The sequence below is a fragment of the Nicotiana tomentosiformis genome, chromosome 11 (assembly GCF_000390325.3).
Source record: "Nicotiana tomentosiformis chromosome 11, ASM39032v3, whole genome shotgun sequence".
NCBI classification, from domain to species: Eukaryota; Viridiplantae; Streptophyta; class Magnoliopsida; order Solanales; family Solanaceae; genus Nicotiana; species Nicotiana tomentosiformis.
The window spans coordinates 80,349,628-80,420,340 of NC_090822.1; the positions used below are offsets into that span (position 1 = coordinate 80,349,628).

The 70,713-nt window shown below is 38.8% G+C and overlaps 6 protein-coding genes across 10 annotated transcripts; 2 read left to right on the forward strand and 4 right to left on the reverse strand.

Annotated features, from left to right (window-relative positions):
• The first annotated feature begins 10,798 nt into the window (after positions 1-10,798).
• On the forward strand, positions 10,799-18,590 carry LOC104101561 (SEC14 cytosolic factor). Of its 2 annotated transcripts, XM_009609039.4 has the most exons (6): positions 10,799-11,130; positions 11,227-11,482; positions 13,425-13,461; positions 17,261-17,378; positions 17,887-17,997; positions 18,229-18,590. In XM_009609039.4, exons 1-6 carry the CDS (start codon positions 11,059-11,061, stop codon positions 18,355-18,357), a joined length of 723 nt encoding a protein of 240 aa, XP_009607334.1. In that variant the 5' UTR covers positions 10,799-11,058; the 3' UTR covers positions 18,358-18,590. The 2 variants fall into 2 exon arrangements, with proteins under 2 accessions (XP_009607334.1, XP_018628077.1); XM_018772561.3 differs by lacking the exon at positions 17,887-17,997.
• A 3,796-nt stretch (positions 18,591-22,386) lies between these two features.
• On the forward strand, positions 22,387-30,559 carry LOC104101562 (uncharacterized). The gene is made up of 7 exons (XM_009609040.4): positions 22,387-23,039; positions 25,500-25,586; positions 25,698-25,742; positions 25,840-25,935; positions 26,050-26,151; positions 29,971-30,125; positions 30,203-30,559. The coding sequence occupies exons 1-7, from the start codon at positions 22,461-22,463 to the stop codon at positions 30,282-30,284; spliced, it is 1,146 nt and encodes a 381-aa protein (XP_009607335.1). The 5' UTR covers positions 22,387-22,460; the 3' UTR covers positions 30,285-30,559.
• Positions 30,560-31,019: 460 nt separating this feature from the next.
• On the reverse strand, positions 31,020-32,885 carry LOC104101563 (loganic acid O-methyltransferase). The gene is made up of 3 exons (XM_009609041.4): positions 32,576-32,885; positions 31,781-32,416; positions 31,020-31,380 (listed from the first exon to the last, which is right to left on the reverse strand). Exons 1-3 carry the CDS (start codon positions 32,666-32,668, stop codon positions 31,030-31,032), a joined length of 1,080 nt encoding a protein of 359 aa, XP_009607336.1. The 5' UTR covers positions 32,669-32,885; the 3' UTR covers positions 31,020-31,029.
• Positions 32,886-35,067: 2,182 nt separating this feature from the next.
• Positions 35,068-40,925, reverse strand: LOC104101564 (aspartokinase 2, chloroplastic-like). Of its 4 annotated transcripts, none has more exons than XM_009609045.4 (13): positions 40,711-40,925; positions 39,425-40,036; positions 39,290-39,330; positions 38,462-38,616; positions 37,807-37,956; positions 37,626-37,721; positions 37,375-37,491; positions 36,678-36,797; positions 36,502-36,594; positions 36,314-36,430; positions 35,975-36,091; positions 35,495-35,557; positions 35,068-35,397 (listed from the first exon to the last, which is right to left on the reverse strand). In XM_009609045.4, the coding sequence occupies exons 2-13, from the start codon at positions 39,871-39,873 to the stop codon at positions 35,257-35,259; spliced, it is 1,659 nt and encodes a 552-aa protein (XP_009607340.1). In that variant the 5' UTR covers positions 39,874-40,036; positions 40,711-40,925; the 3' UTR covers positions 35,068-35,256. The 4 variants fall into 4 exon arrangements, with proteins under 4 accessions (XP_009607340.1, XP_009607339.1, XP_009607338.1 ...); XM_009609044.4 differs by having other exon boundaries at positions 36,308-36,430; positions 40,711-40,921; XM_009609043.4 differs by lacking the exon at positions 40,711-40,925 and having other exon boundaries at positions 36,314-36,439; positions 39,425-40,013.
• Positions 40,926-46,213: 5,288 nt separating this feature from the next.
• LOC138901738 (uncharacterized) lies at positions 46,214-47,365 on the reverse strand. Its single transcript, XM_070189522.1, has one exon. It carries the CDS (start codon positions 47,363-47,365, stop codon positions 46,214-46,216), a length of 1,152 nt encoding a protein of 383 aa, XP_070045623.1.
• Positions 47,366-59,769: 12,404 nt separating this feature from the next.
• On the reverse strand, positions 59,770-66,005 carry LOC138901739 (uncharacterized). Its single transcript, XM_070189523.1, has 4 exons — positions 65,731-66,005; positions 61,001-61,388; positions 60,574-60,618; positions 59,770-60,390 (listed from the first exon to the last, which is right to left on the reverse strand). Exons 1-4 carry the CDS (start codon positions 66,003-66,005, stop codon positions 59,770-59,772), a joined length of 1,329 nt encoding a protein of 442 aa, XP_070045624.1.
• Between the last annotated feature and the right edge of the window lie 4,708 nt (positions 66,006-70,713).

Consider the following 70,713-nt stretch of genomic DNA (forward strand, 5'->3'; position numbering starts at 1 on the left):
TCATCTTTTTACCATTTCAGGTATGTCTCTATACTCGTTCGAGGATGAACATTTGTTTTAAGAAAGGGAGAAAGTAACGACCCGGCCATTCGTTTTAAGAGTATTAGCTCTGAACCCCTATTTATTGCTCCCTCTATTTCATTTTGTGGTTACGTAACTTGTCGGGAGGTTTGATTTTTGGTTTCGGAGTGAAATGGGACGCATAGTCCCTAAAATGGAAGTTTAAGTCGTAGGAATTGACCGTAGTTTGAATTATGTGAAGACGACCTCACAATGGAGTTTTGACAGTTCCAATAGCTCTGTATGGTGATTTTGGTCTTAGGAGCGTGTTCGGATGTTGATTTGAGGTCCATAGGTCATTTCGGCGTTAATTGGCGAAAGTTAGAAATTGGATGATTTTTGGAAAGTTTGACCAGGAGTGAACTTTTTTTTTATCGGGGTCGGATTCTGATTCTGGAAGTTGGAGTAGGTCTATAATGTCAATTATGACTTATGTGCAAAATTTGAGGTCAATCGAACTTGATTTGATAGGTTTCTGCATCAAATGTAGAAGTTAGAAATTCTAAAGTTCATTAGGCTTGAATCGATGTGCAATTCGTGATTTTAGTATTGTTTGATATAATTTAAAGGCTCAAATAAGTTCATATGATGTTTTACGACTGGTTGGTATATTTAGTTGAGGTACCGGGGGCCTCGGGTGTGATTCGAATTGTCATTGGATCATTTTTGGGACTTAGAGGATTGCTGGTGCTGGCTAGTTCTGGTGTCATCGCACCTGTGGTGGGGTTGGCCGTAGGTGATCGCTCGCATAAGAAAGCTTTGAATTGCAGATGCGGAGCTGGCCTTGCCCTGCAGTGGTCGCAGAAGCGGGACATTTTTCGCAGAAGCGCCTTCGCTTCTTCGATGGCATAGAGCGCATAAGTGCCAGTGGTCGCAGGTGCATTCGCATTCCCGCAAATGCGGAGCTTAATCCGCAGAAGCGGAAGGCCTGGACTTGGGTGACTTCCGCACCTACGATGGTTGTTTTGCGCATGTGCGGCATCGCAAAAGCGATTCCTTATCTGCAGATGTGGTTTAACTGGGTAGTGTTTAAAATCGAAGGGTTTCGTGATTTCACTCATTTTGGACTTTGCAAACTCAGTCTAAGGCGATTTATGAGAGGATTGTTGAGGAATTTCTTGAGGTAAGCCACTTGTGAAAAAATTTATTCAATAATCTTGCTTCCCCATTGAATTACCCACCTAGTCTGTATGTATTTAAGGTGGAATTTGGGAGTTTGAGGCTATCGATTAGGAGACTTTAATTTGGGGATTTGAGTGGCGATTTGGTGGCAGATTTGAGTAATTTTGGTAAAGGTAAACTCGATATCGAATGGGTGTCCGTATTTTGTGACTTTTATCCGATTCCGAGATATGGGCACGCGGGTCAACTTTTTGGGGCGATTTTCTAATTCTTTGTTAAAGTCATAATTTCATTATTTAGATTAGTTTCTTATAGTTATATTTATAGTATGTAATTGTTTTTGGCTAGATTTGGGTCGTTCGGAGTCGGAGAGTCGAGGGAAAGGCATTCTTATCAATTGATTGAGCGAGATTGGAGGTAAGTGACTTGTCTAACCTTGTGTGGGGGAAACTCCCCTTAGGTTTTTGTACTGTTATGGTATTTGCGATACGTGAAGGCCGTGTACGCAAGGTGACGAGTGTGTACTCGAGTTAAATGTTGAAAAATTCGATTCTTGCTAGGTAGTTTTCTTTTAATTCCTTGACTGAGTTTCTCTAGCATGTGTAGTCATCATGTTTAGTTTAATGTCGCATGTCTATGTGTCTTAACTCTTACTTGCAATTTGTGCAACATGCTTAGTTGAATTACCTGCTTCCGTGATTTCGTATTCAGTCTTTAATTGTAGGATTCCTTATTGTAAATTTGTTGTTCCATAGTTTATGAGTGTGCATTTACTTTTGGGACTACGAAGCGGTACCTAGGGAGCTCCCCTGTTGCATATTTACTTTTGGGACTACGAAGCGGTACCTCGAGAGCTCCCATGTTGCATATTTACTTTTGGGACTACGAGGCGGTCCCTCAGGATCTCCCCTATTGCATATTTACTTTTGGGACTACGAGGCGGTACCTCGGGAGCTCCCATGTTATGTATTTACGTTTGGGACTACAAGGTAGTACCTCGTGAGCGCCTCTGTTGTTTAACTTTATTTGTCGTATTGTTACCTTTTTGTAATTTCTCATTCTTAAATTCTTAGTCATTTCATTATATTATTATATCTTCTACCTCGTTTCCTTTTTATTCTGGTAGGGCTCTAACCTGATCTCGTCACTACTCTACCGAGGTTAGGCTTGGCACTTACTAGGTACCGTTGTGGTGTACTCATACTATACTTTTGCACATTTTTTTTGTGCAGATCCAGGTACTGCTTACCAGACCATGTACCAGTGAGCTAGCCCATACGTGGAGAATTCAAGGTACATCTGCTAGCGTTCGTAGACCTCGAAGTCCCCCTCTATCTTTATGATGTCATTTTCTTTATTTTTATTAGACTCTGATGTATAGAGACACTTAGCATATCTCTTTAGAGCTTGTGACTTATTTCTACCGAGTTTTGGGAGTTATAACTATTTTGAATCGCAATTCTTATTTATTGCAGATGTTGAGGTTGAGTTTTACCTTTATATTCAGTTATTCCGCATAATTGTTAGGCTTACCTAGTCTTAGAGACTAGATGCCGTCACGATATCCTACGGAGGGAAATTTGGGTCGTGACAAAATTTGTTATATCGTATCATGAAATTCGTCGTTAAGTAATGACGAAAAGTGCCACTTTATAGAACGGTGAATTTGGTGTAGTGGCATCGTTACCTTATTTTTGTCTCTCATATTGCCCTTCCTTATTATTAAATAATCATATTTTATCTTTTACCCTGCTTTTTTATATAATAATTCTACTATGTATCCTATTTTTTTTTAGTAATACTACAAGTTTATTCTTCATATTGTTGGTGTCTGACATCATAAAATGACAATAAATGATATAATTTATCCAATTGCTTCAAACAATACAGTACAACACAATATGATATATTATGAAACGATATGTAACAACAATCCAAACAAGCTGTAATTAGGAGTAGTTATGTATCATACATAACAAGCTATGTATTACTTACTGTGTAGTAATAATTTTTACTATCAATCCTGGGTAACTGGTCCTTCTTCTCATATGAAAGTTTTTACAATTTCTCATTTTACTTCAAAATTTGGTCAATTTGAATCTTAAAAAAGGGACGAATTTTTTGAATGAAGGGACAAAATGCTAATTGGCCTTGCGTTTGAACTAGTTCCGAGGATGTCTTTGCTATATACAAAACTAATAGCATGTGTGGCCAAGCTTCTTCAAAGGCCAAAAGTACTTTATCTCTCATCTTAAGGTGTTTGGCCAAGCTTTATCGTAGAAAAAAAGTAATTTTGGGAAGAAGCAGAAGCAGTTTTTAAGAAGAAGAAAAAAGTAACTTCTCCCTAGAAGCGGAAGCAATTTTGACCTTTCTTCTTACCAAAAATACTCTTAACAAAATATATCATATACCAAAATAACCCTTTTTATTAACTATATATATATATATATATATATTAACTTGCTACTTGGTTGTTTGTTACTACAGAATCTTTCGGAGAGGTCTCGGTCTCCACAAAAAGATTGTAGTCTATCGCTACATTATAAATATTACAACCCCTTCTTTTGTTTTTTAAAATAGTTCCTAGGATGTCTACCCATATTGCTTCATTGTCAAACACATGAGGAACTACCAAAAAGTTTGTTGTTGCTTCGTTCATCTTGCTTTCTTCCTTTGCAAACTTATCTGCCACCCTATTGGATTCCCTGTAGCCGTGGTTTACTGGGGGATTCCCCAGTACTGTTAAGAGTGACCTGAATTCACATACAATAGTCTCATAAATTAGATTGCCTTTGTCAATAATGTGTATTACCTCAGTTGAGTCTATGTTAACCTTCAAAGGCATGAAGTTGTTCGAGACTGCCATTTTTAGCCCCTGCATTAGAGATGTTAGTTCAGAGTGTAGAGTATTGGTATAACTTAGTTCCCCCATGAATCTCATCACCCAGTCCCCATTGTTGTTTCGGATTACCCTGCCTACTCCACCTATAAGCCCATTTTGAAGGATTGCCCCGTCTTTGTTGAGTTTATAGTGGCCTCTTCTTAGAGGATGCCACTTGATATAAAGGACATTAGTAGTCAGTGCTTCCTCCAGCCATATGAATGAACTCAACAGCCTTAGCTATGGCACTCTTATAGGAGACTGGCTCTCTCTTCCCATTGAGACAATTGTTGTACCTAGTGAGCCAAATCTCCCATAGGCATAAAGGGATCAACTCCCCCCATTTAAGGAGAGAGTTGAATTTTTTGTTGTGGATAATGTTATTGGTGCATACCCAGTTGTTCTATTTATTTAGGATAATGGTGGTGTTGTGGTTATTTAAGCTCATGTGGGATATGTTGTCCCAGAATAGCTTGGCATTCTCACGATTGACTATGACATGCTAAATTTATTCATCCTCTTTGTTACAGAAGAAACACCTGGAGTTCAGAGTGATCCCTCTGTGTTGCAGGTGCTTGGTAGTAGGGAGTTTGTCATGGGTCATCAACCACAGAAAATATTTAATCTTGTTAGGTACCTTCTTTGACCAAATCCAATTGAAATTGATCTCTAGACTTTGGTGCAGATTCTCAGACTGTTCAATGACCATGGAGTAGGTAGATTTGATTGAGAAAAGCCCATTATTGGTCCTGTTCCATACCATTTTGTCTATACTAAGAGGGTTATAATTACAAATGGTGGAGTTTATACTTGAAAGCACACTGCCAGGTAGGTTGAAGGAAAGGTTGTTAGGGATGAGCAGGCCATTTAGGAGACAGGTGGCCAGAGTTTTGTTGTCCTCACCCCTGTTAAGGGGTCCACTGATTAAAGCTCTAAGAGGTTAAGTTTTGGATCCATCTGTCATTATAGAGGTTGATTTTATCACCCTTATGCACTATCCGCCTATTAGCATCTCTACACACTTTTCAGCCATTTCTGATGTTACTCCAGGTTCTAGAGGCAATGTTTTTGCTATGGTGATTGCTAGTGCAGTGTTTGTGGAACAATGCTCTGGCCCACAGGTCCTGAGGGTTGTTGTACATTCTCCAAGCCAAACTAACATGGCTGGCAGTATTCCTAAAGTCGGCTTTATGCACACCAAGACACCCTACTTCTCTAGGCTTAGTAATGATACCTCACTTAATCAGATGTATTTTCTTTTTAATAGCAGTAGTGCCCCATATGAAGTTCCTCTTAATCCTATCTATTTGGTTGCACACTTGGGCATGTAACCTAATGCACTACATGACATGGTTAGGGATGCATCCCAATGATGACTTGGCTAAGGTAGTTCTCCCAATCATGTTCATGAAGTTAGTTTTCCAGCCAGCTAGCTTAGTTTGCATTCCATCAATGATGAACTGGAAATCTCTATTAGTTGGCCTCTTATGGAAGATTGAAAAGCCTAAGTATTTACCAAAGTAAGTGTTAGGCTTGATATTCAATGTCCTTGCTAAGCTATCTATTGTATCCTGATGGCAGTTATTGGAGAAAACAGCTTTGGACTTTAGGGTTGACCCTTTGACCAGATAGACTACTGAAATTGTGCAGAGTATCCATGATGGTGACACAATTCTTGGTGTTTGCCGTAGAAAATAGGGTTAGGTAATCTGTAAAGAATAGGTGGGAGATTTTTGGCCTAGTGTGGCTAATTTTGATGGGAACCCAATCACCATGTTGCACTTGAGCCTCAATGCTTCTAGATAACCTTTCCATACACATGATAAAAATACAAGGGGATATAGGGTCCCCTTGTCTGATGCCCCTATTAGGTTGGAAGAAATCAGTCATACCCCCATTTACCAGGACAGAAATAGAACTTGACGAAATGCAGGACTCGATTAATTTGGTCATATTGTGGGGAAAACCAAAAGACACCAAAGTGTCTCTAATAAATGACCATTATATTCTGTCAAATACCTTTTCTAAGTCAATTTTGAGAATCATGTTAGCATTTATCCCTTTCATTTTAGTGAAGTGGATGATGTATTCCTGAACTATGATGACATTATCATTGGCCCTTCTGTTGGACAAGAAATTGGCCTGACTTGGGTCAATTATGGAAGGGAGGACAAGCTTGATTGTTGACAATGATTTTGGTAATCATCTTGTACATTGTGTTGCATAGCCCAATAAGTCTGAAATTCTTAAGGAGTGTGGCATTGGCACACTTAGGTATCAGATAGAGGTAGGTGGTATTAAATTCACGCTTCATTTCTAGGGTATTAAAAGTCTAATTACAGAACTGAGTTATTTTGCTCTCCAGTGTATTCCAGTATCTTTGGTAGAAGAAAGGGTGTAGACCATCAGGTCCAGAGGCCTTTGTAGGTTTGAAAGAGAACATCGCCACCTTTATTTCACTACTCTTTAGGGAGGCATTCAGAGTAGCTTTCTCCCTATTGGACAGAGTATGGGCATTATAGATAATGCTTTTCTAGGGTGTGGGAGAACCTAGATGTTCAGTGGTGAACAACTTGGAGTAGTAGTGGTAAATGGTGTTCTGGATTTCCTGTTTCTCCTAAATACAGTTCCCTACTTCATCTTGCAGGGCCATGATTTTGTTTCTTCTCCTCATATTGAGGGTTGATGCATGGAAGAATCTAGTGTTAGCATCACCCTTTATCAGCCAGTTGATCCTAGACTTCGTTTCCAAAAGACATCTTCACTTTTGAGAATAGAGGAATATTCCTCCAGAAGTTGACTTTCTAGATTCTAAAGAAAGATGCTAAAGGGGTAGGCATTAGATTTTTGAATGCCCCCAAGTCTGGCAATAATGTGTTTCTTCTTATAGAATATATTTCCAAACACATTCCTGTTCTAGGTTAGCACTTGGGACTGGAACAAGGCATTGCCTTTTTCAAGGCTACCACACCCTTCATAGGCCTGTTGGAGAAGGATGGGTGGCTACACCACATGAGTTCAAACATAAAAGGTTTGGATGTGGTAGGGAGCATTTTGCCGCAAGCTGATCAGCATAGGGCAGTGATCAGAGTGTGTTCTAGGGAAGTAACTCACATTACTAAAAGGGTAATCTTGGATCCATTCATCATTGGCAAAACTCCTATCTAGTCTCTTTATGATTAGCTGACTCATATTCCTATACTTCATGTTAATCCAAGTGTATTTACTACCCTTAAAATCTAAGTCAATGAGTTTATAGTGATTCAGGCAGTGCTAGAACAAGTTTGCTCGTGGAGTAGATATACAATTGCCCCCTGCTTATCTCTGGCCCTTAGGCTTCAATGAAGTCCCCCAACTAACCAGCTCCCCTTGTAGACATCAGAGATAGTTCTAAGTTGGTCCCATATAACCCTTATGTTAGCATGGGTATTGCTGCCATAAATTGTAGTCAAAAGCCAAGGGTTGGAAGAGGGAGTTACCTTGACCATGACATTGATGCCCTGTGGAGTGGTGGAGACTTCATCAATCTTCAGCATGTCATCTTTCCACATGATGACAATGCCTCCTGACAGGCCTATAACATGGTTCTGAATTTTCCATGTGAATCCCAGCTCCTGAATGAGGTGTTTGTGCTCAGTCATCCTAGTTTCCAAGAGGACCAGCATGGCAGGCTTGTGTAGCTTAACCATCTCTACACAATGTCTTCTAAATTCCCACTATTATCCCCCATAGCATTCCAGATAATGAAATTCATCAGTAACCTTGGGTTGGTTTGTGGCTTCCTTTTCTTGCATTTGGATTTCCCCTTCAGTGTTTGGCTCTCTGGGTTCTCCATCCCAGGTGGAATCTAGGGAGTTAACCGGGCCATTACTGGTTTTAGGTTTGCAACTGAGTCTCTTGAGTTTGGCTCTAAGGCTGATCTTAGGCTTACTCCACATATTACCATGATTTTTGGGCATAGTACGACAAGCATTTCTCCCCAGGCCCTCTGAACTTTATTGTTTCCTCCTGTTGTAAAAGTATATCTTTGGTATTTAGCACTCCCAACCTTGCTATCATTTTCTCTAGCTCTATGTTGGTGGCCTCTAAGTGCTCGTGGATATTTTCTGGCCCTATCGTTGGAGATGGGTTCATTGTCCTCACTGGTGTCCATGTAGAGAAAGAAGGGTTGGAGATCCCCTCCCCTGGGGAGACTAGTGAGAAGAAGGGTAGGGTGTGGCTTATCTGCTGCATGAGGAGGCTCAACTGGTCTGTTGTCATTATTTGCTGACTCAATGTATACTTAGCTTGCATGAGAGTTGCTAACCACAGTTGGTGACCATAGTTCAGCAGTGCATGTTTTAGACTGGTTGTGACCAGTTTGGCCAAGTAGTGTGGTTTTTGAATGACCACTAAGATGGGCATTATCCCTATCAAGAAGTTCAGGGGAAAGCAATACCCTACATTGCCATCTCCAACCATGAGGTTGGAATGTGGTCCATGTGGAGTGGGGTAGATGATACCTTTATCTGATTTTGGTCCCCCCTAGCTTTGCATGTTGCTATTATTTGTTGGGTTGTTTTGTTTCCCATCTATTGTTAGTGTCTAGATCGGTAGTGGAGTTTACCTCAATAGTTGTGCATTCGTTTCCTTTTAAGCAAGGGCCTTCACCGTTGGGTTTCTATGTATGAAGATTTCTCATCACTAGAAATCTTTGAGAGGCGACGACGTCAGTCAAATCAGTAGAGGATGAGTGATGATGAGGCATAGGGTTGGTTATAGTGTGAGAGGGAGAGTGAGTAAGCATAATTAAATCCTTCTCCCCTTGCACAGTATTAGTAATATTGTTAGAGAGATCAGGTTTAGCCCCTTAGGTGGACCCCAGAAGTTGACTTGTGTGAGTGCTTCGGGGTATCAGATTTGGGATTACATTTTGGATATTTTCCATACCCGACATGGGTACGTGTTTCTTCCCTTAGGCCGCGTGAGAGGCAGTAGGTGCGTGTGTGAGGGGGCATGTGCCCAACATGTGTTCTAAACTAGGCACAGGTTGTAAATTATGCAGTTGGTTTGGGCTGTGCGATAGAGGATCAGACAATTGTATCTTGGTTAGTTAGACGAGGCCCGTGTGGCGTCTGTTGGGCCTACTTAGTTTGGCCCATATTTCTCACAACCCTAGTGCCGCCATGTTCCACAGTCCTACTGCTGCCCTCACCATCATCAGTGCTACTAAGGACGGAGAACTTACCTGAATCTAGTGGCCGTTTTCCGCTCCCAGCTTTCTTCTATGTTACCTCCGGTCACACCTGGGCTTTGAAACTATCCGTTCTCCCTTGTCGTTTTGCTTTCTGTGGGAACTCCACCACTTTTCAGTCGTCCTCCTCTTTGGTACTGTGTCCTGCTGACGACATTTCTGATGTGTCATTTTCCCCTATATGTTGTTTATGTGGGCATTTCTTGAGTAGATGGTGCAGTCGCCCACACACCTTGCACATGATGCCCTCCCTATACTTGATTGGTTGTTTATGTTCACCAATTAGTGCCATCGTTTGGAGTGGTACCTCGATGGGTACTTGGATGCAGATTCGTGCATACCTGCCTCTTAAGGTGGCAGAAGTGCACGTATCGATTTTCAGCAGCCTACCAACCCTTCTCCCCACCCTTTTCAGGATCTCTCTATCATAGAACTTTGTGGGTAATTGGGGAAGTCGGATCCAGATGGCGGTGGCGTGTATTTTTTATTCCGCCGGAATGAAGCTCGGTTCCTAATTTTTGACGGAGAGAAAATGTCCCATGATTAACCATGGGCCTCCGTGCAGTGCAATCATCATGTTCTCTTCTTTCTCAAATTTTACCACAAAGAAATCCCAACCTAGATCTCTTAGTGTTAGTTGCTCACTGGGATTCCAAATATGTTGTAATTTTAATTTCAATAGGTGGTGGGGAATTATTTTCCCAAAGATCTTGACGATTAATGAGAAACACAATGGGTGGTATAGTTTGTTCTTTTGTTCTTGGCTGAGGATGATGGGCCCAACTGTGTCGTCTGTGGTGGATTTGAATGTTGTCTCTGGTTGGTGGTACTAGGTGTGGTATGTGCTTGATTTTTTCAAGTTCTTGTCTGCTAGTATCTCCTTAAAGGTGCTAACCTTTTCTTTTGGAGTTGATTCAACTTTCATTGGTGTTGAATTGATATCTGGTGGATTGGGAGATTTTAGTGTTGGTGGTGATAGTTGGTCTTGTACGAGGGGTGGGGGCGGGGCCATCTAGGGGGAAGGAATAATTGTAGAGAGAGAAAAACTCTTCGTGGGAAAATAAACAACAAGACAAAGATATGGCCTCCAAAATAACCTTACTTATTTGGGACCTAATACTTAGGATATTAATGTATACGTGTTTCTTCTTATTTGTAGAATAACTTTCTAATATATAGTGACTTCAAGGGTAAATATTTTTATATTTGTTGAATAATTTTTTAATATATTTAAATCATCTTAAAAGAATTAAAGTACTTTTAAATTTTATTTTCCTATTCTACTTATATAAAATAAAAATATTTAATTATTGTTTTTAATAAAAAAAATTGAGATTATTTATTTACTTATAATATTAATTATTTAGTAAATTAATTCATATCATTATTCGTAATTTGATACTTAAAAATATTTTTTGAAAAATTTGACCAAACACAAATTGCTACTCCAAAATGCTTTTCAGATTATTTAGTCAAAACATAAATTATTTTTCCCCAAAAATAATGTCATAGCATCACTTCTTCTCTTCTACTCCATAACTTCCTTTGGTTCTCTCTCCATCTTCAGCCATTATTTCTAGCATACTGCATTAAATACTCATTTACTATCTTACTCCTTGTTTCTTTGACTCCTTTTGAGTTTTCTTTGTATTGTTTTCCACAACTTTGAACTTTCAACTTCACAAATAATCACTGTTAAGTTTATTGTTCTTCTTTAGCATCAACTTCCCCTTTGCCTTCCCCTCCCCGGAGATTCCTAAAAATGGACACAAATGAAGAAATAGGATTGACCCAAATGAGGAAATCAGTTGAAAACCTTGGTTCTTCCACTGATGTAAGCACAATTGACTCCCTAATTCTTTCCTCTTAAGTGTAAAGTTCAACTCTTAATTTTTACTGATAATCATTTTTTTTTCCTTTTTTTGTGCAGGGTTATGGAGAACAGACACTAATGAGGTTCTTGATTGCAAGATCAATGGACCCACAAAAAGCTGCAAAGATGTTTAGTCAGTGGCAAAAATGGAGGGCGGAAATGGTTCCAATTGGGTACATCTCCGATTCTGAAGTTGCTGATGAATTAGAAGCTAAAAAAATTTATTTGCAGGGATTATCCAAAAATGGGCACCCTGTTATGATTGTCAAAGTTAACAAGCATTTTTCTTCCAAGGATCAAGTTCAATTCAAGAGTAATTTATTTTCTCCCTCAGAATAAAGTTTCTTTTTTCACTACATTGCATCAGTGGCAGATGTAGCTTTTGAGCTAATTGATACTGAACATAGATATATATGTTAAAAATCACAAAATTTCAACAAATATTAAATTCTAACCCATAATTTCATTGTTGTAAGTTGAGTGCTAAGAAATTTAAAGGTTGAACGGGTAAAGTTCAAATATTGGATCCGACTTTTTTTTTTTCCGGTTGTCCTTTGTTAGTCCATGAGCTATTGTTTGTGTTATTTTGAGAAGAATAATCTGGTTGGTTCACTCAATGATGCCTTTTTAAATCTTTTATTGTCCTAGTAATGGGCTATTGCACATGTCTTTAGTTTAAACAATCTTGTAGGTAGTTGTTAATTTCTTGGACTTGACTTCTTGTCTGTGGGCGATCACTTCATTCATATAAAGTGTGCTAGTGTTAGGGAATCTGTAGCAGGAAAATAGTTTTCTTTCAAGTAATAAAATCACTAATCCGTGTGACCAATAATATTTTATTGAAAGGAATACTATGTGTAAGGGTAGTTGATTATGTTTGTTTAATTATAAGTTGATTTGTCAAGATGCTGTGAGTACACACTGCTAACTGATATCTAACCAGCTATAAATTTTAAAATGACAAAAATTGATCCATAATATTGAACGTGGTAATGAGTGGGCGGGTCAAACTTGAACGGGTCAATGCGGGTCAAATCAGTAAATGGTCTATGAGCAAACCCGTCAAACTTTGATTGTGTCAAAATGGATTGAGTCGAATAAAGGGTCATAAGCTAACCCTGTGTTACGGTCTATTGCAAGGAATGATACTTGAGTCCCACATCGGTATGTGGGGTTAATATAGTCTTGGGCTCTCCCACCTAAATAGCTAGCTTTTGGGGTGTGGTTCTTCCTAGGTTGTATCAATGGCATCAGAACCACTCTCAATGTTTGAATTTGATTCTTGATGTTTGAGTTTAGGTTGCATTTTGACCCGCATGATTATACTATTTTAACCAAATAGTTTATGGGTCATTTCAGATTCAATCCATTGGGTCAAGTCAACAAATGCATAACCCAACCAACCTAATATTAGACGGGTTGGCGGATTTACCAAAAATGGGCTGATTTTGCCACCTTAACTGCAAAGGTGAGCAATGATTTGTAGGTTTGACGGGCCTAATCATATGTTTGTCCATCATAAAACGGCTCAAGGTCCAAACTCCTCACATGTGCTGCTTGTCCCCTTCTCTATTTCTTACATTGATCTTTTGAGTTACTTGTTCACTTAGCTTTTTCCTTAATTGTTGTCCTAATTTTTCTGTTAATAGATTAGTTAAACACTATCTTGTCGGACTGATAATGAAATTTGAAAGGCCTCAGTGCTCAATATGGTTGTCTAGGTGTGTAGTTTTGTTGGCTTATTCTGGCATGCAATAAATTGATGTTCTTCCTATATATAGAATTTTGCTCTGGCCCTTTTCTTATAGCTGCTTCTTTTTTTATAGCAGTCCTTTAAACGCCCTACTATAGGTGAACTTCCTACTTGGTGAAATGACTGTAAAAGGGATATGGGAACTCTTAAATTCCGAAAATACTGTTTTTAGTTATTAAGGAACATTAGTTAAGGACAAACATCCGATACAGTAAGGATCTATTTTGAGCTATTAAGGAACATTGGTTAAGGCTTTTTCACTAAAATAGCAACAATCCATAGTGTTTACCAAGTTGCAGTGTCGTAAATGAATCATTTTATGCTCTCTTTTTCTCTTGTATCCGCCCTTATCTCTGGTAATATAAATGAGAAATTAATTATGGTGACTGGTAAGGGGATTTCTTGAATAAATCCTTCAGAATGCTTCCTTCTTCTTTCTGTAGGATGTTAATGATGGCTCTTAACAATAAAGTTAGTATTGACACATTTGCCTCTTTTGCAGAATTCGTGGTTCATCTACTAGACAAAACAATTGCAAGGTATCATTTTCATTCAACCATGTTGCTCTTTGAACATTTGGAAAATTGCACATGAGGAACTACTTCTAAAACTTTGTTAAATTGACCTTGCTTTATGTAAATCGAAGTGTCTGTTTGAGGAAGTGCTTGAGAGAGAGAAGGAACAGAGAGATTTGTGCTGATATTTCTATCCAGCCAGAGAGAGACATAGTGTGTGTGTGTGTGTGTGTGAGTGAGTGAGAGAGAGAGAGAGAGGACATTCTGAGAAATGGATGCATATGTTTGACTACAAATAGAATGAGCAGACTGGTTATGATGGTTCTTTGTTGGGCATTATTCTGTTTCTGCATGGGATTATAGATCCTTTTACATGCTACTTTTACATTTTATTGTTTTAGTCACTCTAATATCTGTCTATTCAATGAGGGGTGAAGTAATGATAGAAACTTTCTTCTCTTATATGTCCAAGAACTGATAATAATGATATCTGCTTAGTGAAGTAATGCTATCTGAAGAAGAGGATTTATTTTTTGGTAACTAACAGTTTCTTATTTATCACCAAGCGAGACATTACAAAACCATAGCTAAGCTTTTAGCACAGCGAACTATCTCATCTGACATACTCCTACTCTATGACTCGCCTAAAACATGAACTAGCCTCTAGAAAATAAGCTTCCGCAGAACAGTTTTCATTCCAGAGGAAGCTCTAACATTACATATATAGGCAACTTCTCTAGCTATGCATTGCCCGCTTCTACTTTTCTTCTCAAAAATCCTCTGGTTTCTTTCCATCCATATGGCATGGAGCCATGGATACACTCCACATAAACCATTCTGAAAATTTGAGCCGTTAGTGATCTCCCTTTAGCATTCCTGATAGCCCGGTCAAGATGTTGTTCCCAGGTAGCACCAACATGGATTTGTTTCTGCAGCCACTGTATCATCTTAGCCCACAGGAATCTAGTGAACTCAAATTCCACAAATAAATGATCTCTTGATTCATCATGAGATTGGCACAGGGCACATCTTAAGTCCACATTCAGCCCCTATTTGGCTAGTCTATCTGTGGTTAGTAACTGTCTTGTAGTTGGAGCCACATTGTAAATTTGGCTTTTATCCTAGCATCATTTTTAAATATCAAGCATTTCCAAGCTACTCTAGGGCAGTTGCCAAGTAGTTGTGTATAGATTTGCCTTATCAGGTTCCTCTTCCCTTTATATTTGATTTGCATCTGCTCCAAACATGCTCTAGCACACAAGATTTTCCTGACCATCCAGCAAGCTTGCTGGGATACAACAACATTGTTAAAATCCTGCCCTTTGATGTAGTATGGAGCCATTTGATCCATAACTTGTCCTGTTTGTGAGCTAAATCCCAGTTATTTTTCACCATGGCAGCCTTATTCCAAACCTGTAGATTAATGAGGTTCAATCCACCAGTAGATTTAGGTTCACATACGCAACCAAGGCCTTCTTTGTAATGACATTTGACTCAGACCAAACATAGCTTCTGCAATATGAATCTACGGCTTTTAGAACTTTAGAAGGAATGATAAAAGACATTTTCTTTGTAGCTAGAGGAACGCCAAGATATTTAAAAGGTAGTTCCCCATATACAAATCCTAGTTGCTGCAAGATTCTCTCATTTTCTTCCAATGAAACTCCTCTGAGGTACACTGAGCTCTTGCTCAGATTAGCTTGTAGTCCAGAGGCACTAGAGAACTCGAGGAAACAGTGATGTACCGCAGCTATAGACGCTTGATCACTCCTAGCAAACAACAGTAAGTCATCCGCAAAGCATAAATGAGTGACTCCTAATTTTGCACATCTAGGATGATATTTGAAATTCTTGTTTTCTTTTAATTCATTCAGCTTCCTACTTAAATACTCCATTGCAATAGCAAACAGGAAGGGTGATATTGGGTCACCTTGCCTGAGGCCTCTAGCTGCATCAAAGGGTGTGTTGGCTCTCCATTGATCATAACAGTGTGATTCACAGTCCGCACACATTCCATTACCCATGCAGTAAATTACTAAATTTACTAGGGTAGTGTGTACGCAGACCTTACCACAAGAGTGAGTTGCTCTATTAGTAAGCACCCTCCACTTCCAACCAAGAGGTTGTGAGTTCGAGTCACCCCAAGAGCAAGGTGGGGGTTCTTGGAGGGAGGAAGCCGAGGGTCTATCGGAAACAACCTCTCTACCCCAGGGTAGGGGTAAGGTCTGCGTACACACTACCCTCCCCAGACCCCACTAGTGGGATTATATTGGGTTGTTGTTGTACTAGGAAAACCAGTTCCATCATATCCTGTTCCAAGTATATCCATTTAACTGAATCATAAGTCTTTTGTAGATCAATCTTGATCATACACCTAGGCGAGACATGTTTTCTAGAATAGGCTTTTACAAGTTCATGTGCCAGAATAATGTTATCTGCTATCTCTGCCTGGTACGAACCCAGCTAGGGCTTCACAAATAATAGAGGATATAACTTCCTGCAATTTTGAGGTCAGGATCTTTGCTATGAGTTTATATAAAATAGTGCAGCACGCAATTGGTCTGTACTCCTTGATTGTAGCTGGATTACTATTCTTTGGGACTAAAGTGATTGCAGTACAGTTGACTGCTCTGTACAGCTTACCTGTTGTAAAGAAGTTCTTTACAGCTGCAATCACTTCCTCTTTAATAATGGGCCATGATTTCTTAGAAAAGCAGGCATTATAGCCATCAATTCCTGGAGATTTATCATCATCAATAGAGTACAGTGCCTAAAGAAGAGGATTGCTTTTAGGTAGACCTTCTCTTTTGTATGGGCAGTGATAGTGATTTTTAAAGGGGCACTAAAAGACAGTGCAGAGGAATTATTTCTCTCCTGTTATCTGATGCAATAGAGTTGATGGATTAGGAAGACAACCACAACAACATACTCAGTGTAGTCCAACAAGTGGGGTCTGGGGAGGGTAATGTGGACGCAAACCTTACCCCTCCCTTGTGATGAATTAGGAAGGTGGGAAAAAAATTGAGGCTTCTTACCAACAAACGTTAAGCCCCTTGTATGTGGTTGCGCAAGTTCTACCTTTACAATTTATGAAGAAAATGAGCATCTACAAGAACCTAAAAGTGGCTTAGCATCTAGTCAGGATGAAATTATCAATGCGAGTAGCATGCTTGCATGCTCCTATGTTAGGTGGATGCAGAAAATTGGAAGGGTGAAATGGGCACAAGTATATAAGAGAATAGACGCTAGTTAAGTCGTAATCATATAACCTGGCAAATTTATCTTTGGAGCAGAATTTCATTTGGTAAAAAACTCTGGTTGATTATTACCTTGGATCTAAGGATAGACAGTTTAAATTGTAGATTTCATCTGGTGAATCAATTGAGGTCTTGTCTGTGCATGGTCAGTCACCTATTTCTGAAGCTCTGTAGTGGGTAAAATTCTAGCTTCTCCAACTTCTAGCAAGTAATGACCGTCAAAATGATCCAAATCTCAGTTGCGCTCATCCAGATGAAGAGTAGAAAAAATTTCCGAGTTATCATTTTCCTAAATCTCTATCCATGTATCTGATTTTGTAAATTGTACAAATATTTGCTATTACTTGTATTCTTGAAACAGAAAGTTTTCCCTCTCCTTAAAGTACTTGATAGATGTTCACAGTAATTTGGTAAATGGCAAGTTATATCCAGGAAGAGTCCTACCATTAGAGGTTTTATGACTTTGAGACTTATGAGTTCCTCCGTTTTTTTGCTCTCTAAATATGTTTGTTGTGCTGAGAATCGTGGTTCTTTTTATAACTTGTACCTCTTTGTGCTTGTTTCAGCTCTTTCAGAGGTAGAGAAGTAGGAAATGAGAAACTTATTGGAATTCTTGATCTCCAGAATATTACCTATAGCAATGTTGATGCTCGTGGATTAATCACCGGTTTTCAGTTTTTACAGGTAACCCCTTTGTATTTCTATATTGTGAAAACTATCACTATAGAGACACACATAACCAGTGTTATGAAGTGAGACATAATGATTGTACCATGCAACGGACAATGTTAAATAGAAACTGAGAACCTTATATGTCTCTTGTCCTCTATAAGACAGTTCAAAGAGTCAAGATTAACAGCTTAGTAGAACATAACTTACTAGACTGTATTTGTTATATGTAGCTGGTATTGAACTCTCACATTTGAGGTATAGTTAAGGCTTTTGCATGCGCTATGAGGTGCCATTGGTGTAATGAATTGTTTTGATAAACTCCACTGACTTAAAATCTCTGAAAATATTGACCTTGCGCCTCTTAAACTGTTGAATCTTGATTTAGCCAAATTAATAGCAATACACTGAACAACTGAGTTGATGAAAGCCACACTGGAGTGCTGATACAATGTTCAGTTCTTTAAATTACGCGTGTTATATTGATGCTGCTAGCTGTATTTCACACAGTTTCTTTCTACAGGCTTACTACCCTGAGCGTTTAGCTACTTGTTACCTTTTACACATGCCACAGTTCTTTGTCACTGTATGGCGATTTGTTTGTCGCTTCCTTGAAAAAGCAACTCAAGAGAAGGTATGTTATTGTGCATAATGGCCCATCGATTGATATTACATTAACAAAATGCAATAGTAAACGAATAGTCTTCAAAACTAGATCATTTCTGCAGCTATATATCTCAGATTTTTCTGCATAATTTTTTTCTTGGTGGAAACAATATTACTGTTATTTTGGATCAAACATTGCTTATAATTAAGTTCCCATATTTCGCCTGAAGCAAAACTTATACTTTTTTATGTTATGCAGATCAGGATTGTTAGAAGTGAAGAAGAAAGGGAAGAGTTCATCAGAGAGGTTGGTGAAGACGTCTTACCGGAGGAGTATGGAGGGCGTGCTAAAATTATACTTTTGCAGGATGTTGCTGTGAACTACTAACACAAAGAAGAGGATTAATAGAAAGGGAAAATAAGAGCAAATCATAGGCATAGTATTTATGTCTATTTTATGTTACTAAATTTGTACACCTGGTTTCCTTGTCTTATAGAAAATCCAGAAACGTTCTGTAGTACTCGACTGCCACAGTTCAACCTAACTCTTTCGAGGTGATTGAGTAAATTTGCAAATCATAACTTGAGAATGCCATAAATGTGAAAAGTGTTTACAGTTTACACTATCTGTAAAATTGAAATGTTCTATTTTATGGCTCGCAAAACCAACAACCTAAATTATCCATACGGTTGTTCCAACTCTCAATACCATAACTTTATATCTTCCACTTTCTTTTTAGCTTTGTACTGTACCTGTCCCAATCTAGTACTGTATTCGGCCGTGTATAGTTGATAAGCAAAAAGTGTTATGCTATTGTGGTGGATCTAGGATTTTGGGTTTCTGGGCGCTTAATTTTTTTTGATAAACTTACTACACATTATATAAGTACACAACTATTTTGATACGAGTGTGAAAAAAGTTACCGAGAAAACTCATATTTAATATTATGGACATCAATCTATGCTGATAATGCAATTGGCTAAAAGAAAAAATTGGTGGAACCTTTTTGGAGGAACTATTAGTCTTTAAAAGGGGTCGAACTTTGGGATTTTTTTTTAAGAAGATTTTTTTTCTTTGCTATAGAGAGTTAGGTAAAGCAAAATTAAAAATAAAAAGCTAAAATCAAAGGTCAGCAAAAAAGAAATAAAAAAAAAAGTAGTATTGGGTTAAGAAAGTGTGCTTGAAAAATAAAAAAGAAGACCTAATTAATTGAGGGAAATATTTATTAAAAAAAAAATAGCCTTGAATATAAGAGAAAGAAAAAGTTTTCCTGGTGCTATTGAGCGAGGAATACCCCCTCGTCTCATCTAAGACGGCTAAATGCTCTTAGAGTTTAAATTTTTATGATCTCTTGACCATTATTACATAATTGGGATTTCGAGTTTAAATTTTAATTATCTCTTGACCACTATTACTTAATTGGGTCATCCTTGTTCACTACGTTAACAGTAAACTTGATTTTTTATAAGATTTAGACATAATGTTAAAAACACACATTTTATATATCTAGCAAAAATATTTTTTTCCAGTACTCCTTACTATTGTTTATTAAGCAAACAACACGTACTGATACATTTGGTAGCTATTATTGCCACATTCTTTTCTTGAAAGAGGATTTTCTCAAAAACATTCGAAATTCTTTAAATATGAATAATATTATGGTTTACAATACTTCTTAGTAATTTCTATAAACGAAGTGTTCAATCTCACACAAGAAATTGGATATTTTGATCCTTGCACTCTAACTCCTATCATTCTTTTCGAAATATAGTACTCGTTCTTTTTTTTAAAATATAGTAATCATATTGTACAAAACTACCCGGTAAGATGCATTAGAGAAAATAATACATGCATTACCTTTTAGTATTACTAATCTCTTGTTTGGTTTACTTTTTCAACTATATATTAGTTATACAACTTATTTGATATTATCCTATGTATAACTAATACACATCAAACCATGGTATTAGTAATACCAAGGTTATTAATGCATGCATTAGCATGGTTAAAGATAGAATTGTCCTTAAAGTCCCTTAAAGCTAAAGAATATGGAGGGCATTTTTGTAAACAATTTTCTTAAAAATTATGTAATACATTTTAATTTTCAATACACTACATCAAACAGTGGATAAAAATAGTCTCTGCATAACTAATGCTTGCAATACTAACTCATGCATTACTAATTCCTACAGTACTAATATAACTTATTCAGCATTATTCTTATACGCCAACTGCCCAAAATGTATAAGCTCACCAATACCAATATACCACACATCTAAGTCCTAGCCCAAAACCTATCAAAGAGGTACTAACACTAAATTAGGTTGGTCCAATCTTGGCCTAAGTCCGGTAAGCCTCTAAAAAATCAATACATCAATTTTTTCAGCATTCTATTTTTCAACTGAATTAATATTTAATATTTAGTTTAATTTACATGTTGTAGTGAAATAAATATTAAATCAGTTGTTAAAATGTCAGTTTCATAAATCTGAAGACATTATGTATAAGTTTAGAAGGCGAATATTTAAATAAGTTCTTACATTTAAAAGTTACAAACATCAAAATACTATTATTAATGAAATAATATCAAACATTTTGACATGTACAAAACGTTGTATGAATAGCAAAACAATAACAACAACAACCAAGTATAATCTTACTAGTAGAGTCTGAGGAGGATAGTGTGTACGCAGATCTTACCTCTACCCTGGGGTAGAGAGGCTGTTTCCGATAGACCCTCGGCTCCCTCCCTTCAAGAACTCTCCACCTTGCTTTTTGGATGACTCGAACTCACAACCTCTTGGTTGGAAGTGAAGGGTGTTTACCACTACAGCAATCCACTCTTGTCTGTATAACTGTTTTTTTTGTTTTTACTTTCTTTTTTTCTATATGAATAGCAAAAAAGAAAGCAAAAACTAAAAAACATATTGTGGGCTAGGCTTAGAGGACAACCTAATAACCCACGAATCACAATGATTTAAATCGAAAGTGCTTATGTGGCTTCTTGGATATGGCTAACATTCAAATATACAACGGTCAAATTTTCCGGTGACTTAAAGGAATCCCATTTTTTGGCTCGTAATAAAACCCTACCTAATTAATTACACTGCTTCTTTTCTAAGTGACATTTTCCTCCGTTTCTCCAATCCATTCCGCCCCGTACCGAGGCTCCATAAAATTAGTGGTCTAAAACCAAATTTTAGTAATAGACATTATAATTTTTTATTAGTATGTATGCACATATATATGCAAAAAAAATAATCTTGCCATTTTTTTCATACTTATTATTTATAATATATATTCTTAAATGACATAAAGTCTTTAACTTCACATAGTAATATTATTATTTATATTAAAAAAGGATAATTTAAATAAATGAGATGTTAGACATGTATTTGTAATATGTTACCTTTGATATTGTTGTAAAAAATGCATCTACTAACATGAAGATTTAAGTAGTTTAATTCAAAGTTTTAAAAATATTTTTATTGTTAAAGAGTAGACACCTTTCTTTCTTTTTAACATTTTTTTTGTACTTTTTTTTATTTTTTCTACAAACATTAATATTGTCTAATTTGAAATAAAATTATAAAATTCATTATTAAAAATTTTGGGAACCTAAATCAAGGCTTTACTAGTCTCCTACTAGAGCCACTTGTCCACCTCTGACATTTTCAACCAAATTTATATAGTTTCAATTAAGATAAGACAACAATGACAAGAACATTAATGGCAGTGAGTGTGTCATTCAGTTACTAAATATGAATGAAACTAGTTGAATAGTTCGTTCATGGTGGGGCAGTAGTCTGTAAATAATTATTGATCGTCAATGAGAGGCGACTCAACAGAACTGGTGGTCTAAAACCAAAATATATTAAAAAACCCTAAAACTTCTTTTATAATAAAATCCATATAATATTGAGACACAAAAAAAAAAACTACATGACTTTGATATAGTGGTGAGAGCGCAACTCATGATGTATGAGTTGGGCGCACGTCATATGGTATTGAATTCTTCCCTTAAGTGAAAATGGTAAAGGACGAGCCCATTATCTATTGTGTTTTGAACCTTGCGACATTTGTGTGGGGATTTCTTAGTTAATGAGACACAAGAACTTACTTTTTGATGGATGGATCAATCAATTGTGACAAAAAAGAATAGTTAATTTAGAGAATTTGAGTTGAAATTAGAAAATAAAATAATGAGAACCATGAAAAAAGATTATACATAAAGAAGAAAAATAAAATTGACGAGAAAGTAAATGTATTATTTAATTTAGTGAGAAAAATTTATCCAATTAACTCACTAAATCAGTCTTACGTCTACCAAATGTTAAAAATTATTAAAAGTTTAAATCTTTTATTAATATATTATATAATAATATAATAATGCTTTTTACTTTTTGGGCTTTAAATATTTGGGGCTAAGGCAAGGGCTTCACTTGCCTTCCTTGAGCCGCCCTTGCAGTCCGCCGCCGCTTCCCGCAAAAATGAACTCTCCAGCACTTTCTGTTCGCCACAACCATTTCCTCCACCGCGGCGCCACCGCCATTCCACAACCACGCTCCATCACCATCTCCACCTCCCCGTTCCGCGTCCGCATGTCTCTCCAAGAGAACGGCCCATCCGTCGCCGTCGTCGGCGTCACCGGCGCGGTCGGTCAAGAGTTTCTCTCCGTTCTCTCCGACCGTAACTTCCCTTACCGTTCACTCAAACTCCTCGCAAGCAAAAGATCAGCTGGTAAATCAATGAAATTCGAAGACAGAGATTATACAGTTGAAGAGCTCACAGAGGATAGTTTTGAAGGGATAGATATAGCATTGTTTAGTGCTGGCGGTTCTATTAGTAAGAAATTTGGACCGTTAGCGGCTCAAAAGGGGACTATAGTGGTGGATAATAGCTCGGCGTTTCGAATGGATGAGAACGTGCCTCTCGTGATACCCGAAGTGAATCCTGAAGCAATGGCGCATCTGAAGCTAGGTTCTGGAAAAGGAGCGCTTATTGCTAATCCCAATTGCTCTACTATTATTTGCTTAATGGCTGTTACTCCTCTTCATCGTCGTGCTAAGGTGACAGTTTGATCTATCATGTTCTTTTTCCTGGTATGTTTAAAGATGGTAAGTTGCTTGTTTGACCGGGCACACTACCTTTTAGATAGACAAAAAGGTCTAAAGCTTGTGAATTAAAATAAGCTTTAAACATTTATATGGTTATGAATCATCTCATTCAAGGTAAAATAGTAAGTCTAAAACTAAATTATTTCTAAATATTGAAAGGTTGCGTTCTCTTTGGTTTGAACTAAAAAGGGAAGTGTACCATATAAAATGGGGCAGAGGGAATGGTGGAAATGTTGAGAACATCTTGTTTAGATAACTGTTAATATGAGAATTAGATGTTTCATGTACTTTTGTTTTTTAGAGATTTTTATGTTAGTAGAAGATTTGGAGAACGTCTGGTTTAAACTATTAATTGGAGGCAGAGGCGGACCCAGAATTTGAGCACGACGGCACACCACTGTGTGCTAATCACTAGCGATAAAATTCGGCGCGCAACTCTTTGAAAACTTAATGATTATAGTGACTTATCATCCACGTATAAACAAAAGAAGTTCTAAAGAAAAGAAAGCACCGAACAAAGAGAGATTTCTTCGCAAAATGGAAAATGTTTTGAGATTTCTTCGCAAAATGGAAGGGAAAATGTTTGATTAAGCATGTTTCACACTTTAAAATTTCTAGCTTTTTAAAAATAAAATAAAGGGGCAGTGACCAAATGGGTGTTCAAACTTTAAAGAAATCAAGATTAAGGGCATGTTTAATAGTAAAAAACTAAAGAAGAGTCTTAAACTCTTAGTTTCCGCTGCCGAATCAGAGTCAAACTGATTGATGAAGAAGGTTGTGACGGAAGGATTTGTATTTTTCTATTTGTGGATTGATAAGTTGCAATTTGAAGCTTTTAATTTTAAGGGGTGAATTTGATTATTTTTAAAATTAAGTTGACTACTATGTATTAGAAGTTATAACTAAACTATAATTGAATTCAAAAGAAAAAGAATAAAGAAAAAAATAAAACAATTTGTTATTAAGTATGAAAGTATGTTGTATTCAATTAACTAAAAAAGCTAAAGATGAGATTCGAACCCGGATAGTCCAGCAAACAAGGGAATTGAAGCGCCCAACATAACCACTTCTTCCGTTCGCCTTTTAGTGTCTGGGGGCACAACTAAAATATTTAAGGAGTCCTATATATATGTACAAATATATATAACATATATACAAGGTTTTTTCCGAGGCTAACGGGGTCCCGTGACCCCTCTACATGCAACGTAGGTCCGCCTCTGATTGGAGGGTAGATAGGTCAGAGAACTTGTGGAGAATGTCTAGTTTAGAATACTATTAATTTAGAATTACATCATTGGTGTATTTTTAGTTTGTTTAGATATTTAATTGGCATGTTTGGAAAATATGTATAAAATTCCTAGTTTAGAGTGCAATAATTAAAGTATGAGATCTTTCATGTCCTTTTATAGTTTGATACAACATGCAATTTTTCTTTTACGATTTATATGTGAACAATGTACATCTTGTGATAATTGTTACTCTCTCTGTGTCAATTTATGTGATGTTGTTTGAGTTGACATGGATTTTAAAGAAAAAAAATGTAAACTTTCGAAACTTGTGATCTGAAACATGCCATAATATTTGTGTGGCTAAGACATTTGGAACTTGTAGTCTAAAAATTTCATAACATTTGTGTAGCTTATAGAAATTCTCAGAGTAAAATGGGTAAAACGAAAAGTTTAAAGTTATATTATTTTCAAATACAGAAATGTGTCATTCTTTTGGAACAAACTAATAAGAAAAGTGTGTTACATAAATTGAAATTGAGGGAGTACTTCCTTTTACTACATCTCAACCCCAAAATTTGAGGTCTTCATATACATCCTGCTCTATTTGAAAGTGTATTTAAAGAATTCATCATTATTATATTATTTTTATCTGGCATATGCACCGGCTGTTATTTGCAAACTGACATATACATAGTGCTCTTCTATTTCTTATAAAAAAAAATCAAATAGCAGCACCAGTGCGCATATTGATGATCAAAAAGTTTAGATAGAACGATTTTTTTTCTCGATGAAGTGGATATTGGAGGTGGATGATTGTTAGGATTGCTATAATAGCTTGTTTTGATTGTCTGGTTTAAGAACAATTAATTTGAGGATAGATATATTGGTAGAAAATGTAGCGAATGTCTAGTTTAGATTACGGTTAGTTTGAGAATAGATCATTGGTGTCCCTTAGTTTGTTTAGAGATTTGTTTGGCATGTAGAGAATTAGATCTTTCATGTCCTTTTAGTTTGCTTAGATATTTGTATGTCAGTATAAAATCTGACAAACGTTAATTTGAAAATCTTTCTCTTACACATGCATCTTCATGGTAGTTGTGAAAACATTTAGATCAACAGTTAATAGTCTAAGAACCGACACAGTTCAGTTTTATTCATCCTATGTCGATATGCATATTTTCAGGTCAAACGCATGGTTGTTAGTACATATCAGGCAGCTAGTGGTGCTGGTGCTGCTGCAATGGAAGAGCTAGTTCAGCAGACTCGTGAGGTTTCTATTATGCTTCCTCTATTTTTCATGGCTTAATATATCTGGTGATATTAGGTTTACTAATTAAAAATTTCATGATTTGATTTTTTGATGTTGCCTTGTACACAATAGGTCCTGGAGGGCAAAGAACCAACTTGCAATATCTTTAATCAGCAGGTCTCGTCTTGTGATTTCCCTTCTCAATGCTCAATTTTGTCTTAAATAACAAATGAATGCAGTGCCATATAATTGCTTCTCTTACAAAATTGTGCAGTATGCTTTTAATCTTTTCTCACATAACGCACCTGTTCAACCCAATGGATATAACGAAGAGGAAATGAAGCTGGTCAAAGAAACAAGAAAAATATGGGTAAGTATACTTATTATAAGACCTTGGTATTCAGTGATCATGCTAGGTCCTAGAGACTAAAATAATATAATTGGCCATCTACTGTATTAACGCATTCATTCTGCTTGTTACCAGAATGACATGGATGTCAAGGTTACTGCAACATGTATACGTGTTCCTGTTATGCGTGCACATGCTGAGAGCGTTAATCTTCAATTTGAGAAGCCCCTTGATGAGGTAGCCTTTGTTAAACTGCAGCAAAATCTGTTATTTATCTTCCTGTCTTGACTAATGGTTCTTTTGCTTTTCAAATGAACCTTTTTTTGTACTTCGTTATCTTTTAGGCATTGAACTTGTGTTCATTTGATACTAAAATGCATAAAAGCTATTACAACCTAGGTCCAATTGGCCGAAAAGTGCAAGTTCGTGTGGAGTACTGCGAAGGAGAATGTCCCATCAATTAGTAATGACATAAAGAATAAAAAAAAGTGGCTCTAATGATCATATCTTAACAGTTCCATTCAGTACACCATATTTAGTTGTGCGCTGAAGTGGCATGGAACTGCAGTGATATATGAAGTCCTTGCGTAGTAGTTACCACAAATTGCGAAATTTGTCTTGCAGGCTGCTTGAAATTTATTAAATTTTGAGCTTATCTATATTATTATAAAAGCATGAATACAATGTCGGTTTACAAAAATAACCTTATAATATTAAGCATAATAACTCATGATAAAAGGACATAACCGGAATTCTAGATATTAGCCTTATAATACTATTAGTTTTAGGATATAATACTACACATTAGGAATCATACATGATTACCTTTAGGAATCCTATTAGTATAATTACTCTCGGGCTGTCTAATTCATATAAATTGAATAAGTAAATATCATTAGTCATGTAATCTTATTACTTTTAGGATATACTTCTTAAAAATTCCTATTACTAATTTAATTTGAAAATGTATTATAATGTCCTATTACTAATTTAATTTGAGAATGTATTATATTGTCCAAATCCATTTAGAAAAAATGAGAGCCTATATTATTATAAAATCATAAATACAATATTAATACATCAAAATAGCCCTAAAATATGAAACAGAATAACTCATAGGGAAAGGACATTACTGCAATAACCTATTTTTTGGACTATAATACCTTTGATGCTAATTTTTAATATTTAATATTTTAAATTAATAAAACTTTGTCTATTAAATTCTCATTAAAAATATGTAGGAAGTTTTAATAAAATCAATTTCATAAGAATCTTTCGTATTGGCAATACATTACCACTACATAATGTCGAATACAAAGAAAAAATAAAAGTAATATTAAATAGACTGCATAAAGAGTTGAAATTGAGAAAACAATATCCCCACGATAATATATTTTATTTTATATTTGAACTACTTTTCTACTCAAATAATATTTTTTAATCAATTTTTCGTGTAATATTAAAAAATACTCAATTATTAAACAACAACTAAGAAAATATTTAAGAATATAAATGTGCGAGAAAGAGAAAAAAAAAGGTTGGTAAGAGTCAATACCACTAATGATTCTACAATCATAAAGATCTAAAAGTGAAATATCGTATTAATCTTTTACTCTTTGAAAATAAAATTTATGGTGGATAAAATTATAATTAAGATTAAATATTCAAAACAAGATATGAACTATTATTAAGATCTGAATCAACATAGAATAAATTAATTTTTTTGTTAAAACCAAATAATTAAATATTTTTATTAATTATTTAGCAAAAGAATCCAATCCAATTATTTCTTAAATTCATCATATGAGTAAATTCTTATTCAAGTTAAAAAAAATCTCAGGGTATATAAATTTATTTCATAAAAAGAGTGTTAGAACACAAAGTAAAAAGGTAGTATATTATTAAGAATCAAAATACTATACAAGTGTTTGAGGAAGCACAATCAAAGTTATATCCTAAACAAGAACAAGCTTTCAAAACTATATTATAAAGAGTCGACTCTGGTATAACGGAATTATTCTTTGTAGATGCCTCCGGCGGAATCGAAATGATATTTCAATGTCATGAATTGCTTGCAAGTATCATATCAAGAGGCATGCCATTGTTAGCAATAATAACAAGTGGTGTACCAACAACGATTTTATTGTGAGGCCACCCACTTTAGATTTGATATACATCTTCAAACAACTTAAATAACCATCACAAATATACCAAAGCAGAGCAATTATACTAAATTTATAAGAAAAGCAAAATCGATAATATGGGATGAAGCACTTATGGCTAAGTGTCAAACGATCGAAATAATTGCTCGGAGTTCTAGAGATATATTGGATATTAATGAACCATTTGTGAAAAATTAATGGTTTGGGAGGTGATTTCTGTCAAGTAGTACCATTAGTTCCAAAATCGACAAATGCCGAGACTTTAAAAGCTAGCTTGCCAAAGTTATACTCTGGCCTCAAACGAAAAAGATTCAACTGACAAGAAATATAAAGTAAGAACAGATCTAGTATCCAGTATCTTCTTGCTTCGTGTCGGAAATGAAGATCATCCAATAAAATATGATTTGGTTCTTCCTGAACACTTGATTATCAATCCCAATGGTAATAGTAGTGCATTTAATAAGAGAAATATTTCTATCATTAGATTTTGTGCAAATCGCATGATAGAATTAAAAAAGAATCTTAGCTAGCAGAAATGAATATGTTGATCAACTAAATAAAATGTTGATTGCAAAGTTTTATAATAAAAACAAAATATTTTTTAGTTTTTGACTCAACAGAAAATGATACCAATAATTACTACAAAGAAGAATACTTAAATACTTTAATACCAAATGGTATTCTACCATACATGTTTGTTGTCAAATTTCTTATTTCTTACGTATGTTAGAGTCACGGTATATATAATAGACTAAGTTAAAATTGATCTTCCATTGTATATAGGTTAATTTTGAAGAAAACATATGTCCGTCAAGCTACTGAAAAACTTAGATACGCTGAATAGCTTATGTAATAGCACACATATGGTATATAGAAGTTTTGACAATAACGTCATAGATGCAAAAATTATGATTTTGGCTAATGTGCTACTAAGTATATTCGTATCCCTCAATTCAAATTTTGTCTTGCGAAACTAAGGAATATCATTTTAAATTTGTGTGAAAATAATTTTTAGTATGTTTATGTTTTGCACTAATAAATAAAGCATAAGGACAAGCATCATAAATATTGGACTATATTTACCGCAATATGTTTTCTTGCACGAACAACTGTATGTACTTTCAAGAGGGATATCAAGATCGACAACAAGAGTTCTGGTTAAGACAGAGCAACCAACGCATTAGGAGGAAACATACACAAAAAATTATTGTCCACAAAACCGTGTTCGTTAAGATACCATCATATTAAATACTTTTAAACTATAATACTCCCTCCGTTTCAATTTATGTGAACCCATTTGACTGGGCACGGAGTTTAAGAAAAGAGACAAGACTTTTGAACTTGTGGTGTAAAATGAAGTACATATATTTTGTGTGGCTATAAATCATTGCATAAAGGTAAATTGTTTCCAAATAAGGAAAGAGGTCATTCTTTTTGGCACGGACTAAAAAGGAAATAGGTTCACATAAATTGAAACGGAGGGAGTATATAATTATCTAACTCGTTAAAAACGAAGGTTAGCTAGTTGTACTAAGCTCCCGCTATGTGCGAGGTCCGGGGAAGGGCCGGACCACAAGGGTTTACTGTACCCAGCCTTACCCTGCATTTCTGTAAGAGGTTGTTTTCACGGCTCGAACCCGTCACCTAGTCACATGGCAACAACTCTACCAGTTACGTCAAGGCTCCCCTTATGAGAAAGAAAGATAAAAATAAGGTAGAGACTATTCCTCCTTTTTGATTAGTATTGTTGGATCAACTGGAGATGTTTGTGTGCTATAGTACTTTAAATATGTTCTTTGTGATCCATGGAGTCAAGAGATCCTTTTTGTAATTATTCTCTTACTTTCTCTTTACTTCAGGATAAATTACTTGAAGCTTTTCTTTAACTGTGCAGGATACTGCAAGGGATATCCTTAAAAATGCACCAGGTATAGTTATCATTGATGATCGTGCAAGTAATCGATTTCCAACCCCACTTGAAGTTTCCAATAAGGATGATGTTGCAGTTGGGAGAGTACGCCGTGATGTTTCCCAAGATGGAGATTATGGGTAAGAATTGGTTTATAGGTAAATGTTATCTCTACTTACTTTGCAGGACCTCAAGGCTAATGTCTTCTTTTATATAGACTGGACATCTTTGTTTGTGGTGATCAAATACGTAAGGGAGCCGCCCTTAATGCCGTCCAGATTGCAGAGATGCTGTTGTAGTTTTGCGATACAGCTTCATTAAAAGAAGGTTTTGCGATACAACACCCGAAGGTTCTATTTTTGCTTGAATGTGAGAGACGTAAAACCTGAAGAAGATAGAGATGGTCGTGTTTTCCTCTAACAGTTACATTTTGCTCATTGCGGTTTGGCAATTTTCATCTATGTTGATTCATTCTAGTTTGAAGAGAAATTTTGCTTCAGACCCGGGAAACTTTTGTTATTTATAATAATTGTGTTGCTAATGAGTTGCCAGTAGACGGCAAGCGATTCTTCCATATTTTACTTTTGTCCTTTATCTTGTTGGTAATAATTATTCTCCCTTTGCGCAATCGGCCCTGGTTGATAATAATCATGTCTTTTTTCACGAGAGTTCAGTGAAGAAGTATCTAAAACCAAGTTCATTGCTTGAGCTGCAAGTTGCTTTAAGAATTCTGTGATTAATGCAATCATGCAACCAGTTATTCCATTTCATGTTCTCTGATCAAACAAATCAGAGTTGATTATGTGTTAAAACACCTATCACTTGGGAATCACATTCAACTTATATTATGCAAAAGCAAAACAATCTTGGTTTGATGTCAAAAAGTCACAACTGACGTTCATCTTGAATTGACATTTTCTTAAAATCACTGCGGCATCTGTAATTTTACTTTTACCAAACCTCAGAAGTCGGGGGGTTTCAATTGGTTTTTGTGGAAACAGCAATTCTAGAAGGGTAGAGGCAGACATAGGACTTGAGATGTTTTTAGTTTTGTCCCTTGCTTGGTTTACGCTTCAGAGCAAGGAGTAGCAGAACTTTACTGTAACTTGCATCAAGTTTTGAATAAAGCCCTTCATTCTGGTCAATTCTTTCAAACAGTTGATCAACTACACTGCTGCCAAAATGATCTGCTATAAGGCACTCAAAAGCTGCTCTAAGATGATCACTATTCTCTTTGGCATTAATTGGCTGATTCTTCGAAACAAATGGATCTGGTGTCTTCATTATCTCAATGCTGAAGCAGTCATTTCTTTCAACCAACTTTACCATCTCATTTGGAGTTGTGATGTAATAAGGCAAGTTGAAGGAGTCCACTTGAGCTTCACTGATTATTCCCTATAACCGCAAAATTGTTTTTTTTTTCTTCAAACTGTATAAATTTTGATCATCCAGCTAACAAAATAACCACAGTCTAACTATCAATCCATTAAAATGCACACATTTTGTTTTTACTATAATTGTATGTTATGGTACTGTAATTGTATGGCAATATATATTTCTCTAGGCAAGGAAACTGAACAAAAACAACCTCATTTAGCATAAATATGGTAGTCACAGTTAACAATATATACTTAAGATTTTGGGGAGACCATTAGTAGAGGAATCAAAAGGTCATATTTTACTTAAGTGAATGTTAAATGACTCAGTCAAGTAGTAGTATCAAATATTGATGCAGGATTAAAATCACAATTTTCCATGTTCCTTTGCTAGAAAAAGAGGGAATTAAGGAACTCACATCATTAGCCATATCCATGAGAGCAGAGCCAATGGCATCAAAAGCAAAACCAATCGCGGACTTGGAACGATGAAATCCTTGAGGAATAGCTGGTGTGACAAGTATCAATAACCCTCCAACAACAATCTCTTTAGCTCTGGCATTGAGGAAGTTATTGACATCCTTAGCAAACTGAGCTGCATAAGCTTCAGCTACTTCATCTGATGAAGTTGAATAGAAAATCTTTCCCCTGTTCCATTCCTTGTTTTCTACTTCTATTGGCACTTGTGATAGCCAGCAAAGTGCATAAGAGGCATGCACAATATCAATGGAGGATTCGGGGAATAACCGGCTGTAGAAAGAACCAGGAACACCAGCTGCAAAGTAGTGGTTTTCAGGAGGTAGGGAAGCAAAGAGTGTATTGAAATCGTTTGTGGCAACATCATTGAAGAATACTTGGAATTCAGTAGTAGAGAGGCCTTTTAGTGCATACTTTTTCTGCACTGCTTCTATTAAATTTTGTACTGCAATGTAGGTGTTAGGACCAATTGAACAGCCTAAATCTGCTATTCTAATTGTGCTTGAAGTGTTGGAGATGTCGAGTAACTTGCTTATTGCCTCGTTCACTGCTTCTTTTGTAACCATCAGACCTTCTCTCTGCAAACAATCATAGGTACGTAAGACTTTCAATAAATGCAAACATTTTCTGTCATCCGGGGATCTCTTTAGTTATTTCAAAGAAAAAGGAATAATCTATAGGCAGTTGAACAAATTCGTAGTAAGTATTACATAATCAAGAATACTACTCCTAGTTACCTGATAAGTGGAGTTTTTGGAGTAGCTGTATGTGCCATCTCCACCTTTCATTGGCAATGGTTTCAGTAAAGAAGATGCTTTGCTATCAGCCATCTTTTACTATCTCTGTTGAAGTTGGGAATTGCAGTGGTAACGAGAATAGGACGTGGGGTGCTTTTTAAGGTTGCTAGAACCCGGATTACAAATGAATATTCAGTAAATGTAACTTTTTATACATTTGAATGAATGGTCCGAACGACTGTGCCAATATAAAAATTTAAACCTCGCATATAACCTACTTTAAGAAATTATTACTCATATTGTTTTTAATAATATTGGATAAGACGGGCTTAATTAGAGTCATATAGACAATGAAGATTCATATAGCCTACCCAACTTACTTGGGATTGAGAAATTATTATTATTGTTGTTGGTTGATTTGTTGTAGTACACCCATTGTGAGGCTAGTGACCATTTTTACTCCTATTCCTTTCCTTTTGTACTTCAATTGTATCACTCTCAAAGTTAAGAAGGGCGGAATTAAATATTTTAAAAAAGCATCATATTCAAATATTTCTTTTCTTATCGGGGACAAAAATTTTACGTACTCTCAACATATTCGAACAAGCAACAAAATAATTACTAGTTGAGACCGGCAAGGGGCAGAGGCGGATGTAGTGAACAACTAACGGATTCAACTGAACCTATAACTTTCAACGCGGTGTAAAAATTCATTAAAATTGTCAAAATAGTAGATATGAACCCATAACTTTAAAAATATAATGGGTTCAATATTAAAAATCTTAAAGTTGAACCCATAAGATTTAAATCTTGGATCTGACGACGGATATTGTGAGATAGTCGAATCCCTCGTCCTTAATCAAATATTTCGGATTCAAGACTTAGAAACGAAAATCTTTTCAGTAGGATATGCCTTGCCAGTGGGTCTACCTCACGCTATTCAGAATTAGTTGGGCAAGTAAACTTAGATGATTTTATGGCAAGGGCGCGAAGCCCAAGGTTAAAGAGTGAAGTTAACCACCAATGATGTCAAAGCAAGCAAAGATTTGCAGATACTAGTAAGTTTGACAAATCAAATGCTGGCATTGGCTCATTTTCTTATTTGGTATTCGACTGCTAGGCTGTTTATTGCATGTTACCAGGAAACAAAGCCTGCAACAATACAGCCTTGTTTTGCTTATTATTACAGTATATTATATATTTGCGTTGAGTACAGAAACCTTCTTGAGATTCACACTTGCTACATTTTTCTAACTCTTAATCCCTCAATTATTGTTCCTCGGTCAGAATTTTACAGCACTTTATCATTTAAGTACCATGATATATACTCTATTTGCAAAAGATAGTGACTAATTATGGTGGGAAGTTTTGCTCTTTTAATTGGGAACATTTGGACCAGAAATCCATGTGAAAATTAATGTTTGGCTCCATTATTAATTGGGAGTTTGGGACGGAAAGGGCAAAAGGAAAAAAGGATATTGACACACTATATAATTGACAAGATAAATACTACCATTAGACCAAACCAAACAAATTACCTTTAAAAATCAAAACTTAAAATGAAAATACAATCTGAGCTCTACTAGTTAATATTATTAATTAAATAGTCATGCATAACTAATACAATTATTTTGTATATAAACTTTATATGACGATAAATATTTTGATACTTAGGTGACAGGATATAGATCTCTTTGTACTATAATTATTACAGAGAAAATCTTTATATATTTTGATATTTGGTTGATACTAGCTCCATAGACATTAAAAAACCTTATTTGCAAACTAAAGTTTTCATCTTCTAGGGGCATTTAATTATTTGTTAATTCAAGTAATTAATATGTCACAAGGACAAGAACTTGTATAAATTTGTTGCTGTGTGGAAAAAACATTACAGTTTTTGCTGCCATATTAAGAATTTTATTTTAATACTTCTAATAACTAATTGTTTTTTATCTCAAATTGTTCAGGAAAAAGGCGGTATACGTTTCTGTATCATATAAATTATTATAATTTTAAATTACTTAAATCTTTTTAAATTAATGAAGCTATTTTCAAACTAAGGAACGAAGTCCTGAAGTGGTCACAAGATTGATAGTGCAAGAAGTGGCATATAGAGGAAGTTTGAGGCCAAAAATAGTTAAGAGATTGAATGATTTGAATTTTTATTCTTAGAACCTTAGGTTACTGAGAAAGTGAGGCATAGGTAGACTTTTGGCTTCTGTTACTTGGGACCTATGTCCAAGTTTCAATTTTCGTTTTAGTTGTACATATCATTGAGTTGTAAATATAATTTGTTTTAGTTACCAAAAAAAATGAAGTTATCTTTTATATCGATAATATAATATGGGGAATAAGTCTCTTTATTTGTGAGATATGTACTGAAAGATACCGTTTCGTTTGACGATTAAAAAGATAATCTCAAACAGAAAATTGCGCATAATAATATGATACTTGATTCCGCATAGAACACCAGCGTAGACTTAACAAGATGAGTTGCAAATTTTGATCTTCTTGCATGGTAATCTAATTTCCTCCAATAAAGATTTAAAGGTAACTTAGGTAGAATGTGACTAGTTGCTACAAAAGATAAAGAGGAAACTCCACACACCAAAAAATTACCCTACTATAAAATTATTAGGAATTAAGAACAAACATATTTAAGGCGAAAAGGGGGGAACTCAAGTGGACAATGTGGATAAGGGAGTAACATGTCCATTTTCCCAGACTAGTTCAGAAAGATCACTTTCAAAGAATGTTTTGTGTAGAGCCCTTACACATTGTTCTGCTTCACTATCATTTACTATCAATGAGATATTGACCTGAGCATCAGACACAAAAGTTGAGTGTTAATGTGAAGCGCTAATAAATGCATAGGTATGATTTATGTATAGCTTTGAATAGAATAAGGTAGATTACCTTCGATGCACCTTGAGAGATCATTTGAACATTGACCCCATTGGTACGCAGAACGTGGAAAGCCTGTCATTTAATGCAACATGAATTACACTCAATAAAGTGGACACATTAAAAAGATGGATAATGATGTAAACTCGCATATAGGTGTCATATAACAGCATACCCGATAGTGATGACTTAAACAACATACAAGTTGATAGAATGAGACGCTAAGCATGTGGCCTAAGGTGGCTAGAGACTCCGGTAATAAATCATATGCAAAGAGACACTACTCAAGAGTCATAATAATGAACTACAGTTTAACTAGGTTAAGAAAGCATGAGATAGCATATTAGATAATGCACCACAATGGGCGCTAAAGTACCCAAGCAATAGTAATTCTATACTACAGAAAAAGGTTCTGGAATAATAAACAAATGGAGTTCTGCTGGTCACCAAATGAAGGATTATAATGGTCAGTAATAAGAGCTCTTAAAGCACCTTTTCGAGAATCAGAGAGGACCTCTGGACGTTCCCAATCAGAGAGATGATTGATCTGTGTTGAAGTAGATTCACAACTGCAATTTTCTCAAGTTCTTCCACGACATGATCAAGCTCCTGCTCAGTTCAGTAATTTAGAATGTTAAAACACACCACTGAAAGAACCATAAAATGCACGAATGAATTTATGCACATGCAGGAAAGATATCCGCATAAGAGGAGAGTTGAGACAAAATTTAGCAAACTACTAGTGAACACTTGAGAAACAATAGTACGTTGGCTGAAAAGTTGCAATTTATTGATGCGGCCAAGAAATTAAGAAGAAAGTCGTACGCTTGCCTGCTGAATCAATTCTCTGCTCCAAAGTTTTGATGGGTCCAATGTCAAGGAAATACTAACTTCACTTGTCGCAACGACGTCAACCGATATACCTAAATCTTCAAAGATGGAGAAAACCTGAAGAAGCTACAAACCACATTAGATTCTGGACTTGAGGGCAAAGTACTAAAAAGTGATGTGGAAAGTACCTTTGCAAGGAAACCAAATTGACCGAGCATGCGGGTACTCACGATATCCAACATGGTTACATTTCGTTTCAGAACAATACTTGTAAGTACTGCCTGCAAGCACGTACGGGATGAAACCCAGTTATGTTTTTGTTATTTCTGCAGATAAAAGAATTAGTGGAAAAAGCTGTTCTAACCTTACTCATATCTCTTGCTCTACAGATAAGGGTACCAGGAGCTTTAGGATTATATGAGTTTTTAACCCTAACAGGAATATCACCCTCTCTTGCCGGCCTCATGGACTGTGGATGAAGGACCTGTAGAAGGATTTCAAGGAGATTCAAAGCTATTCTAAATATAATAATTAGACTGCAAAATTATGGATAGACCTTCCATCTTAATTCTTGCCGTGATAAATATTCTATGATTTTTTCAACTTTGAATTGTAATCTTTTCCATTAAACTATAACTTTCCTGAACCTTATAACAATTGTTAATAATAAAACATTTGCAACTTAGATACAGTAATCCAAATCAAACTCCTTAACCAAATACCACATCGAATGGTCAAACAAACTGGTCACGAAAGAAGTTCTATAGACATTGTGGCTTCCAGTATGATGGACTATGAATCTCAGTTGACAAGTGAAAGGGACAAAGTGGTATAAAGTTGCTCCTAGCGCTCGAGATTCTACGCAACAGCTACAGATACATCCATGTCATTGAATAGTTATAAATTTTTCACCTCAGAGAGAGGATCTCTGAAAAACTTCTTGACTAGCTAGCTTGTCTGGAAGAGTAATAGTACTACTCTATTAATTAGGAAAAATCACTAAGACAAGCTACAATTGGCATTTCCAGGATGAAAATAATTTCTGAAAAAGCTAACAAGACCTGTGCGCCAAAGTATGCAAGTTCAGCTGCCTCATCAAAAGTTAGATAAGGCACAGGCTGTGCACGTGGATATATGTTGGGATCACATGTCAAAACACCATCAACATCCTTCCAGACCTGTCAGTCATATAACAAAGGATCTTCAATCAAACTGGCTTCTTGATTGCAACTTCTTGTGCTTATACAAGCAAGGGTGCAAATTAAATATGTGATAAAAATAGTAAACCAGAATGCCAGATTCATCTGGTAACCTGAATTTCTCGTAATCCCAATGCTTTACCAATGGTTGTAGCAGTCAAGTCACTACCACCCCTACCTAGTGTAGTCACAGCACAAGTCCTCCAACCCTTCAATTGGATACACATATCAGTGTCAACTCTAAGGAAAGGCAAACCAAAAAGAAATGCATGAAGAAATTAAAAAAAGAAGCACCTTTCCCAGAAACCCAGTGACAATAGGGATTGCAGGATTATTCATCCAATCACCACTTAATCTCTTTGCAACAGCAGGATAAGTTGCCTCCAATATATCCGCATTAGTAAATTCATCAGTTGTTATAATACCCATCTCAAATGCATCATACTGCAGAGGAAACCCAAAAGTAAATAATCAGTATTTCCACACAATAAGTGCCAACCGACAAGAAAACACAAGATCTATACAACTACTTCTACCAAAAAAAAAAGATCTAAACAACTACAAGAAATAATGCAGTCCGCATTCCTATAAAGGCAGATCAGCATGAAAATATTTTCATAACCTTGACCACTTATCTCGCTCTCACATAAGTAAGCAACTTACGTTTTGCTGCCCAATTAAAAGTTCAAGAAATTGTTTCTAAGTCATGCCACAAGCAGTTTGATGACATCCAATGTTAAATCATTTCCTTGCCTTATTAGTATACCATTAATACCTAACTTCAACAAATGAATAACTCTTAGTATGTCCTCTGCATCTACGAATACGAGGCACTAAGGGAATTATCTGCCACTGAAATACTTTTTCTAACATCTTATTATTCATCAGCAATTGCCTGAAAAAATAATTTTTTATCCAAATAATAGCAGAAGAAAAGATATGTACATACCTGGCGGGCTTTGACACCGAGTTTATTCAGATAGGCTGTAAATATTCTTGTGGACATGCACTCTCCAAAGGAGACCAAGTAATCCCTTGTTCGTGGAGTCAACTCCTTCATCATAGCAATTCCGTTCAAAAGTTGTTCCAATTCAAGTAGATGCTCTGCAAATTTTCCCGAAAAATGATAGAGCATAATCAGAAAGACTCAGATTTTACTTCTGAGATAATCTGGTGTCATAACAGCAACAGATAGTATATATTTCTCATTAAAAGTTTCATAAGAGTAAAACAACGGATCAAGACAAGAAAGCTTGTAAAACAATTCTGAGGGAAGGGGAGGGGGATATAAGAGTTCAATTTAATTTATTCCAAAAAAATATCACTATACAAGCTTTAACAAATTTCTGTGATACACGGCAATCGTACATTAGACATACTTTTACTAAATCTAGAATTGCAGCATTTTTTGAGAAGGGTACAGTTTTTTTTGATAATGCAGGTGATGAGGGTTCAATAATAAACTTCAGAAAAAATTTGCACCCTGACATGTATAACAACAACATACCCAGTATTATCCCATACCGTGGGGTATGGGGAGGGTAGAGTGTACAAAGACCTTACCCCTACCTTGTGAGGATAGAGAGGATGTTTCCAATAGACCCTCGGCTCAGGAAAGCATAAGCACCACAATAAGGAAAATATAGACAACACCCTGACATGTATAGGGACAAAAAAACGATTTGCTAGAACCTCGGAAAATCAAGCGTTCCCCTACTCTAATTTTCCAAAGAGGAACAGAACAAACATGATAACAGAGCTCCAAGTAATCACTCACTTGAAATGGTAGACTTTTCTACTCCAAGTTGGTCGATTGTCCTATGTGAGGCACATAAAAAATGATTAGAAAAGATCAAAATGATGAAGAATGATCCTGGAAACTAACATTCGTAATGAAAGAGCTCATCTTTACCTAAAATGGAGATCCTTTATAAAATCTAATTCTTGCAGATCACAAACATTGGAAACACCACAAGTGACAGCCTTTTCACCAGCCAGCAAAAGGTTGTTTGTTGTCTTTCCCATTGCAGAGAGAACAATAACAGGTCTCTCTTCAGGAAAGCTAAGAATAAGATCAGCTACTTCTCTCATTCTCTCCGCTGAGGCTACTGATGAACCACCAAACTTCATCACACATGTAAATTCACCAAAAGCTTCATTCTTGGTTTCTTTAAGCTCGACTACATCAGCTGCTTGTGCTTTACATGTCACTCTCTCACAACAAGAAGCCTTCACATACTTACTTGGTGCAGAAGCAAAAGGGACAGAAGCCACAAAATCAAGCTGCCGGAAGTGCACGCTTCTTTTGAATAGAGAAGAGCAGGGAGTTTTAACCCCACAAAAATGTGACAAAGATGCCATATCAAATCAGCTAAGGAACGTCCAAAAAATGAGGATGTAAATGACAATAAGGTTCTTTCGACGAATGAAGTGATTCAGGTTTTGCAAAAAACGCAGAGAGAGCCAATTAACTTAGCTAATTAGCTCCCCCTGCTGAAAAGATATTATAATGGATCACGCAATCCTGCACAAGCCAACAAGGAAATGAGCCTACTTAAAAAAAGCAAGCATAAGAAAAACAATAGCCTAGACCTCCCATTTATAGAAACAATACTACGGGCATTTCTTTTTAACTTTATATAACAGTATTTGACAGAACACGAAGAGCAAGATGCTAATTTGACTTATACATTATACGAGTTTAACTTGCTGTAGTAGGTTACTTATTACATATTTTTGAGATACACCCTTCATAAGAAATTAAATCCATACTGTATTAGTAAAAATAAAAGAAAATATTACAGCAACAGGTAAACATTTTGTGCGATAGTGAAATATCGTATCAAAGTTTAAGAAACAAACTGAAGAAAATTCAATAATTTAATAAATATGAAATCTTGAAATTTTTGAAATATGATATAGCAATGAAAGAAGTGAGACAAAATAAGACATATTAGGACCCCAGAAAAACATTTCTCCCAAAACCAACCAAGAATGACAACAGCGTTGTTCCCAAAAGCTCATAAATACTTCATACACGAATGTTTAAAAGAACCCCAAATTCCATTAGCTGAAAAATAAGCATGCAAAAGAAAATCATATATAAAAATGCAAGAGAGCAAATAAGTTCTACATTTCTTATAGATATCATTTCAATGAGCAACTGTACGATTAGAAACCCACATCAAAAGCGCTGACCTAATTCAAATCAGGTATATTTCACGTTCGCAGCTGTTGTTTGAAACAACCAATCCTATTTTGTGGGTATTTTCTTGAAATTCTCTTTAATGGTGTCAAAGGCCCACTTAATTGGGAGCCTCCAGAAAAGAGAAAGCTCGGCCGCAGAGAGGGTAGTGGACGTGGTTACAACTTCGGCGGCGCTATTTTGCAAATTTCCTCTAATTATTTCGGTTGTGTTATACTAGGTCTTTGTTGTCTTATGATAGTTTTCTTTTGTTTTTGCTTAGTTTCTATTTTTCATTTTTTGTGAAGTTTTGAAAGTAGTTTTGATATAATATTATTTTTTTTTAAAAATTGTGATTGTGTTTACCCTCAAAAACAGATAACAATTAAATTTGTAAGTGATATTAAGGATACGCAGATTAATTCGATACAAACGATAAATTGCGTTAGATTAAATAAATAAAGATATAGTACATTCAAACCACATGAGGAGGATAATTCCAGCCTCGATCCGGACTCACAATGGATGAACGAGAATAAGAGCTTTTAATAACAATGAAAATAATAATATATTGCTTTGTAACACGTGTTACAATATGTTCAATGAATAATCAAACTCCTCTTTATATAATAGGGGAGTTTTACCCTAAGTAAAATTCTATAAAGGGTAAAAAAATCTTATGTTTAACTTATCATCGGCTCTCCATCGATACGTGTCGAGATCCACGCCGTGATATTCGGCCGATTGTAAATATTATTGTTTTTTATTTGTCGTGCTTGGTTGCCTCACAACGTTCTCCGAAGTCCTTTGGGATTTGGACTAATCCCGGATCATGGCCCCGATATTCTTGAGGGTGGGCATCATGCCTCTGGACTCTGACTCGATGAGACCCTTGCCTCGATTACGGTCATTTCTCATTATGTCTCTAGCTCGGTTTAGCGTATCGGAAGCTGGGTGTAGCATGAGCTCGATTTTACCCCGTATACAGATAGTCCCCTCGTTTCTCAGAGAGTAAGTTGACGAGAAACGACATGAGCTCCCTGATAACTTCTTAAACACGCCGTGAAAGAAACGACGAAAAACCCGAAACGTCTCGTTAGTCATGTCATTATGACCTCAAATGCGTGCCAGCCGTCGGTTGGTTGTCCCTGGATGCGAAACGTCACGGAGCCTCTATAAATATCCCCTCCTTCGTTCATTTTTTACTTTACGTCCAAACTTCTACCCTCGTACCTTCAGGATTTCATTACCCTTTTTTATACTCTAGCATTTTTATCTCCGTTACTCGAGATTCCTCAGTACGTTGCAAAATTTTTACTCATTCTCTACTCAAGCCAACACATCTAAGCTTTCAACTTTCAACCTTCCTCTATCTTTTTCAAGCTATTCCAAATAACTATGGCCAAAACCTCCAAATCCGTTCCCCAAAAGGTCACTTCTACCTCCCAACCGTCTGCCAAAATTAACGAAATCACTCCCAATGTGGTCGACCTCGAGAGGTCCGCCGCTAACGTGGCTACCGATGAAGCGACTGTTGAACCTCCCTTGAAGATGTTCATTCCCGGGGGTTGTCCGGTCGCTGACGACTTCAAGGTTGAGAAGCCTTCTTCGGTACAGGGTCGGCATGAGAAGGCATCAAGATATATTTGCTCAATCACCTAAGATTACCTCCCCGCGGTCCGAAAGGACTGCAACTGGGCCGACAAGGACATAATGGTCCCCGACTCCGAGGAGGCCATTACTACCCATGTTTAGGGATACCTAAGTGTTTATACTTATTCCTTCACACTAGGCCCGGTGGACCCAATCATTATAGACTTCTATAGGAGGTACGAGGTATGCATCGGTCCGATCCACCCATCGTTGTGGAGGATCGTAATCCTCCTTCGATTTTTTGTGAACAAGATCGACTTTTGTCAGCTCACCGTGGATCATCACTCCGTCTGTACAGTCCCCGAATCTTTCAAGGGGGGCTGATAAAGCTCATGCACCGGGCTAGTAAAGCCCCATTCTCAAGCATCGATGAAGACCGGGATCGAGGCTGGCAGGGACATTTTGTCCGGGTGAGGACCTCAGACTTGATTCCAGCCGAATCTATGTCATTCCCCGAGAAGTGGAATGCATCATGTAAGTACAACTTCCCTTTTAATGTTGATTTCATGTTCATCTCCCTTTTCCTCATTGGTATTCGTGGCGGTGCAGTTGTTGCTCAAGTCCCAAATGTTATCCCTCGATTAAAGGAGTGGATCAAAGGCATTGTCTCACAGATGCCCTACTCCGAGCGCTCGTGGCGCAAACTCTCGAAGGGCTGTTGGGAGGCCCGTTCCCATGGTAAGATTTCTTTCCCGAATAAGTTATGTTAGGCTTCTTCTTCTAGCATCACGTTCTTATTTCTTTTATTTCCTTTTTGCAGGTTTAACTAAGACCGTCGAGCTTAGGCCTCCGGTCGGGGATGAGGACTTGCCCGCTGATTCTTCTTCTTCGGGGCAGCCTGGAGCCATAGTAAGAGAGAAGAAAAGGAGGAGGGCCCCGAGCTCGGAGAAAAAGAAAACAAGGAGAAGGTTGCTTCGTAAGCCAAAGGAAAGCTCCTAGAGGATGCCCGGGTTCTTTCCACCCATGTCGGGGTAGCTAGCTACCTCCGGTGCCTGGTAATTGAAGCAGACCAGGCAAAAATGATCGAGGTGGATGCGATATGCTTCTTCAATGAAGCATAATAGGTGCTGAACCGGGTAAGGTGTTTTCACACTCTTTTATCTTCGAATTCGGGTTTTTGATGACTCTAATGCCTTCTATTTTTTCACATTTGCAGGTCTCGGTGCTCCATCATCTAACCTTTCTCCGGTATCGTAATGAGCTTAGTCAAATCGAGGTCGAGGTCAAAGAGCTTGTTGAGAAGAGGGATATGTATAAGCTTCTCAGCGAGCAACGTGAATGAGAAGTCAAGAACCTCTAGACTGAGTTGGACGCGGCTCAGAAAGAACATGCAGACCTAGTGGAATAGGTAAAGATCTTTGAAGTTAGTGACGATGAGTTATGCATGGCGACTAACGGTCAAAACCCGCAGGTCTAGCAGAAGGTCGATCGGGTCGACCAACTTCGAGCCGAGATGGACGAGGTCAAGGCCATGGTCGAGGAGTGGAAGGGAAAAATGGACCGATTACCTTCGGAAAAGGAGACTGCATGGGAGCAGCTGGCCTCAGCGGAAGTCCAACTTCGAGCGGCAAGGAAGAAAACTAAGGTCTGGTCCCAAAACATCGAAGACCTCTAGTCTCAACTGAGCTCGGCCGTTACTGAATGGGATACCCTTGCCGAGAAGCTTAAAGCAGCCAAGTTAGTGGCGGAAATAACCAAGGTCGATGCTGCAGAGATGGTGGCCTAGTACAAAGCTGACGCTGAGGCAGCCCAGGACTGTCTAAAGGTTATTGCCGATTATGTGAAGTGGCAATCCCGAAGGGAGGCTATCGAGGAAGTTCGTGCTTGGGGTTTCGACTTATTGGCCGAGATCGAAAACGTTAAGAGGCTCGAGGTTGAGGCCGAGGCCAAGAAGTTGTCATATCCCGAGGACGAGGAATGCTCTAAGGGTTCCGATGGATCCGAGGGCGGAGAAGACCCCTATGGTCCCGGTGACGAGGCGGGCTCCGGCGACGATCAGGCTTAGGTGCCTTGTAGATTTTTCTTTGTTTTTGTATTTTTGTATATTTTGTTGAGGCCGTGTGGCCTTTCTAAAGATCTTTATATATATACAAGGCTTTTCTTTTTGCCTTTTGGCAATTTTTGAGTTTGTTTGTTTTGGTTGATTGCAAAGATTTCAAATGCCTTAGCACGTAGTAATAAGGTCTTGTTCGGAAGTTCGGATAAGGCTTCTTCTCGATGTGATTTTTTTTAGAACTCGTGGGGACTTGGTATGACCGGAAGCTTTCCCCAAAGTGCTTACTTAGAAGTTTTTAGATTATAATTTTGCTGATGGTAGCCTTAGAACCGATTTGAAAATTTTGAAGGCCTTATGTTTTGGTTATGAGTTTCAGACGTCTCCGAGATGTTTCTAGGATGGTCGTAGCCTTTTAAGTTTGGGTATTGCCCAATAGGCTTATTACCCCGGGCTTCGATACCCGAGCCATCTAGGCTTGCCCGGGACGACAGTCCTCGAATGGGGGTGGCAGTAGCCTTTAAAGTTCGAGTACTGCCTAATAGGTTTTTGTGCCACTGAGCTTCGACAGCCCGAGCCATCCGAGTATTCCTTGGATGACAGTCTCCGAGTGGGGTGATCTCTTGGATCCTGATAGAGGTGTCCCTTGGGCCCGATGTCCTAAAGGAACAAAATGTAGTCGTTTTTAAGAGATGAAATATATATCTAAAAGGTAGAAACTTTATTTCATTTATGTGCGTAACATACAAGATTACAAATGTGTATAAGCTTCGTGTTATGTCTTAAGTGGTCTATGTGGGCACGGTTCATTTGACCGTTTGGCCCTTACAATAAATCCTATCCACCAAGTCCAGACAATTCGAGCACAAAATTTCCTTCTTTGCTAAAATTATTATCAAGGGTGATAGCCCCCAATATTTGAGGCCGATCGTAGAGAAGGCTCGGATACTGTCGATGTGACCATCGACTCCGGTTCATAGCCGGTCTTCAATTCTAAGTTAGCACGATCTATTGTTGCCTCATTAAAACCCTTGTCAGAAAACCCATTTGGGACAAAACCGGTTCAAGAAAAAAAGAGTGCAACTCATGCTTTCATGCCTAATAACTGCATCATTCTTCGGTTGTTGCCTGTAAGTATTAGTTCAATTCGTAATATATGTAAAGAAAAGAATGAATGGGGTCGTACCTTAGCAGTAGTACCATTTTAAGTGGGTCATGTTCCAGTTGTTCGGTAGTCGCTCATCGTTCCCTGCTTCGCGTTTGTATGATCCTTTGCCGGTGATCTCGATAATTCGATATGGACCTTCCGAATTTGGGCCCAACTTACCTTCGTTCGGGTTTCGGGTGTTTAGTGTCACTTTTCTTAACACCAAGTCCTTGATATTAAAGTGTCGGAGGTTGGCTCTCTGGTTGTAATACCGTTCGATCAGTTGCTTTTGGGCGGCCTCGTGCCTCTCGTCCAATAGTTCCAGGCTCGTGTTCATGTCCACATCGTTTGACTCTTCAGTCACGTATCAAAATCTGAGACTCGGTTCTCTTACTTCAACCGGTAGTAGCGCTTCAGCACCATAGACCAACTAGAATGAGGTGGCCCCGGTACTAGATTTTGAGGCCATTCGATGTGCCCATAGGACTTCGGACAAAATTTCCTTCCATTTTTCTTTGGCATTGGTCAACCTCTTCTTAAGAATTTGGAGTACGATTTTGTTCGTAGATTTTGCCTGCCCGTTCCCACTAGGGTGGTAGGGTGTTGATAGTATCCTTTTGACCTTATGGTCATCGAAAAATTAATTCACTTTACTACCGATGGACTGCTTCCCATGGTCAAACACGATCTCGGGCGGCATTCCGAACCAGCATATTATGTGGTCTCAAATGAAGTCAATAGCTTCTTTCTCCCTGACTTTCTCAAATGCCTGGGCTTCTACCCATTTAGAAAAATAGTCAGTCATAAATAATATAAATCGAGCCTTTCCGGGTGCCCATGGAAGGGGGCCAACGATGTCCATTCCCCATTTCATAAATGGCCAGGGTGACAAGACTAAATGTAGCAACTCCTCGGGCTGATAAATCATCGGTTCATGTCTCTGACATCCATCACATTTTCGTACAAACTCCTTTGCGTCTTTCTCCATGTCGATATAGTAGTAGCCGACTCTGATTATTTTACGGACCAATGATTCGACACTCGAATGGTTGCCGCATGTGCCTTCGTGAACTTCCCTCAAAACATATTCAGTATATCCCAGTCCCAGACATATGGCGAGTGGGCCATCGAACGTTCTCCTAAATATGGTGTTGTCTTTGGACAAGTTGAACCCGGCTGCCTTTGTGCGCAAAGCCCTTGATTCTTTGGGATCCGAGGGCAGTTTTCCGGTCTTCTGGTTATCTATATACTTGTTTATCCAATCCAAGGTTAAGCTTGTCGAGCTTATCTCGGTGTGGCCTTCTTCCACTACTGATCCTAAGTTAGCAAGAGCATCGGCTTCGCTGTTTTGATCTCGAGGCACATGCTGCAAAGTCCATTCCTTGAACCGATGTAACGTCACCTGCAGCTTATCTAGGTACCTTCGCATTCGTTCTTCTTTGACTTTGAACGTTCCATTGACTTGGTTCACCACAATGAGGAAATCGCACTTAGCTTCGATGACCTCGCCCCCCAGGCTTTTAGCCAGTTTGAGACCCACTATCATGGCCTCATACTCGGCCTCTTTGTTAGTCAATTTTACAATTCTAATAGATTGCCTAACTATATTACCCGTTGGTGGCTTCAACACAATGCCAAGTTTGGACCCCTTTGCGTTCAAGTCACCGCCCGTACAGAGGATCCTGATTCCGGAGGAGGTCCTCGAGTTCAGCAATAACTCCTTCTCAACCTCGGGGATCAGGGACGGCGTGAAGTCGGCCACAAAGTCAGCTAATTTTTTAGATTTGATGGCGGTTTGGGGTTGATATTCGATATTATACCCGCTGATTTCCACGATCCATCTAGCCAATCGTCCCGAGAGCTCGGGATTATGCATTATGTTCCTCAATGGGTAATTAGTCACGACACATATGGGATGGCATTGAAAATACGGTTTTAACTTCCTGGAGGCACTTAGCAAAGCGAGCGCCAATTTTTCCAGGTGAGGATACCTAGTTTCGGCCTCGCCTAGAGTTCTGCTAACATAGTAGATATGAAATTGTGTAGCTTCCTCTTCCTGGACTAGGATTCCACTTACCGCTATCTCGGATACCACTAAGTATAGGTACAACTGTTCATCTACCTTCGGAGTATGAAGTAAAGGCGAGCTCGAAAGGTACTGCTTGAGTTCTTCCAAGGCTTGTTGACACTCCGGTGTCCATGAGAAAATATTCTTCTTCTGCAATAATGAGAAGAACTGATGGCTCTTGTCGGAGGACCTTGAAATGAATCGGCCCAACGCGGCTATGCGCCCGGTTAGCCTTTGAACGGCATTGACATTGTCCACCATGGTAATGTCCTCTATGGCCTTGATTTTATCGGGATTGATCTCGATTCCCCGGTTAGACACCATGAATTTGAGAAATTTCCCGGACCCGACTCCAAATGCGCATTTCTCCGGGTTCAATTTCATATTGTATTTCTTCAATATGTTTGAAGGTTTCCTGCAAATGTTTCAAATGGTCCTATGCTCGTAGGGACTTAACTAGCATATCATCAATGTAAACCTCTATTGATTTTCCTATTTGTTCTTCAAACATTCGATTTACTAGGCGTTGGTAAGTGGCACCGGCATTTTTTAGTCCGAATGGCATTACGTTATAGCAGTAGGTGCCGTAATTAGTGATGAAGGATGTTTTTCCCTGGTCGCCCGGGTCTATTCAAATTTGGTTGTACCCGGATTAGGCATCGAGAAAGATGAGAATCTCGTGGCCGGTCGTCGCATGGATCATGCGATCGATGTTGGGTAGAGAGAAAGAGTCTTTGTGGCATGCCTTATTCAAGTCTTTGTTGTCTACACATATTCTTAATTTATTCTCTTTTTTAGGGACTACCACTACGTTTGCTAACTAATCCGGGTATTTAACCTCCCGGATTGACCCTATTTTAAGGAGTTTAGATACCTCATCTTTGATGAATGCATGCTTGACTTCATACTGAAACCTCATTTTCTATTTGACCGGGTGGAGCTTCGGATCCAGGCTCAGCTTATGGGTAGTAATCCCCGACGAGATCCCTTTCATGTCGATGTGGGACCAAGCGAAATAATCTATGTTAGCCATAAGGAATTAAATGAGTTTTTTTTCTGAGCTCGAGATTTAACCCCGTGCCTAGGTATACCTTACGATCGGGCAAGTGCTTGATCAATATGACTTGCTCCAGTTCTTCGACCGTTGATTTGGTGGCGTTTGAATCGTCAGGGACTATGAAAGATCTGGGAACTCTGTAGTCGTCGTCCTCATCTGTCCCCCGCTTCTCTGGTTCGGTCGGGCCAGTGTCGGTAATTGCTATTTGGTTCCTTCCTTGGCGACCGAACTTGGATCCTTTGGTGTAGAAAATTTGGATATCGGGACTACCTCGTCGATCGTGAACATCTCCTTTGTGGCCAGTTGTTCTCTGTAATTTTTTTTAATCCCTCCTGGCGTTGGAAATTTTAACACCTTGTGCAGTGTCGAGGGCACTACCCTCATGTTATGAATCCACGGCCTCCCGAATAGAGCGTTGTATCTCATATCTCCTTCGATCATATAGAACTTTGCTTCCTGAATGGTTCCAGCGGTGTTCACCGGTAGTGTTATCTCCCATTTAGTAGTCTCACATGCCATGTTGAATCTGTTTAGAACTCGGACTGCAAGCACAATTTGGTCTTGTAGACCCAGCTAGTCTATGACTCTCGATCTGATGATATTGGCCGAGCTACCTGGATCAATTAACACACACTTAACTCGAGATTTATTTATAAGTACATATATTACCAATGCATCGTCTGTGGCTGAACGATGCCTTTAGCATCCTCGTCATTGAAAGATAAGTTCCTTCTGGCACGTAATCTCGAGTCCGTTTTTCTCTAGTAATGGACACTTTGGTGCACTTTAACATCAGCCCATAGGGGATGTCGACCCCACCGATGATTATATTAGAGTCCCTATTCCTGAAATGGTTTTTGGCTCGATCGCTCAGGAACTCTCGGAGATGTCCGTTGTTGAATAACCGGGCTACTTCCTCTCTCAATTATCGGTAATCTTTCGTTCTGTGGCCGTGAGTGCCGTGATACTTACAGATTAGGTTGGGGTCCCTTTGGGCTGGATCGGACTATAGAGATCGAGGCCACTTGGTGTCTTTGATGCGTCCAATGGCAGATACGATGGCAGCCGTATCGACGTTGAAGTTGTACTCCGATAACTTTGGCGCTTTATTAGGCCCGATGGGTTAGTTAGTATGTCTTATTTGAATTGGGTGGGCGATTTAAATTAAATAGGTGACCATATTTAAATTGGAAAAAAAAGAAATCAACATAGGCGTCATGTATGAAAATAAAGGTGGGACATGGCGATCTAACGGGTGAGGGGCAAATATGATCCTAAAGTATAATTGTAAGGATAAATATGTCAAGAAAGTATAACGAAGGGCAAATGTAACCCTTTTTGAAGAGTAGATGGGTAAATATGATCATAAAGTATAACGAAGGACAAACGTAACCATTTTTAACGTGTAAGGGGTAAATATGCACCTAATGTATAACGGTAAGTATATTTTTGATAAAAAACTTAAATGGAGGATAAATAAAGCCTATTTATGATAGTAGAGGGCTAAATCAGACCCTTATCCGTTGTTTTTGTGATGATCATTAGGAATTACAATAACGCCAGAAATTTTCATATGGTGATCACCAAAATTTACAAAAATATTGCAATTGCTAGAAATTTTCAAATGGTGATCACCATATAATATGGCAATTGTCATAGCGCGTCTCAAAATTCGAATATCAGGGCTAATTTACCAAAAAAATTTAACGAGATCAAAATATAAATGGTGATTCTAAGAAGGTCCATATGACGTAATTTTTCTAAACAATGGTGCCCTAAATTAAATTAAAATTCACTTTAGACATAACAAAAAAAATTAGTTACATTTTTATTTTTTTATTTTATTACTATATATAAATGGTTAAGCTGTACGAACACAACAATATCAAAGTGTACAAAATGCTATATAAACTGTACTGTAAACTCAGCCTTCGATATTCCCCCTTCTCCTATGATATGAAAATACGTGTACCCCACTACTTTAATAGTACTACTCCAAATATCCTTATTACCCTTAGAGATGTTGATTAGCTATATTCAGAAGGATAAATGTGTCATTTGTCAAACACATCAGCTCATCTTCTCCAAACAACCATCTACTAACAAAATCTTCATCTTTTCCATTCTCAAAACACCCATCGCTGCTCCTCTTCGCCTTTCATTGTTCAACCGTGGTTGCTTCTTCTCAAGCTCTGTTATTTTATTAGTCAGTTGCTTCTTTATTTATTCGTATGAACTCTTATTTTGGGATATTCCTTTTTTTTTACTGTGTCTTTCCTTTCTGCTTTATCTATTTATCTAAGGTTTCTCAAAAACTCTATTTGTTTTTTGATTGGATACGCCAAGTCTTTCTTATTCTAGGTTTTCCTTAATTTTCTTGGATTCTTCGAGATCTTTGGTTTATGGGTATTTAAGTGATTTTTATTTTATTGCACAAGCATGCTCTCCTTTGAATCTTTGATCTTGGTATGATTATTCAAGATTGGAACATAATGGACCAAAGGTCATCTTCATAATATCGAGATGAGATCTGAAGCCAGGAGACCGAGCTCAAGTTTCAGGGACCGATCAAATACCGAGCTCAAAGTCATTATCGAGCTCGGGTCCAAATCAAACTATGATATGAAGTGGTGTTATCGAGCTCAAGAGCCAGAGACCGATCAATACCGGACCTCGAGTAAATATCGAGCTCGAGTCAATATCGAGCTCTAAATTTGGAGATCGACAAATACCATGTCCGATCAAGATCGACCTAAGAGACAAGAGCCGTTATAGCCAGACTAAGGGAGAGAATCTCGGCGGGAATTAAGGAAAAACCAATTAACTAATCTATCATGAGATCCCCACTATGTATTTTTTATGTCTAAAGCAGGGTTTTTTCCACTATAAGAAGAAGGACTAGTATTTCTGTAAGGGCATGAATACATCAACACACTCCCATATTGAAAAGATTATTGATATTCATATAGAGATTATCCTTTTTCTGGATTTGTGCATTGATTCGTTTTGCTTGTTCATAAATCGTTTTCCACTCAATTCGGTTTGTATTTCATTCTTTTTACAGTCAATATTCGATATATTTCTACTTACTTTTCCGATTTGTGCCAAGTTATACCACGTATCGTTAAAACTATATATAAATTCAACTCTATACGTTTTTCGGGTAAACAGTTTGGCGCCCACCATGGGGATAAGGATAATAGTGGTTATTTGGTACAAACCTCTGTGAAACACACTATTTTACACTTTCTCTTGGAAGTGTCTTTGAATTTCAGGTTGAAAACGACAAATTCTCAATTAATGGCCCTACCTATTGACAACGAAGTTGGCCTTCAAGTTGAGAACAACAACTTAACCCCCGGGGGTGGAAGGCCACTTATCGATCCCGTTGGAGCTCGAGTCGAAGAGCCAATAGACGTTAATTCATATGCGGCCATCGAGGCAAACCAACATTCTGACCCTGAAAATAGTATTCATGGTGGAACTCGATCTGCAACTCGAAATACCCAAAACACTAAGGAAAACAGAATCAGCTTGCGCATGATTTTTGAAATGTTGCAAGCTCAACAAGTAGCAATAGCCCAATTACAGAGCCAAACCCAGGCACCGACCAGACTCGAGCCTAGTCCACCCTAAGAAGTCACCCACAAAACGGGGCCAACTGTAGTAAGGTCAAATGAGCAAGAATCGGGGACTAATCCCGAAATTGTTAAGATGTTCGAGAAACTGACAAAATGAATAGAGTTGGGAGAAAGGAGTATTGAAGTAAATGAAAAAAAGGTGGAAACATATAACTCCAGGGTTGATCAGATCCCGGGGGCACCACCGATATTGAAAGGTTTGGATTCCAAAAAATTCGTACAAAAGCCCTCCCCCCCGAGCGCAGCTCTGAAACCGATCCCCAAGAAGTTCCTCATGCCCGAAATTCCTAAATATAATGGAACAACCGACCCCAACGAATACGTAACCTCTTACATGTGTGTCATTAAAGGGAACGATCTAGAAAACGATGAGATCGAATCTGTATTATTGAAAATATTTGGTGAAACCCTGTCAAAAGGAGCGATGATATGGTATCATAATTTACCGTCTAACTCTATCGATTCTTTTGCTATGCTTTGCAGATTCTTTCGTAAAAGCACACGCTGGTGTCATAAAGGTCGAACCCAGGAAGTCTAACCTTTCCATGGTAAGACAAAAAGATAACGAGATGCTGAGAGAATTCGTATCTCGTTTCCAAGTAGAACGAATGGATCTACTACCGATCACAGACGATTGGGTTGTTCAAGCTTTCACTTAGGGTTTAAATGAACGAAGCTCTATGGCTTCATGATGGTTGAAGCAGAACCTGATCGAGTACCCAGCTGTTACTTGGGCCGATGTACATAATCGGTATCAATCGAAGATCAAAGTTGAAGACGACCAGTTGGGTTCCAGGTCCGTTATTAAAAGGGACATCAACCGAGAACCAAGGTCGATCAGGGACCGATACCGGCCGTATAATGGAGATCATAGGGGTAACGAACCAAGACATAACCCCGTACAAGGCGATAAAAGAGGTGATCGAGGTCAAGGGTCTCGGGGGCTGCTGAACAGGAATGGGTTCGACAAGCATATTGGACGTAAGGAAGCACCATGATTATCAAAATATAACTTCAACATCGATGCGTCCGCCATCGTGTCGGCTATCGGACACATCAAAGATACTAAATGGCCTCAAGCCTCGACCTCTACAGACTGATCCTACCTAGAGGAATCCCAATCAAATGTGCGAATATCATGGCACTCATGGTCATAGAACGGAAGATTGCAGGCAACTGAGAGAGGAGGTAGCCCGTTTATTCAATAAAGGGCACCTTCGGGAATTTTTAAGTGAACGTGCCAAAAACCATTTCAAAAATAGGGATTTCAGAAGACAAAACGAACAAGTAGAGCCACAACACATCATCTACATGATCATCGGAGGGATCAATACCCCCCAAGGGGCCGGTGCTTAAGCGCACTAAGATGTCGATTGAAAGAGAGAAGCGATCTCGATCTCAGGATTACGCACCTAAAGGAACGTTGTCCTTTAGTGATGAAGACGCAGAAGGAATCGTGAAACCCCACAACGATGCACCGATAATATATGTACTTATGAATAAAACTCAAGTTAAGCATGTGAAAATTGAACCAGGTAGTTCGACCAACATCATTAGATCGAAGGTCATAGAGCAGCTCGGTCTACAGGACCAGATCGTGCCCGCAACCCTGGTTCTAAACGGATTCAATATGGCATGTGAAACTACTAAGGGCGAGATAAGCTTGCCAATAAACGTGGTCGGGACCATCCAAGAAACAAAGTTTCACGTGATAGAAGGAGACATGAGGTATATCGCTCTTTTTGGAAGGCCGTGGATCCACAATATGAGAGCCGTAACCTCGACCCTCCACCAGGTTATGAAATTCCTAACATCGGAGGGAGTCAAAACAATCTACGGAGAGCAACCGGCCTCAAAATAAATGTTTGCCATCGATAAGGTGATTCCAATATCTATACTATCATCGACAAAGGGATCAGATTCGAAGGAGGAACATGATACCAAATAGCAATCACAGACGCCACCCTCGACCCAACTAAAGAATCAGAAGACTAACGAAGGCGATGATTATGGGATCCCTCGATTTTTTGTGGTCCCCGATGATACCGACGCTACCCAGTCAACGGTCGAAGAACTGGAGGAAATCACGCTAGTCGAACACCTGTCCGAGCGAAAGGTATACCTGGGCATGGGGTTAGATCCCGAGCTCAGGAAAAAGCTTATTCAATTTCTTATAGCTAACATAAACTGTTTCACTTGGTCCCATCTCGACATAACATGGATCCCACCATAGATAGCCACTCATAGACTGAGCTTGGATCCAAAATTCCGTCCGATAAAGCAAAAAAAGAAGGCCCCAATCTGAAGTCAAACATGCCTTCATCAAGGACGAGGTAACTAAACTTCTTAAAATAGGGTCCATTCGAGAAGTTAAATACCCCGAATGTCTAGAAAATGTGGTGGTGGTCCCTAATAAAGGAAACAAACTTAGAATGTGTATAGATTATAAAGACTTGAACACAGCATGCCCTGAGGATTCCTTTCCTTTGCCTAGCATCAATCATATGATCGACGCAACGGCCGGCCACGAGACTCTTAGTTTTCTCGATGCCTACTCTGGGTACAACCAGATACAAATGAACCCATAGGATCAAGAAAATACCTCGTTTGTCACCAAGTACGTCACCTATTGTTATAACGTAATGCCACTCGGTCGAAAAAACAATGGTGCTACTTATCAATGCCTAGTAAATCGAATGTTCGAAAGTCTTATAGGAAAATTAATGGAAGTTTATATTGACGACATGTTAGTTAAGTCCATACGAGCAGAGGACCATTTAAAATATTTATAGGAAACTTTCGACCTACTAAAGAAGTACAATATGAAGCTCAACCCCAAAAAATGTGCATTCGGGGTCGGCTCAGGCAAGTTTTTCGGTTTCATGGTGTCCAATCGAGGAATTGATATTAACCCCGACAAAATCAAAGCTATCGAGGACATCACAACGGTAGATAATATGAAGGTCGTGCAAAGGTTAACGGGGAGAATAACCGCCTTGGGACGATTTATTTTGGATCTTCAAATAGGATCCACCGATATTTCTCACTGCTTAAGAAGAAAAACAGCTTTGCATGGACTCCGGAATGTTAACACACTTTGGAAGAACTAAAGCGGTATTTATCGAGCCCGCCTCTGCTTCATACCCCAAAAGTGGACGAACAACTTTACTTGTACTTAGCTGTCTCGGAGATAGCGGTAAGTGGAGTCCTGGTTCGGGAAGAACGAGATACGCAATTCCTTATTTATTATGTCAGTCGAACCTTAGGCGAGGCCGAAACTAGATATCCACACTTAGAAAAATTAGCGCTTGCTTTAATAAGAGCCTATAGGAAATTAAAATCATATTTCCAATCTCACTCGATACATGTTGTAATAACTTATCCTCTTCGGAACATTTTGTGCAAACCCGAGCTTTCGGGTCGATTGGCCAAATGGGCTATAGAAATCGGTGGGTACGATATCGAGTACCAGCCCCGAACCGCTATCAAGTCTCAAATCTTGGCTGACTTCGTGGCTGACTTTTTGCCAACCCTCGTGCCCGAGATTGAAAGAGAGCTACTTATAAAATTGGGCACCTCTTCGGGAGTTTGGACCCTTTTCACGGACGGTGCCTCGAACGCGAATGGGTCTGGGTTAGGCATTGTACTAAAATAACACACATGTAATGTAATTAGACAGTCTATTAGAACTACAAAATTGACTAACAATGAGGCCGAGTATGAGGCCGTGATTGCAGGTCTCGAACTAGCTAGAAGCTTGGGAGTCGAGGTCATAGAGGCTAAATGTGACTCCCTCGTGGTAAATCAATCCAACGAGACTTTTGAAGTCCGAGAAGATCGAATGCAGAGGTACTTGGATAAATTACAAGTGGCTCTGCATCAATTTCAGGAATGGACTTTGCAACATGTATCTCGAGAACAGAACAACGAGGCCGACGCTCTTGCAAACTTAGGTTCATCGGTCGAAGATGACGAACTCAACTCGGGGACAGTCGTACAACTCATGAGATCGGTAATCGAAGAAGGTCACACCTAGATAAACTCCACAAGTTTAACTTGGGATTGGAGAAACAAATACATATAGTACTTCAAGAACGGGAAGCTTCCGTCAGATCTAAAAGATTCGAGGGCTCTGCGCACAAAGGCATCACGGTTCACCTTGTCTGAAGACGGAACGCTATTTAGGAGGACCTTCGATGGTCCACTGGCAATATATTTGGGACCAGGAGACACCGATTACATCTTACGTGAAATTCACGAAGGCACTTGTGGAAATTATTCCGGTGCCGATTCGTTGGTCCATAAAATAATCAGAGCAGTATATTATTGGATCGATATGAACAAATATGCAAGGGAGTTTGTTCGAAAATGTGGCAAATGTCAAAGACATGAGCCCATGATTCATCAACCCGAAGAGATACTCCATTCGGTCCTATCTCTATGGCCTTTCATGAAACGGGGGATAAACATCGTCGGCCCCCTCCCGTCGACCCAGGTAAAGCTCAGTTTATTTTGTTTATAATTTATTATTTTTCTAAATGGGTTGAAGCACGAGCTTTCGAGAAAGTGAGAGAAAAATAAGTGATAGACTTCATTTGGGACCACATATGTCGATTCGGGGTGCCAGCCGAGATTGTATGTGATAATGGAAAATAATTTATCGGTAGCAAAGTAACTAAATTTCTCAAGGATCACAAAATCAAAAGGATCCTATCAACACCTTATCATCCCAGCGGAAACGGACAGGCCGAATCGACCAACAGAACCATCATCCAAAATCTTAAGAAAAGATTAACCGACGCTAAAGGAAAATGTAAAGAAATACTGCCTGAAGTCCTATGGGCATACCGCACAACATCTAAATCCAGTACCGGGGCAACACCATTCTCGTTGGTTTACGGCGCCGAAGCTCTAATCTCGGTTGAGGTCGAAGAACCTAGCATCAGGTTTCGATATGCAACAACGGAGTCGAATAACGAGACCATGAACACGAGCCTAAAATTATTGGACGAAAGACGAGAGGCCACTCTCGTCCGATTGGCTGCCCAAAAATAATAGATCGAAAGATACTACAATCGAAGAACCAATCTTCGCTATTTTAAAATCGGGGACTTGGTACTAAGGAAAGTCACTCTCAACACCCGAAATCCGAATGAAGGAAAACTGGGTTCGAACTGGGAAAGACCATATTAGGTCCTCGAAATCGTCAGAAAGGGGTCCTACAAGCTCGGCGTGATAAACGACAAACAACTACCGAGTATTTGGAACGTTTCGCACCTAAAACGATATTACTACTAAGGTACGACCCTCCCATTTTTGTTTATATTTTGAAATTAACCCTTGCAGGTGTTCGACCAGAAACATGGATGGATTATTCAACTCGAAGACTTTAGGTCTGAAAGCAAGCGTTGCACTCTTTTTCCCTTAGACCGATTTTATCCCGAACGAGTTTTTTGGCAAGGTTTTTAATGAGGCAACCATTGATCGTGCTAACATAGAACAACTCAACAGTATCCGAGGCCTCTTTACAATTAACCTCGAATACTGGGGGGGCATTACCCTCGAATATATTAAGTTATATGCAAGAAAGTTACATCATGGCAACAAGGTTTCGATAGGAAAAATTATAAGGGCCAAATGGTCAAAACGAACCATGCCCGTGTAGTTTTCTTGAGCCCTGGCACAAAACATGAACGCATGTATAATGACTAGTAAAAGAGAAATTTCTTCTTTACCGATTCCTCATATCTCGGAAAGATTTTTCTATTTCATGATCTATTATGGAAACATGCTCAAGGGCCCCATAAATCAGGGACTGCCAACCGAAAAATCAACGAGATCAAGCTCCACATAAAGCCTATGGGCTACATTACTTTGAGTTCGAGCAAACGCGCACTCGACTATAAATCCTAAAGGCTATTCTTATTTCGAGTTTGAGCAAATCCTCACTCGACCACAAAGCCTAAGGGCTACCCTAACTCTAGTTCGAGCAACCATTCTCACTCAGGGACTATCTATGAAGCCCAAGGGCTACATTATTTCGAGTTCGAGCAACACTCACTCAACCGTTAAGCCTAAGGGCTACATTATTTCGAGTTCGAGCAAACACTCACTTGACTATAAAGCTTAAGGGCTATTCTTATTTCGAGTTCGAGTCAATACTCACTCGACCATAAAGCCTAAGGGCTACCCTAACTCAAGTTCGAGCAATCAATCTCACTCGGGGACTATCTATCAAGCCCAAGGGCTACATTATTTTGAGTTCAAGCAACACTCACTCTACCGTTAAGCCTAAGGGCTACATTATTTCTTGTTCGAGCAACAATCACTCAACCGTTAAGCCTAAGGGCTACATTATTTCGAGTTCGAGCAAACACTCACTCGACTATAAAGCCTAAGGGCTATTCTTATTTCGAGTTCGTGAAAATCCTCACTCGGCCATAAAGCCTAAGGGCTACCCTAACTCGAGTTCGAGCAACCATTCTCACTCGGGGACTATCTATCAAGCCCAAGGGATACAGTATTTTGAGTTCGAGCAATACTCACTCGACCGCTAAGCCTAAGGGCTACATTATTTTGAGTTCAAGCAACACTCACTCGACCGTTAAGCCTAAGGTCTAAGCCTAAGGGCTACATTATTTCAAGTTCGGGCAAACGCTCACTCGACTATAAAGCCTAAGGTCTATTCTTATTTCAAGTTCGAGCAAATCCTCACTCGAAGCCTAAGAGCTACCCTAACTCAAGTTCGAGCAAACACTCACTCGACCATCGAGCCTAAGGGCTATTCTTACTTCGAGTTCGAGCAACCATTATCACTAGGGGACTATCTATCGAGCCCAAGGGCTACACTACTTCGAGTTCGAGCAAACACTCACTCGATCGTTAAGCCTAAGGGCTACATTACTTCGGGTTCGAGCAACCATTCTCACTCGAGGACTATTTATTGAGCCCAAGGGCTACATTACTTTGAGTTCGAGCAAACGCTCACTCGACCGTTAATCCTAAGGGATACATTACTTTGAGTTCTAGCAAACACTTACTCGACCATAAAGCCTACGGGTAATATTGCTTCAAGTTCGAGCAAATACTCACTCGACCGTTAATCCTAAGGGCTATATTACTTCGAGTTCGAGCAAACACTTACTCGACCATAAAGCCTACAGGCAACATTACTTCGAGTTTGAGCAAACACTCACTCGACTATTAAGCCTAAATGATACTCTTACTTTGAGCTCTAGCAAACACTCGCTCGACAATAAAGCCTATGTGCTACATTACTTCGAGTTCGAGCAAACGCTCACTCGGTTATAAAGACTACAAGGTCTGACTTCGATCAAATTGCCTAAAGCCTCGAACTTATGAAAACTTTCATAAGGCATGAATGAAATAAAATTTTCACAAGGCAAAAAATGAAACAAAGACAAGTCGGGAAAGGAAACAATCTTTATATATATAAGAGTATTTACAAGGTCCAATCAGGACCCTACATAAAAAGATCAAAAAGAGAAAAAACCCTAAGGTTCCTGATTTTCTCCGGGGGCAGTCTCTTTTCCATCGAGCTCCTCCCCGCTCTCAGACCCACTCTTGCTCTCATCATCATCGTCATCGTCATCATCGGAAGCTAAGGCTCCTGCATCGGCTTCAAGTTCTTTAGCCTTTATTATCTCTTCGGTAAGGTCGAAACCTCGAGCATGGATCTCCTCGAGGGTTTCACTCCGAGATTGGCATTTGGCGAGTTCAGCAACCCAATGTGCTCGAATTTGAGCGGTCTCTACTGCCTCTCTCGCTTGTACTTGAGTGGCTTCATCATCATCTCGGTAGACGGCCATGATCGCGTCTGCCTCGACTTTAGCCTTTTCAGCTTCAGATTTGGCCTTTTGATGTTCGAAAGCCAACCGAGCTTTGAGCTCCGCTATTTTCTTTGCTTGAGTCGAGCTCTTTTCTTTCATGCCTCGAAGCTGACTTTTGGCCGATGACAATTGGGATATGGAAGTTTCTTTTTCTGCAGCAAAGCGGTCCATACTTTCTTTCCAACCCATGGTCTCCGCCTTCATCATATCGACCTCCTCACGGAGCAGCCCGATCACCTCGATCTTCTGCTGCAGCTGTGAGATTGAAATATTAGCCTCCGTTCCCTAATCAAGCCCGTAAGCTTTTAAAATTTTCATTACCTACTCGATTAGGTCGGACCGATCTTGGTGAGCCTTGGCCAACTCGGCTTGGAGGTCCTTGATTTCCTCTTCTCTTTCCCCGCAGAGGAGTTTAAGGGAATTTCTATCCTCCGTGAGCCCTTGAAGGTCGGCCTCGTACCGACTCACCTCAGCTTGGGACCGAGAACATGCTTCCAGATGAAGCATTGAGGCCTACGCAGAAAGAAGAAAAGAAGTTAGAAAAGAAAAACGACCACAAGGGTAATACCAAAAAGGGGAGTTAAGGCTTACCCGATTCAGAGCTTGCTGCACTTCGTTGAAAAGGCCCGATGCCTCACCCGAGTCCTTTCTCGAGACCTCCAAATCACTCAGGCCGGTACCATCTTTGACTCTAGTAAAATAATCATAAAAGGTGTCTTCCCTTCTGTGGCCTCCTTTGACGGAAAGGGTCTTCAAGGCCCGAGCCTCTAGAATCATTCCCTCGGAAAATGAGGGGAGAAGCGGGGGCCTCCAATTTCTATTGCCTCAAGTGAACCACTTGGGAGTTCTCTCTATCTCAAGGGGCCTCGAGATCAGCCCCTACAGTCGTACCCACCATTGGCTCATTATGGTGAGAGGTAGCCTCGATCCTCGACGACTCGGGGACTTCGATCAATTCTCTTCCCAAGACTCCCTCATCACGAGATGGAATCTCTACTGCCTTCACCGATTTAGTAGCCTTTGTGGCCTCGATTCTCATTTTCACTCGGGCCACCAGCCCGGAGTCATCATCTTTCTCTTCTTCATCTTCATCCCTAAGACGCCGAACAGAGTCTTCTGTCAGGAGAATGATATTCTTCCTCGGCTTAAGAGCTGCCTTCTTAGGTTCCGGATCCTCTGAGGTCGAGTTCTTTTTCCTCTTTTTGTCCTTCGCCGGTTTCGGTACCGGGATTGAAGTCTCCTCCTTACCGGATAGGGGCCTCATAACAGCATCTTTTCCAAGGCTTGTATAAAAAGAAAATAAGTAAGAAACGCTTTACAAAGACAACAAAGACATGGGAAAGAAGCTTACCATGTGTTTTGGCCTCCTATCGGCCCTTTGATAAATAGCGCCACGAGCACTCAGCATATGTAGAGGTCGAAGCCAGGTCTCTTACCCAACTCTTAAGGTTAGGAATTGCACCGGGCATCCAAGCAACCGCTACATCATGGAAATGGATATCGGTGAGAAAGAAATGAAGGAGCAAAATAATAGGAGCTAACAGTAGGATTATACTTACGCCTCATATTCCATTCCTCAGGAAATGGCATCTTCTCGGCCGGGATTAGGTCGGAAGTCTTCACTCAAACGAACTGTCCCATTCAGCCTCGGTCCTTATCCTCGTCTATGCTCGAGAACAACACTTTGGTGGCCCGACGCTGGAGTTTTATTAACCCACCTCGGTAGAGGAGGGGGTTGTACAACCTGATGAGGTGGTCGAGGGTGAAGGGCATCCAATCGATTTTGTTTACAAAGATGCGGATCAGAATAAAGATTCGCCAAAAAGAAAGATGGATTTGGCCTAGGGTTATGTGGTATTGGCGACAAAAATCGTTGACAACAGGGTCGAGAGGGCTCAACGTGAAAGGGTAAGTATAAACACTTAGAAACTCTTTCACATAAGTAGTAATATCTTCTTCGAGAGTCGAGATTATCACTTCTTTGTTCTCCCAGTTGCAATATTTCCTTACATGTTTAAGGTATCCCTCAGTTATCGAGCACATATACCTCGATACTGGTTCACATCGACCGGGAATCGATGAGGTTTTATCGGTCTTAAAATCAAAAGTGAGAATACATTCCTCGGGTCATGGCTCCACCGATGTTTTGTCGCCGGCGAACCGTAAAGAAGAAACGTTTTCTTTTTGAGGAACAGTTTTTGACGTTTTTGCCATTTGGATTTAAAAATTGAAAATAGAGGGAGATGACAAGATTTGGTGTTCAGAAAAGAAATTTTGTAGTGAAAATCACAGATTCGCAGATGAAGAACTCAGAAGATGTGAAAAGGAACTTAGAAGATTTGGAGATTGGAGATCTAAAAGTAAAAAATGGTAAAGAGAGGACCTATTTATAGAGTTGGCAATGACGGTTCAATATCAGTAGTGACCGACCATCGTCTGACACGCATTTAATGCCTTGGTAACTAAACCGACGAGACATCTATCACGTACGTCATGGTCGGGCTCGATGCAAACGTCAGTGTATATCTAGTCATGCCATTAGAAAATCATGTCGTTTCTCGCCACATCCTTCCCGAGAAATGAAGGGACTATTTGTATACGGTCAAAATCAGTTTCGACCTTCATATGATTAGTCAAGATTGAAACATAATGGACCGAAAATCGTCTTCATAATATCGAGATGAGATCTGAAGCCAGGAGACCGAGCTCAAGTTTCAGGGACCGATCAAATACCGAGCTCGAAGTCATTATCGAGCTTGGGTCCAAATCGAACTATGATGTGAAGTGGTGTTATCGAGCTTAAGAGCCAGAGACCGATCAATACCGGACCTCGAGTCAATATCGAGTTCTAAATCTGGAGATCGGCCAAAACCAAGTCTGATCAAGATCGAGCTAAGAGACAAGAGCCGTTATAGCTGCACTAAGGAAGAGAATTTCGGCGGGAATTAAGGAAAAGCCAATTAACTAATATATCATGGGATCCCCACTATGTATTTTTTATATCTAAAGTAGGGTTTTCTCCACTATAAGAAGAAAGACTATCATTTCTGTAAGGGCATGAAGACATCTACACACTTCCATATTGAAAAGATTATTGATATTCATATAGAGATTATCCTTTTTCTGGCTTTGTGCATTGATTCATTTTGCTTGTTCATAAATTATTTTCTACTCAATTCGGTTTGTATTTCATTCTTTTTACAGTCAATATTCGATATATTTCTACTTACTTTTTCGATTTGTACCAAGTTATACCACGTATCCTTAGAACTACGTATAAATTCAACTCTATCCGTTTTTCGGGTAAACAAATCTCAAATTCCTTAACAGCCAGCATTGTGATTTTACTTTTACTTTGTTCATGGACAATTGCTATCAGATTATAACTTTTTTGGTACTTCTACTTCTTCTATTAGCTGCTTTTGTACATGCATGTGCTCATTTGTGATTCTGTTATGTGATTTTCTTTTGGTGCTTTTATGGTGCAAACATACAGTCTTAATTTCTTTAAATACCAAAAAGAAATTTGGATTTTAATATTGATATTGTGAAAAAAAGCAGATAGCTTTGGTATGTTCTGTATTTGACTGATGGTCTCATGTGTTCCTATCCGTGTAAATTTATATATGATAACTTTATGTTAACAACAAAAATTAGATACTTAGCTTATGGAGTAGATGTTTATAAAATCTAACAAACTATAAATATTAATTCAACAAAGTATAAACTGTTTGGAATAGAAATATATGTAGATGAGGATAAAAGAAGATAAGGAAGCCTCGAATGTCTGACACTGATGCTCTTTAGTCTTTCCTTACTAACAGATCTCAACAACTTGCAATATTTTACATTAAATATGTCTGGAATAATGGAAGAAACTCAGCGGATGTAATTAGAAACATTCTTTGACATATTGTGTTGTGGTACTTGAACTATTTTTGAGACACATATGCATTTTTAAATTATCCAGCCTCTATTAACCTCTACGTCTGGCAAACCCCAAACATGCTACATATATGCCTCAGGTCTTTCCAGCCTTATGTCTGTTTCTTCCCTCCTATTAGTTAATTTGGTGACAGTTCTCCAAACAAAGATTAAGTGATAATGTCTAAACTTGAAATGTTTCAGTGGCACTTCTAGGCACAATGGAGATTACAAGAATTGTTACATCATTAGAATTTGAACGAGAGATTGTAAAAGCAGAATGTTCCTAAGAGCTTCTTTCAACATATTCCTTTTTTCTTTTTTCGTTGCAAGTTGTTTCTGAGTTGTGCTAGATTTGATGTCGTTTCCTTTCTTGATGGTTTGGTATTGTATTTCATTTAGATATGCTTTTGGCATGGTTGATATATACTTCTTTTGTAAATGACCTACTCATCCATTTCACAAAAATAAACTCATATTTTCGAATAAGTTGATTCCCTGCAATTTTGTGGCTAATTTCTTATAAAACTCACTTTACAACAACCTTACTATGTCGCGCCCGTTTCTAGTATAATGATAAACAAGAATTCTTTTATGCAATGGAGGTTAATGGGATAAATTAAATTTTACTGCAGAAAGAAGGATGAAGAAATTGGTAAAAATAAATTGTTTCTCCTTACAAGATTACAAATGAGCAAGAAAAGTGTTTCCTTACGCAATTGAGACGTATAATACTTTTCTAAAAATATTCAAATTTACAATGATTTACGAAATCTCACCTTTATTTTTATAATTAATAACGTGACATGTACATACTAATGTTTACCCGTAAATCGGTACAGCTAAATTTGTTCGTGGTTTCTAGACAGATGGGCCAATTTGATCCAAAAGATAATAAATTAATCGATTGATATGTAAGATACTTAGCTCGAAATGTAGATGAAATGGTAGATTCAAAGAGCACGAGAACCAGGTTTCCGGATACAATGATGATATATTTAACAAGCGAGGGAGCAAAAAGATATTAGATTGCTACTTAGAGTGTATCCAATGTATTCGAGAGAAAGCCGTCCTTACATTGATGGTTGAGCCAATTATTTATAGTTCAGTGGGCGTCATGGTCGGGCCCACCACTAATGACAATTATTGGAATGTGATAACGGAAACCTAACAGTAAACATAAATGCTCAGATCTCATTAATGAGCCGTTACTCTTTAATACTGTGAAATATTCTTCATTAAATGCTACCGGGCGCATCATGCTTAATCCCTATATGGACTTGCCCTCTTCGGTGACACACAAGGTGATTGTGCTCGGTTTTACACCCCTCTCAATTTTGACTCCATGTGTCCCCTTCTCAGACGACCACGTAATACACCATATTTTACCCAATACAGATAGTCCCCTGTTTTCCGTTAACATAACTTTGTGTTACCGGGAAGATGGTGAGAATCCTCTTTTGGCGAAAAATACTATAATTCCTTTTGTAGGTCACTGACGGTTGATTAGACGTCTTCCCCTCTGCATTTAATGCCTAGAACATGCGTCCTCTTATGATTTAGCACGCATTTTGCCGTTTATCGAGGTAATTAGAGCCAAGTATTTTGGCCGCCCAAATATTTACCTATACGTATCTCTTTTGAGTTTTACCAGTTGCTTGATCTTCAAACCTGTATTCTTACTCTTCATCTCTTCTTTACTTCTTCCCAAAACTCAGAATTTCTTCTTCCCTTCTTATAATGGCCTCTTCATCTAAACATTCTGGCTCTTCGAAAAGTAAAAGCAAAAACGAAGATTCTACTCCCCCAACAGTAAGTTCCATAATCCCCAAGAGACTTAATGTTTCGAAGTATTTTGAGGAGAAATTCCCTATTGATAACCCCCGTTCATGGGTAGTTAGCAGGTACCCATCTTCCATTCGTCCTTCTAGTATCCCTACTGTGAAGGAAGACTGTCGCTGCCCCAATTTGGACATCATTGCTCCCGATCTATCGGAGTGAGTGACCCTTCTCAGAGAGGGTTTCACATATTTTTATATGTATCCCTTTACCTTGGGTACGTTTTCTTTGACTGGGGAACTTGATTCTGTGATAGTGGAATTTTGTCTCCGCTATCAGGTATGTTTGGCACAGGTAAGCCCCTCTGTGTGGAGGACGGTTGCCTGCATCCGACGCTTGTGTTCTGAAACCGGAGAAGAGTTGTCCTTGGCTCACATGATGAATTTGTATTCACCCAAGATCTTCCGCGGGGAGGGGGGGGGGATGATAAATCTTTACAAGCGCGGTCACCATGATTTGATATCAAGCATGGATGATGATAATGACCGAGGATGGATGGAACGATTTGTTGCAATTGCCTCCGGTGATATCATTCCAACAACGGCCTCATCCTTTTCGGTTGCCTGGAACCGTTCCCGTAAGTTCCTTTTAGTACATTCTCCTCCTCAAAATGCTTTTTATACCTGTATTGATCTCTCAGCTTCTGTATGCTACCCGATGGGTCCCACCGGTGGTAGAAGACTTAGACCGGTGGGTTCAAAAGATCTTGGACATCACCACACCCGAAATTCGCTTGTGGAAAGAACTGTCCATTAAATTCCGGTGGAAGGCCAAAAATCATGGTAACTATAATTTGCTCTGTTTTAGTTTTTGCGTATGTGGATTTTGGTTAAATCTTCTAACTTGTATGTCAAATTAGGTCTACCCCCGGGCTCAATCGAGATCCTCGAAGAGGATGTCTTGGCCGACCCTGCTGATGCGGCGAGACTGCTCCAGGAGGCGCTTGCTCGAACGGGTGCCTCCGGATCTACTTCGGACACGAATATTTCTTCACAGAGTCCCCGGCCAGAGAACAAGCAACCAAAAAGAAGGCGTTCTTCTATGTTCGGGGAGAAGAATAAGAGGGCAAAGGTTGACGCCCCCTAACCATCTTAGGTGGCGACGTTGGCCGGTCCTCCCTCTGGGTCGGTCATAGACACCGTGGTGATTGATGATAAAGAAGCCAGTGATGATGGAGCTTCTCTACATAGAAGACAACGATCCTTATCCTCTCAACATGATGCTCAACCTGTTGAAGCACTCACACCCGCCGAGGATGATATCTCGGCACTTTGGGGAGAGTTTGATTTGGTGAAAAATGCCAACTCCCGTTCTCGGGCCCCAATCGTTGTATCCAGTACTGCGAGGCAGAGTACCAGGTCCTTGTTGTCCTCGGTCGGCGAGCACCCAACTATCAGTGCTGCCTTTGGTGTAGTTGCTTCCCGTTCTTCTTTTCACTAGCTTTATCGCCACCTTCTTCAGCACCAACAGTTGCTACATCATTTCCATCTTCATCATCTCCAACGGCCGCACCTGACCGTGCTGAAGGCGTTCCTCTTCCTCAGTCCCCTATTCATAGGAATTTGGGGCAAAATTATGCTGCCCCTTCTGAAGATCCTTAGATGAGGAGGAGTCTTATCCTTTCAGTCTCTACCAAGTGCAACCTTCTTTCTCGGCCGGTGGAGCTTGCAAATTATCTGAAGCCCTTGGCTTCAGAGAAGAATTGGGAAAAGATTTAGACACTTTCGGGAGAGTGTTTGTTGTATAATGCCATGCATAATGCTGCAGCGGTATGCTCCTTTCTTTCTCTGCTATTTTGTTCAGCTTTTGAATGAGTGCATTTTAATATTTACCTTGTTTTATCTTACAAGCCAATTTCATTGCTTTCGACGGCCTTCAAAGGTTAATCCGCGAGAAGGAGGAACTCTCTTCTGAACGGAATCAACTTTTGGTGGAACGGGACCGGTCTGTTCTTTGCCTCTCAAAGCTGGAAACCAGGGCCACTGAGGCCGATCTTTTGGAAACCCATTTGCATCAAAGTAAGCAAGAAATGATGACCCTCAGCCAGGAAGTTCGGCCACTGAGGGCTGGCTTTGATGAAGTTAAGGCTAAATGTGCTAAGGTCCAAAATGCCATATTTGCTGCTAATGATCGTGAGGCTGCTGTTGCTGAAAGGATAACTAATTTAGAAGCAGCCTTGAATTCTAAGGCTGAAGAACTTGCTGTCACGGGGAAAAGACATGCCCGGTTGGAGGAGATGTATAAGAAGACTATCGAGCACAACATGCTCTATAGCTCAACGTCCACGATCTAGATGTCACTCTTTGAGCTGCTAGGTCCGCCCGGGACAATCTTTCTACCAAGATCACCGAGATTAAAGTAGAACTCAAGCGTTGAGAGGCTTCCCTCGTTGTTGAGAAAACTTACACCATATACATCATGAGGAGAAAAACCTTGGAAGACGCCAAAACTGGCGTTATTGATATTGATGTCGAGATTGCCAAGGCACGTGAGCTTGAGTTGACTGCAAAAAATGGGTTCCTAGCACGGTCTGACGCTCCAGGTTCTTCTGATTCTGGTTTCAAAATTTTGGATACTAAAGAGGAATCAGAAGGCGATGATGCCGATAACCAAGGTGGGGAAGGTGTTGAACCATCGGTTGAACCGTCCACCACTCCTAGGGACATATATACTTCTCTTCCTCCTGATTCGGGTGATGCTGTAGCTTAGCTTTTTCTTTCCTTGTTTTGTATTTCTTTTGGCACATTCTTGTAAATGAAGACATATGTTTTCTCAAATATTTGATTGAGTCTTACTTTTGCTTGCATATCTGTGTATATTTTGCTATATATGATCTCTGATGCATTTTCTTTGATGCACTTTTTGTCTCCGAGAATTATCCCTTTTTCATGAGGGTTTCAATAAGTATTTGCGCAAGTTCAGTTTTTGCGTCTTTTTCATATATGGCTTCGAGTGTATTTTTCCCCGATAGCATTTTCGATTCTAGGCATATATTCTTCTAGAACAAACCCTTTAACATGAGGGTTTTAATAAGAGAGGGCCCTCTTATATTTACGGTGCTCTTGAAGAGGACGTCTCCTGTTCATTACGGCACTAACATTTGAAGTACTTGTTTAACTTTCAAATGACAAAATTAGCTCATCGTGTAGACAAGAAACAAGACAAAAAGGAAAAGGATTTTATTTCATTCCTTCCGTTTTCATAGTTTACATAGGCATTTTGCTACGTAGGAAAGAAGCTGCCATGGCTTGTGGCTATCTTGTTTCTTCGGGGCTAGCTGTGCAGTCACCGATCCTGATGATGCATGACATTCAGTGTTGCCTTGCCGGATTTTTTATTTCCCGGTTGACGTGGCATTCAGAGTTGCCTTGCCAGATTTTCGTTCCCGGTTGACGTGGCATTCAGAGTTGCCTTGCCAGATTTTCATTCCTGGTTGATGTGGCATTCAGAATCCCCTTGTAATCATATACATATCTCCCGGTTGACTGCTGTTTTTGAGCTATACCTGTGGTCGCCACCTTGTTAAAAACCTTGATAAGGATTTGAAGGTCGAGTTGTGATCATATTTGAGTAATTTTGGTATGGTTGGACTCGTGGTTGAATGGGTATTCGTAGTCTCGTGTTGATTGTATCGAACTGTTTATGGCTAGATTCGAGGCGTTCAGAGGCCGATTCATGAGGCAGAGGCTTATTGGAGTAGAGATTTGCACGATTTGAGGTAAGTAACACTTCTAAACTTGGTTCTGAGGGTATGAATCCCTGAATTTCATGTTATGTGATCAGTGTTGAGGTGACGCACATGCTGGGTGACGGGCGTGTGGGCGTGCACCGTAGTAATTATGACTTAGTCGATTTCGTGGGACTGTGTAGTCACCTAATCTAAATATTATTAATGCACTCTATGTGTTAGAGCACATGAGATGTGAATTTTGTTAGAAATCATGTTTAGGTTATGAGCTGGTACTATTGGGACCCACAATGGTCGTTCTTTTGCTGTTGAGATTATTTGCTTAATTTGCAGTTAAGTACTCAGTCGCATTCATCATTACATATCATATCTCAGTCTCTGTATCATTTATTGTCATATCATGTATCATTGATTTGGGATGCTTAGCATGAGCATGGTGAGCCCGAGAGACTAGAGAGATTGATGACTGAGTTGGAGCCTGAGAGACGTGCTGTGAGTGAGTTATGTGGATCAGATTGCGTGCCGCAACAAGCCTTATACAACAAGCCTTATGGCTATATGTGGATCGGGTTGCACGATGCAACAAGCCTTATGGATATATATGGATCGGTTTGCGTGCCATAATATACCTTATGGCTATATGTGGATCGAGCTGCACGTCGCAACAGACACCGTACAGTGCCGAGTGACTGAGTGTGACGAGCGAGAATTGAGACAATCAGATTGAGTGCGCTGAGAGTGTGAGTACGTGAGATTTTCATTGTGTTGCATCACATACGCTAGTCATATTCTCATATAGATATAGAGATGTCATATTCCTCATATCAGTTACACTTGGCATATTTTATCTGTGTTGAACTTAACTGTTTAACCTGGAAACATGTCTACATTTTCTGTACTGTTAAACTCTGTATTCGTGTTATATTGGTTGGGTTCGTCACTTCTTTCAGCCCAAATATTAGACTTGTTACTTATTGAGTTGTTTACTCACGCTACACCCTGCACTTCGTGTGCAGATCCATGTATTTTCGGGCATGGTGGTTGCTGATCTTGGAGTTTTTGCTCGTTCGGAGATCATCTAGGTAGCTGTTTTGGCGTCCACAGACCTTGACTCTCCTCCTTTATCTCTTGGTTTTACTTATGCTATTCTACCCTTC

Bases quoted from the DNA above. Each gene is read 5' to 3' on its own strand.
- LOC104101561 (XM_009609039.4), top strand. From the start codon at position 11,059: ATGGACACAAATGAAGAAATAGGATTGACCCAAATGAGGAAATCAGTT. The intron at 17,379-17,886 runs GTAACCCCTTTG...TTCTTTCTACAG, and splicing joins CCGGTTTTCAGTTTTTACAG to GCTTACTACCCTGAGCGTTT. The intron at 17,998-18,228 runs GTATGTTATTGT...TATGTTATGCAG, and splicing joins AAAAAGCAACTCAAGAGAAG to ATCAGGATTGTTAGAAGTGA.
- LOC104101564 (XM_009609042.4), bottom strand. From the start codon at position 39,873: ATGGCATCTTTGTCACATTTTTGTGGGGTTAAAACTCCCTGCTCTTCT. The intron at 38,617-39,289 runs GTGAGTGATTAC...GAAAATTTGCAG, and splicing joins AGAAAAGTCTACCATTTCAA to AGCATCTACTTGAATTGGAA. The intron at 36,798-37,374 runs GTCTTGTTAGCT...ATCCTTCTACAG, and splicing joins TTGCATACTTTGGCGCACAG to GTCCTTCATCCACAGTCCAT.
- LOC104101563 (XM_009609041.4), bottom strand. From the start codon at position 32,668: ATGGCTGATAGCAAAGCATCTTCTTTACTGAAACCATTGCCAATGAAA. The intron at 32,417-32,575 runs GTAACTAGGAGT...GATTGTTTGCAG, and splicing joins CCAAAAACTCCACTTATCAG to AGAGAAGGTCTGATGGTTAC. The intron at 31,381-31,780 runs GTGAGTTCCTTA...TTGCGGTTATAG, and splicing joins TCATGGATATGGCTAATGAT to GGAATAATCAGTGAAGCTCA.
- LOC104101562 (XM_009609040.4), top strand. From the start codon at position 22,461: ATGAACTCTCCAGCACTTTCTGTTCGCCACAACCATTTCCTCCACCGC. The intron at 23,040-25,499 runs GTGACAGTTTGA...GCATATTTTCAG, and splicing joins CTCTTCATCGTCGTGCTAAG to GTCAAACGCATGGTTGTTAG. The intron at 26,152-29,970 runs GTAGCCTTTGTT...TTAACTGTGCAG, and splicing joins TTGAGAAGCCCCTTGATGAG to GATACTGCAAGGGATATCCT.
- LOC138901738 (XM_070189522.1), bottom strand. From the start codon at position 47,365: ATGCATAATCCCGAGCTCTCGGGACGATTGGCTAGATGGATCGTGGAA.
- LOC138901739 (XM_070189523.1), bottom strand. From the start codon at position 66,005: ATGTCCAAATTGGGGCAGCGACAGTCTTCCTTCACAGTAGGGATACTA. The intron at 61,389-65,730 runs GTAAAGAAGAGA...TTTTTATACAAG, and splicing joins ATTCTGAGTTTTGGGAAGAA to CCTTGGAAAAGATGCTGTTA. The intron at 60,391-60,573 runs GTGAGTCGGTAC...GGGCTTGATTAG, and splicing joins GTTCTCGGTCCCAAGCTGAG to GGAACGGAGGCTAATATTTC.